This window comes from Botrytis sinoallii (assembly GCF_014898435.1).
Source record: "Botrytis sinoallii strain Bc 23 chromosome Unknown BSIN_020, whole genome shotgun sequence".
Lineage (NCBI taxonomy): Eukaryota > Fungi > Ascomycota > Leotiomycetes > Helotiales > Sclerotiniaceae > Botrytis > Botrytis sinoallii.
In genome coordinates, this window is record NW_024066047.1 from 700,939 (window position 1) to 773,027 (window position 72,089).

Consider the following 72,089-nt stretch of genomic DNA (forward strand, 5'->3'; position numbering starts at 1 on the left):
TATAAATTGAGATTGCAGTAATTGAGTTAGTTGAAGTTGAATACTTAATTGATTTTCTATAACAATCTTGAGGAAATACTTTGTAATCAAATCTCGTTCGAGTATTTGTTGAGTGATAAAGAGTGAATCGAATAACGTGGTTTATCACCGAGTGGGCCATATCACCGAGTGGGCCACTTTCACCTCAATTCACACCTTCAAACCTATATTATTCAACAACGATTGAATCAATTGATTAAAACTATTAAGAATCTAATAATCTAGGATCTATTATATTATTTTGACAGGTTCTTGTATTATGACCTGTCTTTCCGCATTTATTACAACACCGAATAGAAAGTGCTTCCCTATTAGAATTCCTTTCTTTTTGACGCTCGTCGCGTTGAATCTGAATATCAACCTCTTGCTGAGATAATATATCAAGAGCCTCTTGTCTAGTGAGTACTCCTCCTTGATGCAATTGGGTTTTTTTTGCGTGTCGATGCTTGTTTAATGCCTCATTTGCCTTTCGAAGTGTATGAATCTTTGTACTCAAAAGTGTATTCTCATGAGCTAATCTTTTTGTACCTTTAGCTAAAGCTAATACAGTTTCGAATATAGGTATAGGAGAGCTTGATTGATATCGAGTTATTCGAAATTTCACTAAAGTTGATTTGAGAAAGAGCTTTAGTTGGATTGTGAGGGGTTTGAGAGATCTATTGATCTAGATCGAAAGAGGGGGGGGTAGATATACGAATTCGAATATCCAATTTCGAAGCATAGTATTAGGATCAAAGGATATTAAACCCTACTCCTCTGAATCCTGATTTCATATTCTGAAAGGTGATTGATTCTTTGTATGCAGTTTTAAAAAGCTATAAAGAATTCAATCTTCGAAATATGATTGATATGTGCCTTAATAAACTTATCAATTTGACCACTATATGAACGTTTCAGATTCCTAAAACAGCCTATATCAAGTGGTTGAGTTAAATGACTTGAATGCGGTGGTAGATTCAAGCATATAATATCATTCTCTTTGCAATATGCCTGAAAAGCTCTTGCTCTATGGCTTTCATGCCTGTCTAGTATCAATATTCGATATCTGCCCTTTTTCGATTCTTAGTATGCTTATCGAAGTGTTTCAATTATTCTAAACCTGTTTCATTGTTTGTCTATCCATTAGATATAGGTTTAATAGTCTAATCCGCAGGAAGATCGGTTTCGGTATATCAATTGGAGAGATGAACTTGTCCCTGAATTACTAGAAATAAGGGAATAGTTTCACTCTCTCCATTTCCACATATTATTGCTATAGCCCATTCTCGATTGCCTGGCTGTATTGATTTACTTCTGCTACATCTTTCGATACTAGTAACAACCATTGCTGCAGATATAATCCCCATCATAAAGCCTGTTTCGTCGAAATTGTAGAAATCGCCTATCCAAAATGCTGTATTTCGCTTGTATATTTGTAATTACTCAAAACCAATCTTCAATAAGCTTAGGATCTTCGCAGAGAGCTCTTTGGAAATCATAAACACAACTAAAACACATCTTTAATTCAATTCGACATTATACAAATCGATTGCCCAAAGCTTTCCAATACATTTCGAACCCCTTGATTCAAGAATATAATTCGTCATATCTTCTATATTCTTGATATTAAATGGAAATCCTCTTGAATCCATATCAAGTATATATTCAATAATCACATCCTTTTCCAATTCTGTAATTTTATAGCAATTCGCTTGAATCTCTATACATGGAGTTAAACTGTTCATTCTATGGCTAATCGTTGTGCGAAGTATATTATATAGCTTAGCAATCTTTCGAATACTTAATTTTTTATCTTTTGAAGAGCTTCGATGGCTAAAAGTAAACGTGCTTCTTTATTTGTAGATTCCATAATAAATGGTTGATAAACGCGTGTTGAATATGAAGAGTGCGAATTGAGGTGAAAGTGGCCCACTCGGTGATATGGCCCACTCGGTGATAAACCACGTTATGCGATTAATAATATTATACAGATAATTAAGATAATCCTGCTGATCTTGTATTAATATCAATAAAGAAAGGGGACTATGAAGTTTATGATCCTAGAGGCTAGATAGCTCTCCTACAATCTATTGTTATTGATTAAAAGCATTGTTGATTTCAGCTCTAAGTGTTTCAGGCAAAATAGGTGGTAGTAAGGGCTAGTTTGGATGTAAAATCCGTGCTGAATCCGCTGAAATAATCTGCACTTTGTACCATCGCGAATTCCGCGATAGTATCAATCCGCTTCAAAAAGAGCGGATTATTAATCTGTGGTTTTATAGTTTGGATATCAAATCCGTCAAATAATCTGTGGTTTTTTTAGAATATTTAATTTAAATTTCAATTCGATATTAAAACCTTATATTTAAAATTGAGAATCATGTAAAAAACTTTAATAGAGTAATGATCTTGAAAAAGTGCTTAGAATTGGAAAAGAAATACATTTTGATTTTATCTTTCTTCTTTCTTTTCTTTTCAAAGAAAGAATCTTTTTTTGAAGTATTTTTGAAGTTATTTTCTATATATAAAATTATTTCAATAGCTAATGATGTAATCATTATCTAAAACACCTTGAAAGCGTTTAGGAAGTCGAAAATTATTGACGACGATGGCAATCGAAGGTTTATATCTGTACGAAAAAGAGGTAGAAGATCTCGAATTCGAAGTCTCTTTCCCCCAATTCGTTATTTCAAACGAAAGCCTAAACCTACAGCAAAAGCAACCGAATCTCAAAGTTAACTTCGAGATTATGATACCTTCTCCTCTTCTTCTATTAGAAATTCACTATCCAGTTCCTTCTACAATAACAATACCATCTTCAATCAGAAAAAGATACTCTTTACAAAAAAGAAAAGCTACATACAGGTATTTGATTCAAATAAAGCTTATTTTAATTATATTAATTTATAATATATAGCAGGATTCCGAAACTGATAAAAGGCTCTCAACAAATATCGATACAGATAGCAATGAGAACAATAACAACAAAAGGGATATCGATAATAGCTACAACACCAATCAAAACCCAAAACATAATATTTATAATAATTCAAAAAATAAAAAGAACCTTTTTACCAATACTATTGAAAAGGAGAATAAATCAATAGATCCGGAAACTAAAATTAAAGATATTTCAAAAAAATCTATAAATCAATTTAAATGGAAATCCTATGAAAAGCTTCTTTTAAATTTAATATAAAGTTATCTATAAAAGATTAATTAATAACCAGATCAATTCACTAAATAGAGAATATTTCATTATAATCAATTTGCATAAACTATTGCTTTAGAGTACAAGACATATACTAATAGTAATAAGAATCTAATTAATAATTAAATTAAAAAGAAAATCAATTCGATATAAATATTCTCTTTTTTTATTATTTATTTGATTTAATTGATTTGATTTAGATTAAGGAACATTATATAAAGTATCGATATTTTCTTAATCTATTTGATTGAGGCATTAGATTCAATAAAAAGAACAATACTATACAGCCTTATACACCTGATCATCTATGGAAAACGCTTCTACAAGCAAGCGAAGCTAATAATCGAAAATATCGTTGACATCAAAGTCACTATACAGAGAGCTGATCGATTCTTCAATTTCTATTCAAAATTCGCACAGCTAATAATAAATTTGCATATCACCCTACAACTTTAATATAACAAATAATCATTTCTTTGAATAAAGAGAATAATCTTGCTGATTCAATATACTCTATACCTTTCTCAGATAAGAGCGCTAAAAAATGGAATAAACATAGCTCTGGGACACACAAGATAAGGAATTCATATTTTTGAGATATATTTTATTATTAACTGATTTATAATTAGAAACAAAGCAATATAAACAATCTATTACAAGCTACACACTATCAAAAAGGCCTCGAAAAACTGTCTCTTCTGAAGTTACAAATAGTTTACTTTATATTAATGAATCTTTAAGAGATTTTAATAAATTGAGAAACCACTCTAGTGCCTTACATATTCAAGTCGATAATCTATTACCCCTTTAACACCAAGCATACTATATAATCACACAAAACTACCCTAGTAAATATAAGTCCCTAAGGGCTGATATTGCTTTCAAGCTTATTGATTTCCTACAATATCCAATGCCTGATATTCGCCAATCTTATGGTGAGCTGCTGATGTTTATGCGTATAAGCCTATTTCAAATAGAGTTTGTGGATAAGATCTGTAAAGAGCTTAAAGAGCAGCACGAAAAGGAAAATAATGAAATGCCTCTATTATCCGCTTTTTTATAACAAACTTTAAATGAAGGGTGGCTTTCAAATTCTAATAGCTTTTGATTTGGCAGTTTTATTCACTCTGTTCTCTTTATTATATATTTTTATTAATATAACCTTTATATTTATTCAATTAGATATTAATATTATATCTTTCAATACCTTTATCTTATTTGATATTAATAATATATGAGTACGAATGATATCTATTCACTAGTTCTAGATATATGAAATAAAGAATATAAGTATGTAATAACTGGCTAATAAGAAATAACAAGTGAGAAATAGCTGGTAAAAAATGGCTAATAAGAAATAGCTAGTAAGAAAACTGTAAAGTTTAATCTCTTAAGGTATAATATCCACCAATAATAGGGGTTGCCAACTCTATCATTCTTCAAAGAAAAATGCTATCTGTATCTTTAATAGTTTGCTTTTTTATATGAAATACACAATGTTGTAGTATTATAAATTAAATCAATAATCTATTCAATTAATAAATAGAAAGAATAAAAAACGTACTTTCAAAATGAGTAACTATAAAGGATTCAGCTGCCTCTTGAATTATTATAAGAGTAGCAGCATTCCATTTCCAACACTCTCCACCAAATACAAATTGATTCGAAACCTTTTTAATTAAATATTGAAAAGAGGCTTTTTTTAAGAGCAATTCGATCAATTTTTGATACTTTTTAATCTTTTGTAATATAATCGCTATATTTAATTAATAAGAAAGAAGCTTATAAATCAAGAAAAGATTTATTTACTCCCCGCTTTCCATCAATAAGCTCTTTTAGCAACTTCTGCTTTTCCTTTTTTAGGCTGCTTTCTTGTATTTTGAATCTTTGCTTTCAAAGCTTTCTTTATACTCTTATTTTTAAAAAAAGGTGATCTTCTATCTATATCTAATTCTTGTTTATTCGTTAATCTCTTTCCGATATTAGTACGTGACATAGCTTCCCTATGTAGTGTGTTTGTAGTTTATATTACAGCTATAGGATTTCCTGGAATGTAGTGCTTTCAAGGTCTAGATTTGAATCATTTCAGTTTATTGTAGAAAAGGTTTCAAATATTTAAGGGGTGTATACTTAAAAAGCTTCAAGAATGGGGGCGAAAGGAATAAGTATTGAAAAATTAAATGTTTAGAAATGTATGTTTATGAATTAATATATCATGTGTCGTATAATTCAATCAATCATACTATTTATTTCTCATGGAATATAATTATTTCGAATACGAAAATATTATAAACAGTACAAACAACGCGCTTTTAGGAACAACAATAACAATAATAATAATAAGCGTTATATTTATAATATTGAATCTCTTCTAAGCTTCAAAAAATCAAAAAGATATTAGTAATAACTAAATCTAATAAGAAAAAGCTATAGAAAAAGCAAAAAGAATATTTACAAAAGTGAAAAGCTAGAAATGTATGTAATCGAAAGGCAAGAATGATATTTAAAGAATTAGAAGTCGAAAAAGAGAAAGATAGGAAAAAGCATCAGATTTTCTATACTTTGAAAATGCTTTGCAAAACTTCTGATTTTTTAAAGGCATTGAAGAATAGATAAGATGAAATGGTTGCACAAATTCGATTAAATATCGAAATTATTATTATTATTATTATTATTAGTAATTTTCAACCGGGCCGTATAGGCGAACCTCCCAGGGGGCATTACGGTTGGGCTAACTGCGGGATAATCTCTAATTTACATGATCCCCCTCTCCTAAAAATGAGGTCTCAATACCCTCAGTAGCCTCCCAAGCGATAGCTAGCGCGCTTGCGCTTTTGTCTCCGATCCTCTGAGCGCCTCCGTGCGCGCTTTCCGATCTTTTATATAATGTTTTGATTGAAAGCTGCTTTATCCTGTAAGGGTAGCTTTTGTATGCATTCTAGTGCAACGCAGTGTATTGCATATATCGATTTTGTTCTTTATAGCCTTGCTATATCGGTTGCCTCCTATTCTATATTTGTGTTCACCCGGATCGATCGATCCATTTCCATTTCCTCTTCCTATTCTTCTAGTAGCGTTCTAGGGCATATGCTCCTATAGAAGTCTGTTATAGCAATAAATTCAGCGAACTTGGCTGGTGTGTACATTAGCTGTTTCAGTAGTCGTTCTTGAGCCGTCTGGTTGCAAGGTGGGTATTTGGGCCTGATATTTGGGGGCTAGGTTTTGTAGGTCGCAAGGACTTTGCAGCAGTACATGATGTGCTTGGGGGATTTGTATACGCTACATGAGCAATGGATTGTTGTTTCCTTGTATTTAAATTGTTGGTGATAGCTTTCGAAATCGTTGTGTGCTGAGCGGATCACTAGCATGTGGTGGAGAGTAGCTTGTGAGAGTTCTAGTTTATTAGAGTATTTGTTTGTGCTTTTTGAATTCCATTTCTGGTACTGTTTGGAGAGTATTGGTTTCTGTTTGATCCACTACATTTGTACTATCGATTCCATAATAGTTTTTGCTATAAAGCGGATATTGCTTGCTGTAAATCGATTCGCATACCCTAAGACTGATTTTCTTGTCCCTTTATCAGCGAGTGTATCCGTACGCTCATTCCCTTCGATCTCTGTATAGCCTGATAACCATTTGATCTGAATTGAATATGTTTGCATTAGTTTGTGATATTTGAGGAAAGCCCATTGCGATATGATAGAGGCTGTGCCTCTTATTCCCTATATCACTGATGTGCTATTAATATATATACAGATTTCCATTTGTTTTATACCGGTGATATTTCTGATTACTACTTGGAGGCCTTGGTATACCCCGATCGCTTTCGTGTCGAATACATGAGAGTTATGATGTAATCCACTGTTTCCTTTGTATACTACCATCTGTCCTCTATATACGACATATTCATATTCTACTCGCCTACTATCCTTATCGGTCTGTTCCAATCTATTAGAGAATATGGTGATTTGATTGTGTGTGTGCTTGTTTCACCATTCCTGAAACTGCTCTATTACTACCTCTTTCATAAGGCTTCTAGTGGGATCCGTTTGATACCCTGGTATGTAATGGGGCCCTACTAAAGTTGTCTCCTTGATTCGGGGAAGGTACTGGCTGATCACCTAGACCTTTGTTCTGGCTGGCTGCAATTGGCCTTCCCTGCTGCCGAAGGAGTAGGTAGCTCTTATCCCTTAGTGATAAAGAGGGTGTTTTGGATCAATAGTTTGGGCATGGAGGGCTGCTTTCCATTTTATTTGTTCTAGTGCTACTTCTGCTAGTAGGAGAGCGCTGTTCCTCATTATCACTATATTCGGGATCGTTCGCCAGACTAAAAAGACTCCTCTAATTGCTATTCGTAGAACCTTATTGATAGTTAGAATTGCTCCTCCTAATCGGGCGTTTACTACTACTAGTATCCCGTCTCGGTGCTGTCCAGTGGTTTTTGTTTATCCTACGTACCATACCTCTGCCCCATAAAATAGGGCTGGGTATAAGCAAATAATCACTGCTTTCCATAAGGATACTACTAGGGGTCCATTTGTAATCCAAACTAGCCCTTGAATGTAATAAACCAATTTCCGGCTTTTGACTGCTTGCATTTCGATATACTGTTTGAATGTAAGCTTGTGATCAAATTACACGCCTAGTCATTATAAAGCCGATTCTGGTGTAATCAGAAAAATAGTATAATCGCGATTTATTTCGTATATTGGGTTGATAGAATATTTGTGCCGTGTTATGTGAATCATCTTTATCTTTTCGGGTGTAAAGATTATTTTGTTCCTAGCTTTCTAATGGAATATGCTTTTCATATCTTTTGCTAGCATTGCAACATTTTGTTGAATGCTTGTTAATAATCGGTATAGACAGATGTTATCTATATACCCGAATCGGAGTTTAGGGTCTTACTGGAGTAGCTCTGCGAGATAAAGCATGTACAGGATTGGCAAGAGGGGTAAGCCTTGTGGAATACCACATTTCATTATACTGTAGCCAGTTATTGCTTCGTTAAGTCTAACCCTGAGTTGTCTTTGGGTTAAGAAGGAGTTGATTAGAGTAATCAGGTTTTATGGGAATTCCTGTCCCCTCATTCATCTCAGAAATCTGTTTTTAAATAGAGTATCGAATGCTCCTTGTACATCTAGCATAATCATTGTGATCTCGTGGCCTTTGTTGAGTATTACTTCTGCATTGTAAACGAACAATACTACTAAATCCATAGCCGATCGTTTCGGCAAAGCACCGCAGTGTTATGGGCTGAGTATTTCTTGTATTAGGGCTATTCACGCTAGACATCTTGCTATAATCCTTTCAAAGCCCTTCCCAATATAGAAGAGGAGGGTGATAGGCTGCTATGATCATGGGGACGTTCGGTTTGTCTTCCCTACTTTTGGTAGTATAACTATCTCTGCTTGCTTTTATACTGTAGGGAAGTGATTGAGCTGTAGATACTTATTGAAAATGATATATAGAACTAGGCTTATTTCTGTTCAGATAGCCTTTAGTAATCTCATTGTGATCTGGTCTGTCCCCAGGGATGTACTTGAGACTCCTATAGTGTTATGTTTTACTTCCTCTATAGAGATGGGCTCCCCTCAGGATAGTTTTTCCCCACTTTGATTGTATCCAGAGTCCGGGAGATCGTCGGTGGCTTTGAAACGCTGCAGAATCTCCAAACATAGCAGCTCGGCCTTTTCTTTATCTGATGTAGCAGTACGTTCGTTTACTATAATCGGTGGAAAGCGGTATGTAGGGCTCAGGTTGTGTTATTCGATCACTTTATACAGGTCTCGATCTGATTTCATTTTATTAAGGAATTTCCTCTAATACCCTTTTTTAGCCTGTTATATATATAATAAGAATGCTCTGTATTCTATAGAGTAATTACTATTGATTATACAGCTCCGGAGGTATACATCTCGAGTGATTGTGCAGTCGGGTGTTCATCAGGGGGCCGATTTTCCTGTCTTCCGATCTAGTCTTCCTGTCGTTCTGATTGTTTGTTGTAGTACCTTCTGTATATTTTCGACAGCTCAATCCAAGGCTATACTTATAACTACTGTCTGTGCCTCCTGTTTGATTCCTATTATATTAGCTGATACCATTCTTTGAAACAGAGGTAGGTCTTTCTCCCTGATGCAATACACATATTGGGATCTCGATGCTGAGCTCGCTCTTTGTATAATGGTGAGGAGGGTATTGTAATCGGATCCGCAATGTATATCAGCCCTTACTTTTGTATATATTCCTGGGATATTGAAAAAAAACTAGATCGATCATGTATCCTGTTTTATATATCGCTTGACCCGGGATGTTTGTGAACTTGAAGCCTTTGTTGCTGGACTATTTCGTGAACCGATTACCATCATATACTGTATTCATACCTGGCTCGAATAGTATATGGTGAGCATTGAAGTCTCCCCCAATGATCGTATCTTCAGTTGGTATTAGATCAAGAATTATCTTTAGGATTCTTGAGGTATTCGGTTCTCTATATAGGTTTAGTAGTTTAATTCCGTTTATAGAAAGCTATATATAGTCTCTATGCTCCTTTCCTACTAATTGTAGCACTTGTAGTCTAGTCTTAGTTCTGATATATATCATTACTCGTGGGTGTCCCTACCCTTCCTCGTACGTCCCGCTCCTTCTCCAGGAGGTCACTGGGGATAGGCATTGATATCCGTTATGTGTTTGAGTGTGTGTATTGGATATTTAGGGCTTTTGTATACATATTATATCGATCTTTTCCTCAAACGCTCGCTGCAATACTGCTGCATGCAGTGCAAGGCTTTTCCGCGTATTTATCCAGACAATAGATAGCGGATTCGATCTATTCATATAGATCTTCTATTATTGTATCATGTCCCCCAATCATAGCCTGATTACTCAGAACTTCAAGGTTGAGATTCTTGTTGATCTTTGCTGCCCTACTACGGGTGATACGTTGACCTTGCGCATCCCGCTTAAATATCGAAATGCGATAATCCTAGTATATGGATTTAAATGAAAATCTTATTTTAATTAACTTTATTTAGAAAAGTGTTGAAGATAAAAAACCTTATTTAAAATAATGATAACTTTGTATTAGAGTCTGAATCAGATAATTCCAAAACAGATTTTAAGGATTAAAAAGTTAATATTAATGAGAAAGAGGAAGAGAAAAAGAAGGAATCTGATGATAAAGAAAAGAATAATGAAGTTAAAGAGCTTGAAAAGATTAATTTGAAAGATTTGAATATCAATCAAAAATTAAAACAAATATAAAGATATAATGTTTATTAGTTTTATAAATACTAATATATAAGTTTAGACAATTAGATTTTCTGGGATTTTGATTTGGATTAAAACTTAGAAAGCTAGTATAAAATAGTTTATAATTAATTTAAAGAGTTTAAACAAAAAAATTGATAAAGAATCTTCGGATTTTTTATGAATAAAAGATTCATCTAAATAGATTTATTTTGATTTTTTCTCACTAACCATTTCTCTCTAGTTATTTCTTATTTATTATTCCTCACTTATTATTATATTAAATTATTAATATATTAATAAAATATATTTGTATTCTAATAAACTCCCTCATAAAATATTCAATTATCAACAATATACTATTTAAAGAAATCTTACTTCTTAAAACTCTGATATTTTAAAGCTAAAAAAAAAAAATAATATCAAACTTTTTGAATCTAAAGAATAATGGATTTCTAATAAAAACTATAATTCAAAAAGATATGGATTTTGGATTTCTAAAGATAGGGTGAGATATAAACAAGCTTGGAATCTATTTCATTATATAAAATAAAAAAAAGATCTCTCTCAATTTCTTAAAGAATTCAAAGAAACACTAAAAACTATAGTAGAAGATAATGATAAATGAAGAAACCCTGATGATTATTTTCTATTCTAATTATATATACTTATCAAATTCTATTTCAATATAGTATTACTTTTTTTTCTCTCACACTTTTCAAACTCTTTTTATCTTACAATAATCTCTCCATATAGCCTTTACAATTCCTTATCAAAAATAGTTTATAGATTATAATGAAATAGAGTCTAATTCATTACTACTTGAATTTATTATTATATCATCCATAATACTTAAAACATAATTGATAATATAATCAAATTAAATTTCAAATAAATCTTTTTCAAAATTATTTTATCAAATAAAATTATATAGAGTGTACAAAGTATAAACTATATGTATTTGAATTGTATATAGGTATTTTTTGTTATTATATTAAAAATGAAAAGCGTATTTTGAGTACTCCAAAAATTCTCTCAACCTTATTTCATAAAGAAAAATATTAAAGATTGAAAAGTTCTTTTAATGTTTTGGATATCTTATTAGATCCCAATTATTCTTATAAATGATATCTTACCCCTTTGAATAAAATAAAAACCTACCCAGTATTTATATATCCTACATCATCTAGATAATAATAACCTTCTGGAATTCGTAAACCTTTTGAAATCAAAATATCTAAAAGCACCTTTTGATCATTCGCAGAACCTTCCCAACCGGCTAATATATAGCAGAATTGTAAATTGAAAGTAATTACTACAAGAACATTTTGTGCAGTATATCCTTTTCAATTGAAATAAACAGATCGATCTTCGAAAGGTACCGTTGCTGAAATAAAGATACCATCAAGAGCTCCTAGGTAATTCGCAAAATATATATGATATTTTTCATTTTCTATTACTCGAGGAAAAGCGAATTATATAGTTGGATCCGGTAGTTTTACTACTAATAGATATAATATTATTATAGTATCTAAAACTTGATAAAACCATTTTAAAGCACATTAGAATAAACTAATAAATAGATTTATATAAGGTGTTTTTCATATCTATAAATTATTTCTTTAGAATAAGAAAAGGCTTTAGCTATACTACATATAGTTCCACACTGGTCTATAATATAAAGAAATACATATAGCTTTTAATCAATTAAAGCATATTGAGAATATTATAGCTTTATTTTTTTATAACAAAACTCAATCAAAAGTCGAAAAGTATATAAAGATATACACAATTGTTCTTGATAATATTAAGAGTATTTAAAATTAAAAAAAGATTATATTTTAAATTTATTAGGAATATTAGTTCTTTTTTTCGAAATTGGAGTACAATAAAAAGAGCCAATAATAGTAGCTAAATTATAAATCAAGATAGAAATAAATTGTTCAGAATTATCAACCTCATCGTCGCTTATTGTGAATAAGAAAAAGGCAGTTTACAATCTAAATCATTAATAGAATTTAAAGCTATAATAAAAAGAATATTGAAGAATCTACTTTTAAACTAAGCTATATATATTCTAGTATATAGGGAATACAAATATAAAATAATCTAAATCGAAATCAGAGACGATTTAAAGAAAAATAAAGATACCCTATAAATTTAGGTATTTGAAGCATTAATATCATTATAATACTATATGGATATAGGATGAAAGGCCTATAAGAGCCTATAAAAACACAGATTATTTGTTAAATTGAAAACGAGAACTGCTTTTTCTAATCCTTGTTTTTAATCTGCGCCCTTGTTTTCCCATACAAATTTGATGAAAAACGCAGATTATTTAGTGTCATTTTAAAGTGATCCACCTCCTCCCCACCTCGAAATACACTAAATTCATTGAAATGCGGATTATTTAACGGAATCCGCGATTTGATGTTTAAATATGAATTCAAAATCCGCTTTCAAAAAGAGCAGAATATTCAGCGGATCCAGCGCGGATTTGTACATCCAAACTAGCCCTAAGCTAGTGCTCAAAGTACTCGGTGTGTCAGCCATAATGGGAAAAGAGGACGAGACGAAGATGAAGACGAAGACGAAGATAAAGGTGAAGATGAAGAGACGCAAAAGGCGTAAAAGATTGTAAAAACTATAGAAAGACCTACCTTGGGCAGATGAAAACAGAAACAAAGAATTTCTTTTCAGAGTCGGATTGCTCTTGCTGCAACGAGACTCTTTTGTAAGGTAAAATATACTATCACAGTGCAAGAGATAGGTACTAGATAAGATATATGATATTCTACAAGGAGTGAAGAAGGAGGCGGAGAGGCGCCGACTATATGGAGGGCGGATGCCTAAGGCATCCACATAGCTACGTATTGAACCCGTGACAAATTCTAACTTCAAATTATAAATTTCTTTTTCTATCTTTCGATATTATCTAGTGCGTAGGGACTTGAGTCCATATAAACCATAAGTTTTAGTTCTTTAGAGACTTTTTGTTTTAAAGCAAAAATCATTTCTTAATTAAACTTATAATATTAATTATTTAAATGTTTTAATTATATATAGAATATTACAAAGACCTGTTTTTTTAGTATCTTGAGTTTATTGAATTAAATTACTGCTTTTTGTTTAGAGTTAATTATAACATAAAGGCTATCAAGCTTTTTAAGAAATGAATCAGCAATTATATAGACCAAATTATTTTATAAAATATTATCAATATCTTTTAATTATTCTTAATATACATATCCTTCAATAAAAAAGATTATATACAAAAGTTTTTTCTTCTTAATATCAAATACAATAATATTAGATATTTAATAGATTTATAATTCTTGTTTCCAAACTAGATATTTGTTTTGTTATATTATTACATCAATCTTCTTTTCTTTAAAGGTTTCCAGATTTTTAAAGATTTATCGCCAAGCGTCAGTAAGTGAGTTAAGGGTTTAGGTTGATATGTTTTATAATAGTTAGGAAAACTGGTTTTGTAATACTACATTCAATTATGTCTGGATTTGTAAGTAGGTTTATATATCAGTTAGGACTGTATGCTCGTTATTCAGATCTATATTTATTCTAATTTGTATATTATAAAATAACTTTAATGAATTATTAACAATACTATATAAATAATATAAATATAATTATTTATCTTTAAAAAGACTAAATATTAGGTTTTAAAGATTGGAATTAGAGATACTTAAAAGTTTACTCACAAACTATTATCATTTAGCAAAGATAATTCGAATACTTGTTTTAAGATTGTCGGATATTTGAACTCCGTTTTCTATAAATGACGAACCAAATATATCCATCATTTTAAAAGCAAAGACAAAGATGAGAACGAAAACGAAGACGAGGACGAAGACAAAGACAAGGACGAAGACAAAGACAAGAACGAAGACAAAGACAAGGACGAAGACAAAGACAAGGACAAAGACGAGAGCGAAGACGAAATCTCTATCAGAATATTATTGTCAAGATCGGATTACTATTGATATATAGCAACAGGACCTTTAAGAAAATAGAATATACTATCACAATACAAAAGATAGGTACTAAATTACATATATATTATTCTACAAAGAGGTTGAAAGTGGTACGATATAACTTTGCCATATAATAGCAAAGATGACTAAGCATCCACTACGCTAATATACTACGCTAGTGAACCCGTGACAAATATACTCGATTCTCTTTATACCTTTTAGCAAGCATTTAAACAAAATCTGACTATAAAGCAAGCTCTCAAAACTACCGTGAATATTCAATTAAACACTCAAAACGAATTACTTGAATTATTGCAAGCTCGAATCACCTCTACTCAAGAAGGGATTAGTCAATATCAAACTTCAAAAAATCCCGACTCCCTTCAAGGAAAGAAGATAGGGTTAATATCTTAATAAAAGAAGTATACTATCTGGAAGTAAGGCTTAAAACTCTATTGGATAATGAATTCAACTATTTTTGATATAAAAAGAAAGAAGCTCTTATATTTGGCCTCTCTTATCGATAATTGTATATATCAGGAAAGGCTGATTGATATAAATAATATCATTTATAATATCTCGATTTATATTACTAGCAAGTCTTTTCTCAACAAGCTCGATAGGCTTTATATTTCAATCGATATGATATGCAAAGCCTCAATCCGATTCGATAAACTTAAGATAATCGACAAAATGTCTTTCTCAGCTTTTTATATTTAATTAGAATATTTCGGTACTATATATCATAAGCAACCACACAAAATGGTTGCAGCAATAAAGACTAAAGTTTCATACAATCTTTAGCGGCTATTTATACAGAATTCTAACCCCTGTTCTCTTACTGATATCGACAGCTGGAAGAGGAAATTCGAAATGTGGAGTCAGAATCTATAAGAAAATGAATATCTAATAGGATCGAGAATAGGCTTGGGTTTTATATAACTATATACAACTATAACCAACACACCACCTGCTATATCAATGTTATCGGACCCTATAGACCTTGATGCTTTTAAAACATGGGATTAACAATGAGAGGAGAAACGTCGATTAGGCCTATATCATTATTGCAAGAAATCTAACCACTCGATATGGGATTGCGAAGCCAAGAAATAAGCAGATGTACAGCGAATAACTAGAGAAGATTCTGGATTCATAGGCTTCTGAGGAGGTTTCTATAATTGTAGTTTACACAAAGGTGCTCCCTTTACTCGTAATAATCAATATACTAACAATCAGGGTGAATTGTATAATCGAAACAATTTCCAGGAATACAGCCCCCAGGGAAACTACAGCAATAGCAATAATACCCACACCGCATTCTATTCAAAACAACAACAACATTTAAAAGCACTTCAGGGATTTGTCGAAACCGATTCGTTAGTACTCTCAGAAAGTGCATCCAATATATCGCCTCAAAATATATCAACATCTTCGATTAATGATTATATAAGAAAAGTTCAACCTCCATACTAAATCGCTTATGAAGATTATCAAGGGATATTGAATGGATAAGACAAGCTGTAATTAGCAAAGAGCTTTTACAGTTTAATATTATAGATAGTAAATCTCTACTCATTAAAACTATTATGTTCCTAGTGCATAAGGTTGTATTTGATATAACTAGCCTAATTAATAGTAAATGCTTTGGAAAAGCATTCGCTAACTATTCTTTTATTCTTAAAAATAAAATATATACCCAAATCTTGTCCTATTGAAGAGAACTTTACTTAACAAATAGTAAAGTCATGGATATTATCATTAAATATTTTATTATAGATATAGCTATAGACCTATATTGCAAAACCTAACTGTTTTTTATTATCAAACTGTTTTCCAACACACCAATCATCTTCGGCTTGCTATAGCTTTAATACTATAACCTGCATATAGACTGGTTAAACATAACTCTCTTTTTCACATCAACCTATTATGCTATACAATGTTGCCCGCGGGATATACTATATGCTGTCCTAGCACCAACGATTCACTTACTACAACCGATCATAGACTTATTAGTAATTCAGGAATAGCCTCAAACAAGAGCTTTAAAAATATTAAAGATTTATCAATCACTATATATAGAAAACGGATTCGAAAAGGATAAAGGATATAAGTCTGTTGTTATTAATGGAAATAAACTAAATATTGAAATAATATTTATATTAAGTTTAAACTATTATCTTATAAGAACTTATAAAGGGAGCCCTTATATCTAAGTACAAATGATAAACAATCTTCCAGACATATATATAACCCTAATGGAAAAGACTGCTAGCTAATTTAAACAACGAGTCAATCTAAAATAAGATTATTTACCATTATTTTCGATATCAATATCTAAAGTGCAGCTATCCCTATTGGAATCAAATACAAAGGATATTCGTTGGTTATAGACTTCAAGCTTCGTTTCCTTCTATTAACAGGATTATATTTGTGCAATGTGAGTTATTTGGGATAAGCTTGATTAGGTAGTAGAACAATAAACTATAAATAATAGGGATTCTCTTAATACAATTACTTTACTATAGGAAGTTCATTTCGATAAACAAGAATACAAGGGTATCCTATTTGGTGAAAGGAATCTGACTAAAACTCTAGCTCAACTATTATTATATTTATATGATTTTGTTTACAACTATTACAAACCGGCTTATTTGCACAAAATCTCAAAGGCAGATATCTTTAAGTTTTTGGCTGAAAAATCGGAATTTAGCGATACCGAAATTCAACAAAAGCTTTCTCCCTGGCTATAAGACAAACTATCTGTATTTCTTTCGTGTCATATAAACACTCTTCCACTGCATCAAATATAGGACTATAAGATTGAGCTGATATTAGAAAAGGAATCATTATATTTTAAAAACTACTTATTATCATTATTGGAATTCGATATCATATACAAGTAAATTGATAACAATCTTAGCAAAGACTTCATTCGAAAATCAAAATCAAGAAATATTACATTATTATTATTAGCTGTTAAGCCAAATAACAGTATATATATATACTAGAACTATCAGAATTTGAATAATATTATAATAAAGAATCGCTATCTATTTCCTATTGTTTGCAAAACCCTGAATACTCTATGCAATACCACTGTATATACGAAACTAGATATTATTATTGCTTTCAACAAACTTTATATTATAAAAGGCGATGAATAGAAAATAGCTTTTATTATTTATTTCAATCTTTTCGAATCACTTGTTATATCTTTCAGCCTTTATAATGCACCGACCTCCTTCTAATACTATATCAATCATATTTTATTTAATAAACTAAACAAATATTGCATAGTATACTTGGATAACGTTCTTGTGTATTCAACGGATAAATCGGAATACAGGGAATATATTCGAATTATAATATAAAAGCTGGTAGATATAGAATTATAGATTGATATAAACAAATATGAATTCGAGACGATTTCTATTTGGTATTTGGAATTAATAATTACAACTAAGGATATATAGATGAACCCTAAAAAGATCATTATAATTACATTTTAGAAATAATTACTCTCAGTGAAGAATCTACAACACTTTTTGGGTTTTGCTAATTTCTATTAACAATTTATAAAGAACTTCTCGAAGATATACCAACCTCTTTATAATCTATTACAAAAGGATTTTGACTAAAACTAGAATACATTATATAAAAATGCTTTTGCTATATTCAAAGATATATTTATAATAACTCTAATTCTTATATATTTTGACTACAATAAGCAAACAATCTTGAAAACGGATATCTCAAACTGAGCATCAGAAGGGATACTTTTTTAATACAATTCTAATAATCTTTTAAAACTAATAACTTATTTTTCAGCAAAATATTTTGTAATAGAATGTAATTATAAGATCTACAATAAAAAGCTTTTTGCAATTATCAAATCCATAAAGGAATAATAACCAGAACTTCAAGGTTTGCAATAGGAGTTTGAGATTCTTACTGATTACAAAAACTTGAAATACTTTATTACAATAAAGATTTTAAATCAATAACAAGTTTGCTAATTCGAGTTCCTCTCTTACTATAACTTTCAAATAGTTTATCAATTAGAATCCAAGGCTATTCGATCTAATGCTTTAAGCTGAAAGAAAAAGAATAGACTAAATCTTGTAACTGAAGATAACAAACGATTAAAAAACAAAGAGTGTATAGTTTTACCAGCAGACAATTTTGATATTGATCTTTATAATGAATTGAAAGCCGGTATTCATTTAGTATCAACAAACCTTGTCGTACCTATAGATGATAAGTGTTGGTTTGAGAGAGATACGGAAGACGTGGTTCCCACTATCAGTAGGTCCCTAAATATCTATTTGTATTCAATCTAAAGAGCTAGCTAATAAGGGAAAATAGTAGGCCTTATATAGGCACTACTGAAAGAGCTAGTCTCCTTCGCATTCGCCTAAATACCTTTGATACAGTAACCATTATATTGAAGTCATTCTTTTGAAATGAATTCCCTTGTTCACACACTCGGAACTCTCTTTTATGGTTTCAAATACAATGACTGAAAAGAAATTCGTAAAATCATAAAAATCCTCTATCTGCTAACTAAAGTCCCTAACCTTTTACCAGCAAAACCAATTTCTTTCTTTAATCCTATTTTACTTATTTTATTACCTTGATATCGATTTTATTTGTATTGATCAGATTAACAAAAGCTTAACATAGCTTTCCTTTCGTTATCACATCAGCCGGATTAGTCGGATCATCAATCCAGATCACTTCAACAATCTCTCTCTGCTTGTAGGATTGATGTAATGCCATGATATCGATCATTAATCTCTTTTTACTAGTTGTTTCTAGTTTTGTAAGTAGATTGTATAATAACTTGGAATCAGTATACAAAACTAATAAAATCTCCTTACCGAGAATGGCGCTAACTGTAAAAGTAATTACTGTATCGATGTCGAATCCCTGAACTAATCTATATAGCTCGGATGCTAAAATACTATATGTGATTTTTTTGTATTTAATGGATGACTAATGAATAATATTAGTATTGTTATATTTATCTATCATAATGATTATATAGTTTATTTGGGATGAATAGTTTTTATTGTTTGCAAAAGAGATATCAGTAAAGACAACAATCTTAAGTGAATCTAAGTTAAGTGGTACATATTTGAATCCTCTAGCAAAGTTTTCTTTTTGCTATTTGATATGTTTGTTTAACGCTGCAATATCATCCTTGTCAGGTTGGGTTGTTTGTGTTGTTATGGACAAATCGAAAAATACCTTGAGTTGATATATAATTATAATATATATTCTGTGGACTCGTTGTATAATATATTATTTATATATAGAAATATGCTTTCAAACCTTGTTATGCGTATTATGTATATTCATGAATCCTGTAGATACAAACTATAGATTGCTGTATTACCTTTTCTGGTTAAAATAAATACTATTATTTTTATGTATAAAAGTAATACTATTAAACTTTAATAAATAATTGTAAATAAATTCCTTGTAATCTTTAATTATAAAGCCAGTTTACTTGAATTATTTATTCTTAATTTGTATAAACACACTATCCCTAATAATAAGTATATCATTTATCTAAAATTCTATAATATTGAATCCAGTTTTTTTATTATTAACATATAAAAGATAAAGGTTATATATAAATTATTATATTTTAAGCTTTTTGTAATAATAAATATAATATATCCAGAACCAATAATTTCCTGCCTCAGAAATACTATATAATAACTTAACAATAAATAAAATCATACCAATTAATAAATTCATTTCTTTCAAAACATAGATATAAAAAGTATAATACAAGTTCGAAGTGGATTGAATATATGCTTGAATAATATTTCGAATATATATTCCTATACCTGTTTTTCGAGTACTTATAGCTAGTGAAATTAAAATGCATTGATACAATTATTAAATTATTGGGGATTATATTAATACAAATATTTTATCAATATTATTATATACTTGAATAACTAGTCTCGATTTGCGGAATTCAGTATCTGTTTTTTTGTTTTTGATCTTATCAACAAATTGCGATTTAAAAATATGTATATCAAAAGGAATATCTGAAAATGATATAATCTCGAATACATTTTTAGCTGTTAATCTATTAATCTTTTTCTTTCTGGATTCCTTATATATAATGGGATTCTTAGGATTAGTAACAAGATATTCGGAATAGTAATCTTATATATAAACTCGAATCTGAGATATAATCATTTGTAAAAAAGATATTGGTATAGATATCTAATTGTTTTTGAATAAATTCAAAAAAGGTTCCTCTAGATTCATTATATATATAATTGCTATTCCTGAAGAAGATAATATAACTTTATTGGAATTTAGTAAAGTTACCTCAAAATTAATATTATAATCAATTTCTTTAATCTCCTTAATATATCCAATTTTTAAATACTCATAATACAATTTTATTAATATAGATCTAAATCTTATAAGTCTATAAAATAGATCAAAAGTATATATCTCCCCTTTTATATTAATGAGTGAAAAAAGTCCTTTTCATTTATTGGTAGCTATTCCATTACCCTCTCTTCAGATTAAAATCTTGTTGTTTGATAGTAAGTTATGAAATATAATTGTAGAAGATTTGTTGTATATATTCAAGGCCTTTTGTATTTGTATAAAACTATATAATCTATAAACCTCTATTATAGCTTTAGAAATCACAATAATATATTATTGAATAGTAAATATCGGAGGGCTGATATCAATTATATAAAGAAAAGTATCAAAAACAAATAAAGTAGACACTAAATTATTAGATTCGGTAATATCATTAATCGCCTTTATAGCTATTTAAAGTATAATTGCCTTGTAAATATCAAGTTTATAAATCTCTTTGTAAATAATTTCGTAAGATCTTCACAATAATATATGAAATCTCTTAACAATATTAATTGAATAATACACCTCCACAGGGACTATCTTTATCTGAATGGATATTGATATAGCATATTGTTGAAACTCTCTTTCAACGAAATTGGTACTAGTATTATGAATGATATACTCCAGTAAACCAATATATATATCGATTTAGTACTCATGGAGTTTATTCTATATATACTTCACAAATATATTGCTTAGCCATCAAACAGTTTGAAAATGTATGGTTTTATTAATAATATACAGAATCGGATTATTATTGATATAAAGTATATCAACAAGTATAATATAATTAAATTCAAAATCCTTATCGGGTAAAAAGAATTTGAATCTATTAGATAATTTGCTATGGACTTGATAATGATAACAAAACTTGGTAAACTGTTTGATTGCTTCAAAGTCCTTGTTATGCCCGAAGTGTTTAAGCATTTTATAGAATTTATATACAAATAGATAACCGAATTGATAATGAATTCATTACAATTCGATTTCGATAAGATAGCAATTATTACTATTAATAGAATGGTTAATTAGTCCCTCGATATTGATATTTTATAGCAAAAATGCATGGCTGAATTGTTAATATACAAAATAAACACCTTTAGATATAATAGTAATATCATTAAGGTTATTATACTTGAATCTAAGTTTATCCATATCAGCCAAAGAAAGTAAGAATAGAAGATTGGCTTTTATTATATTCTATTCTATTTTTTTAAATAAAAGTTTGATATAAAACGAATTAATAGAAATCGTTGTTTCAATATTATATTAAACTATTACTTATTCAGTAGTAGCTTTATTGTACTTAATATCCTTAATCTTTTTTTATACTAAATATTGATTATATTCGACAGATAATCTCTTAGCCATACCCGTATCGATTATAATGTCAAAGAATATATCAGCATTATATTATTTGCTGTTTATAGTGAATGTTTTAGCTATTAATTTATAAGCGCTTGTAATATTGTTGAGATTAGTTGCTATTAAAGAATCATTATAAGTACTTATTGAAATAAAGAATATCCTGAAGATCCCTCTAGAATCATTTATATTAATAAGATACTAATTAATGAGATGATTATCATTATTATTATTATTATCATCTCGATTATTTTTTTATCCAATATTAGTAACAAACTGATCATATTGTTTTATAAAGCTTTTATTATCGAGATTACTATATTTAATATAGTAATTCGTTTTAAGTTAGTTTTTCTCTTCTTATATATATTTATAGTATCTATAGTCCTTTTTCTTATAATCAGGGAAGTAATAATTATTCTTGCCCTTATCAATTGATGCAGAGAAGGATTGTCAATTGGTATATTTATTATAAGGTTTTTGAAAGGAAGAGTTCAAAGATATACTATTATAGAAATATCAATCTGTAAAGAATATCTCAAATAGAGAATATAGTTTTGGAAATGCCTTTTGATAAAAGTCGATAGTTTATTTAATCTGATTAATAAACTTTGTAACAATTAAACAAAAATTGTATATCACAAAATGGCACTCCGGAATACTATTATATACAAATAAAATCCTAATATAATATAATTGAGGATTATGTATTGTCCTAGGAATAATATATTAAAGGAAATATAAATCTGTGATTATTGTATTAAATATTTCCTGAGGCTTTATGGATAGGTTTTTCTTAATGTAATCCTTAAAAGTAATATTATTCCATTTGAAAAGTATATTTTGTTAATATTTAGATTCTTTGAAATTGTTAATTATTATATTATATAAGTCTTGATATAAATTAGAAAGACTATTAAGATTTACCTAATAGTAATCTTTAATTATGTTTATAAGTATAATCGAGGACAAAAAGACCATTGTCCTCCGCAAGGAGCCCGGCTGGTTCAGTGGTAGAGTGATCGGGCCACTCTCCCACTGTTCTACAACTTAAGGCTATAGCGATCTGATCCACATGGATTTACTCTATATGCCGTCTCATAGGCCACCTTAGTGTGGACCTCTTGACACAGCTTTATTGAGCTCCGACAATCTATTGCTAACCCTAATAGAGCTTTTCTATTATAGGCCGCAAAAGCGATCAATCGAATGCTGAGAGGGAACTGATCCCTCCTCCAGCCGTCACCACTGTGCCTATACGCCATTCCGCTACTCAGCGGAACCATCGTTCCGGCTGCTCCTCTCGAGCGGCCCAATAGCCGAACCCTCCGCTCCTCTAGAGCACCATCACACACACACCCGCTTCTTTGAAGCAACACACCTGTACACACCGCTCCTATCCATAAAACATGGTTCTATGACAGAAGTAATTATACAATCAAAACGCTCCTCTCCATGAGCAAAAGGAAGCACTAGGAATATGGGGCCAATCAAACGGCCCTATTTGCGATCATTACACTGGCTTGTTTAGGATATATAAAAGGAACTGGGTTTACCCTGTGAGGTTTTACTAGTGTGCGCATCAGCGCCTTTCTGTATTTGTAACTCTAGATCTAGCCACATCTTTCATACCCCTCGGGAGGTCCTCTACAAGACGTTAATCACTATAAATAAATAAAATAAATAAATAAGTATAATCGAAAAGGCTATAATAGTTATCTCTATTAATACAAATACCTTGCAATAATACTCCCTGAATATAAAGATCTTTAGATTAAAAGAATTATCGATACCCTTATATTTGTTATCATTTCTATAGATTTTCAAAAGATCAATAAAACAATGGCTCTGATTGTATTGATTATTATCCTTACAATTAGAATAATCAGAATAATCCCTATTCCTACTATCTTTATTACTGCCTCTACCACCATTACCATCGTCTTTATTATTATTATTATCTCGATTACCATCCTAATTATTATTATTATCCAGATTATTATTATTATTAGATGATTCTATAGAAACATCAACCAATGGAATTCTAGAATCTGGTTTTGATATTGGTAAAGGTATATATGAGACTTATACATCCCCAGATTGGAATAGAGCTAGTTCTCTATATATATCAAAAGAAATAATCGAATTATTTATAATTTTACTGAATTTTAGTAAAATTAGATAATCAGCTGGATTACTATTCTGAGATTCAATAAAAGATTCAGCTTGTAATCTCAAACCGAATCCAATAGAAAGGTGGGTCTATTTTGTGAATACAAATAGTTATACTTTATTAATCTAATATTCCAAAAGCTGTTCCGCAATCCAATCATAATATTCTTTATAGAGAAATGCTTTTATTAAAATATTATCGAGATTTATATTTATATTAATATAAACTCTATAATATTGCAAGACCTTATAAAAATTATATAATATCAATTTATTAATACTCCTGAATAGGGCTCGTCGAATAAGCTCGAAATCGAATATAACTATATTCTGAAGAGATACATCGATAATCCCTATATTCGAATACACAACCATTCGAAAAAGAAAGTATTCATCGATCTGGTACTCTGTTCTCATCTTGAATGTATATCCTTTATAAAACTGCCTAGCTTTATTGAAATCTTTTGAAAAGAAATAATCCTGAGATTCTCCTTTGAACTTCAAATCCTTAGCAGTTTCCTGAGTTTTTCTTTTTTTAGCTACTGCTTTGTCAGGAATATAGAAATTAAAAAGAGTAGAAGAATAAAAAAGAGTATTGGTTATATTTTTGTAAAAAGAAATCTTAAACTCCTGTTACAAAAGATCGGTGTCGTCAATTGTCGTATTGATAAATCCTTCTATACCAATGAATTGATTGGATGGAATAGGTTTTTTGCCAGTATTGGGTTTCTTACCAGCTTGCTTAAAGCTAGTACTAGCGCTCACCCAGAATATCATAATACTGACAACGGGAAATAAAAGAAGTAAAAATAAAAAAAGGATTCCGAATAAATAATTAAGTAATTTGTAATATCACTAATTAGTATTAATTCGAGAAAGATATGGAAGACATAGTTCCCACTATCAGTAAACCCCTAAATGTCTATTTGTATTTAATCTAAAGAGCTAGCTAATGAGGGGAAATAGTAGGCCTTATATAGGCACTACTGAAAGAGCTAGTCTCCTTCGCATTCGCCTAAATACCTTTGATATAGTAGCCATTATATTGAAGTCATTCTTTTGAAGTGAATTCCCTTGTTCACACAATAAGCCGATTGATAAGCTTATTGATAATGCTTATAAGAGATCGGATATGGCTTAATAACTTATAGTAACAATTGGGGATTAATATATAAGAAAGTGATTAGTAGAATTCAGGAAAACACTTTGAGTTGTTATGTAAGATTGCTATATAGCAAATAATAGGATATATTACTGAGAGAGATTATGGATTCTATCAGACGATGAATTGAAAGTCCAAATTATCTATAGGATACATTCCTTTGGCCTAGCTGGACACCTGGGGCAAACTAAAACAATAAACCTTGTCTCTCGGAACTATTAGTGATTATAAATGTATTGGGAAATTGCCTTATATATATAGGCATACAAACTCTATACTCGCACAAAGTTATCAAAGTCAATTCCATCCGGTTTCCTACACCCATTACCAGTCCCCTTCCGAGCCTGGTCCGATATATCAATAGACTATATCACACCACTCCCAGACTGTATTTATTACAATTCTATTTACAAGTATATTCTAGTTGTTGTTTGTCGATTAACCAAGATGAAATACTTTATAGGGGTTCGAACACTCATTATAGAGGAGCTTGTTGATATCTTTATCGATTGCATTTACACCTTGTATGGTCTATCAGATAATATCATTTTCGATTGTGGTATATAGTTCGTTTCTGGTTTATAGTCTCAATTAGTAGAATAATTAATAGTAACTCTTCGATATTCATTAGCATTCTATTTGCAAACAGATAGGTAAACAAAACAAATAAATTCAGTTCTAGAGCAATATTTGCAGGCTTTCATAAATTTTCATCAAGATAATTAGATGTAATAGTTATCTTTGGCCGAATTCGTATCGAATAATATAACCTCGAAGATTACTAGCTGCTCACCATTCTTTGCTAATTATAGGTTTAATCTATACATTGATATCGAATTCAGCAAATCTTGTTCGCCAAATATAATTATAATATAAAAACAAGAGTTTTTTAAGGGAAATAAAATAATAAACAGAATGGAAAGGATTTTGTTATAACTATAAGCTCTTGCTAGATAAATAATTGTGATATATAAAGAATATATAAACCGATATTGTATCAACTCGCTATACTATTGTATAGATCAAAAGGTATTTGTAAACACTAAGAATATAAAAACCTCTTGAAAGGCAAAGAAGCTGGATGATTGGTGGATAAGGCTGTATGAGATTATAAAAGTCTATCCCCGTTCTTGTCTTATTTAATTACCGATTAACGTCTATATATTTCCCGTTTTTCATTATTCGTTTTTATACTTGTAATCAATAAAATACGTTTTCCAGAACAAACTACAATCAACAAATCAGAGTCAACTATTACTAGGAATAGGATTCTCAAGAGGAAGGATAGCGAAAATGAACTAATATAGAAATAGATCTTCAAAGGAGTAATAGATAATTATAAGAAAGATGATTATCATTATTTAGTTAAATAAAAGCATTATATATCTATTTGGTAATTAGCAGCAGATTTAAAAGGGAACAAGAAAATATTAACAGAGTATTATTATATATACCTGAAGAAGCCTGATCCATCGAGATAGGTATTGAACGATCCTGAAGCAAAAGCAATCCTATTATTGATATTAGAATATCCAAAGGAGACGCAAGGAGCTTATAAATCAACTCGCGAAAGAAAAGTCAAGCCAGGAAAAAGCATTTAAGCTATTAATTCAGCAAATCTGGTTATCCATTTAATTTAAACATAACAGGTAAACTGTATAATAATGAGCTGCACAATGGATTTAGCTTGCTTGGAACAAGCAAGCCCTTGAGGAGAAGTATTGTCACGGGTTCAATACGTAGTTAGGTGGATGCCTTAGGCAACCACCCTCCATATAGTCGGCGCCTCCCCGCCTCCTCCTGCACAACCTCGTAGAATATCATATATCTTACCTAGCACCCAGACCGCACCGTGATAATGGTATTGTTATTGTAAAGAATATAGAGTTTAGTTACTCTAATCATTGTTTATAAAAATAAGGAGTAAGCTTAGTAAGGGGATAAGATGCTCTACTTTTGTAAAAAGCTCTTCATCTCCTATCCTGATTGAATAAAAGAAAAATAAATCGTATAATGAAAATTCAGATATCCAGAAAAATACAAATCTATCGAAAATGTAAAGAGTATACTATAAGCATTGGCGAGTATCTTTTTAAAACCTTTCTTCTTCTAATCATTATCAATCCAATCTTTTATTCAATTAGATTAATTCAAAGTATTTCCTTATTTATTGTTTACTATATACCACCCAACATATAATACCCTATGCAATTTGTATTTCCTTTATATCAAGATCTCCTAAAAGGCATCTAATAGATAGATCACTTGTTATTCTTCTGCATATTCGGCTCAGTGGTTTATCCTAAAATATATATATTATAATTACTTGTTTGCTTACTCATAATCACTACACACATTTTTGTATACTTCACAAAACTGTTTTGTTCATTCGCCTTAAGGTATTCCATTATCGTACAAGTCCTGTTGGCTTTGAGTACTCTTACTCCATCTGATCGAGGTGCACAATTCCTTTTCTTTAGTAGTAATACCCTTAGGTTTATAGCCGGCACTGCGTACAGGTAGGACTTCGTCTTCGCCGACCGCGATCACGTATATAGCGTGATATATAAATGATTATATAGACGATTATTATATAGATGACTATTATATAAATGATAACTATAACTATATAAATGATTATATAGATGATTATTATGTGAACAAGGGTATTCACTTCAAAGGAATGACTTCATACAATGACTACTATATTAAAGGGATTAAGCGAATGCGAAAGAGACTAGCTCTACGTAAGCGAAAAAACAGACGGAAATTGAGTATCTTTTCAAAGGACTTTTTTTAATAGATTATAAAATTCATTTCAAATTAAATGTTGAAATTTTAAAAAAGCAAACGAAAATTTGAGTCTTCTTTGTATTGATAGTAAATAGTTTTATTATTTAATATTATATCGAAAAGAGATCTTAGTTGTTGAAGGTCTTTCGAATGGTAGTCAATTCCCGCCTGTTTTTTTACTTACGTAGAGAATAGCTCTTTCAATAGTATCTATATAATGCCTACTACTTTCCTATATAGCTTAGCTCTTTAGATAGAATACAATTAGACATTAAAACCTACTAATATGTGAGTACTACGTCTTTCGTATCTTTCTCGAATCAATAGTATCTAGGTATCTATTTAAGTAATATATTCATTATTTTTGAATTTCTTGAAGAAATCGATCTTGATCTTGATTCTTATTTTTTTTTTAGTTTTTTGTGTATGTGTGTATAATGAGATAAGTTAGGTGGAGGGGAGGTAGTTGGAGGGGAGGGTAGTTGGAGGGGGAGTTGGAGGGGAGGGGAGCTTGGAGGTGAAGGGGAGGGAAGAGGAGGATTGAATTGAATTGAACTAAATTAGAGAGTTTATATATAGAGAGTTTCTGAATAAATGAATAGAAATAGAGATACAGATTAATTAGAATAAATAGATATAGATATAGATATCATATAGATAGAAATATAGATATAGATATAGATATAGATATAGATATAGATATAGATATAGATATAGATATAGATATAGATATAGATATAGATATAGATATAGATATAGATATAGATATAGATAGATATAGATATAGATATAGATATAGATATAGATATTTGTTTTATAGGATTTATATAACTCTTTGGGATTTAGAATCTAGGAATTAGAAGATAAGAGATGGGAGATGAGAGATAGGAGATGGGAGATGGGAGGACTTTAATTATTATATATTTTCTTCTTCTTTTTCTTATATTTAAGTTCTAGATTTCAGATTCTAGGTTTTAGGTTTTAAGTTTCAAGTTTCAAGTTTTAAATTTTAAGTTTATTAGTTATTCTTAAGATTTAAGATAAAAGAAGGTATTTATTTATTAGATTTAGATTTATAGAGTAATAAGTTTATGAGATTATTTGATTATTTGATTATTTGATTATTTGATTATTTGATTATTTGATTATTTGATTATTTGATTATTTGATTATTGATTATTGATTTTTGCTTATTTGATTATTTGTTATTTGATATTTGATTGTTGGTTTTAGTTAGATTATGGATTATAGATTGTTAATTAGTTTGGTTGATTGTTGATTAGTTTGTTGATTAGTTTTAGATTATATTTGAGTTATTAGGGTGAAAGTAAGTATTGCTCGCTCGCTTATTGAGTTTAGATCGAGTCTAGTATTTGAGTAGTTAAGTAGTCAAGTAGTTAAGTATTTCTTTTTGAGGTGGGAAGGGGAAGGGGGAAGGGGGGGGCATAAGTAGATACCTAGTAAGTGTAGAATTTGAGATGGGATTATTGTTAATGAGCTAGGTGGTTGTAGTTGTGGTTGGGATGAAATTGGAATTGGAATTGGAATTGGAATTGAATTATTATATGATGAATGATATATGAATAATGTGTGATGAACGACGTATAATATATAATAAATTTGATTGCGGGAATTGAGGATATGAGGGTTACGAGGGTACGTAGATACTTAGATACTTTTATCTACTTTTATCTACTTTTATTTATCTATTTACTTACTTACTACTTACTCACCTGATCTCAATTTCGGGGCGAGCTAGCTCGCTAGTGTTTCGGAGCGCCTAAAAAAGAGTATCTTTGGCAGATTATCTTTCGAATAGCTTCAATATCGCTAAATTAGATATCAAAAGACTGAAAGTAAAGCTTATTATTCTTTGTTTCTAGTTTTTTTTTCTCAATTCTTTATACAATTGAATCTGTAATAAGAGATATCATATAACTATATACAAATTGAATTCCTGAGTATAGAAACATAATCAATATACACTATATAGAAATTCCGTAAAATCCGACGCATAAGTTTCTTTCGCTACGCTCCGAAACATTCGACTCTTTATATGATTATAATGAAGAAATGTAAGAAAGAAGAGAAGGAGAATGTAGCTAGAGGTGAAAGCTAGAAGTGAGAGATTTTGACTATAAATACACATATTCTATGAATTCTAGAATATTGAGAATGATAATTGTAGTATCATACTTTATATAAAGTCAGGAGTATATGCTAGAATCTAGATCTAGATCTAGATATACTAAGAATTGAGTAGGGAGTGGGGATGAATTGTAATATACTATATATGTTAGGGAGGGAAATCATTAGATAGATAATCTTACCTATCCATGTGTACTCACTCGGTACCCCGCACCGAGCACTATACATAATGACAGGGACCATCTCGCTTATGTGCTTATGTAGTATAGTGTGGTAATTTGTTGGAAGTTGGTGCTTGGAGGGAGCTTATTGGATGGTGATATGATGAGGTGATAATGGTGAGATTCGATGAGATTCATCCGAAGTGGGTGGAGGTATTGAGGAATGGAAATTAGGAGGGAGTTAATAAATGCAGAGATATTTAGGCTATTTTATGTGATGAGAGTAAGGTTTTGAATACATCTAAAAAAAAATTGGTGATTTGGTGGGGAGATGGAAGAGGAAAAGATGGATGCCTGCTGGAATGTGGTTGCCTGTTTGTGAGGCTGTCGTCATTAGTTGACGACGCATTGCAGGTTTGGGTTTGGAGATGAAGCTGGATGGACCTTTTGATTTTGGGGTTTGATTTTTTGTGTAATGTGGTTGGTGAGAATTGTTCTGCCTGTAAAAAGATATTGGGTTTTTATCTTGGCTTCTAGCTTGGAGAGCCGGGGAGGGAATAAGGGATACGAAAGCAGATGGTTTTTTTTGTAGAATTGATGAGCATTCTTCTGTTGGCGAGGAAGGCATCGGTTTTCTTGTCTCGGTTTCTGGATTCGAGATTGCGCAAGTAGAGGAAGAGATGATGTGATTCGTTGGTACCTTGCTTTTGAAGACGTCGTGTGCATGCTTGTGGCGTTATGATTCTTCGAAGAGGATATATATGAGCCTCCTGCTGCAATCTATTATTTTCGTTGCTCAATACTCATCGACAATAGTCTCCACACGAGGAGAATAGGATAAAACCCTTGGATAGTCAATGATACTAACTAGTCTACCTGCTTGAGATCATTCTTCCTCATTATGGAGATTTATGCAGACATACCTCTCGAACTGAGAGGATTTAACGAAACTAGTCTTGTGGACGATGATAACTTCGGACCTTTTTACAAGGTCCCAGGGAAAACAACATTCGATTTCACACTCCTCTTCGAAGAAACCATTCTCTCTATCATACCTTCGGTTTTCTTGTTAATTTTGATACCACCGCGAATTCAGCACCTATGGGAATCCCCACAAAAAGTAATCAGAAGTCATCTTCTCACCACCAAAATCGTAAGTTTCGCGTATCCGACCCATTAAGTCTTCCCCTAACAAAATAGATCCTCCTCTCCATTTTCAGTATCCTCCAAATCGTGAACGTAATCGCGATTTCCCACTCCTCCTTTAAAACACGTGCCTCGCTACCCGCGGCTCTCCTCGCACTCATCGCCTCTCTCGGTCTGTGCATTCTATCCTATTTTGAACATAGTAGAAATATTCGTCCCAGCTCGATTATTAACGCATATCTCTTTTTAACGTTACCGTTTGATGCCGCAAAGTTGCGAACAAGGTGGCTTCGCGGAGATAATGTAGCGGGTAACGCGATTTCGACGTCTATCTTGGGAGTTAAACTCCTGCTTTTGATTTTGGAAGCGAAGGGGAAAAGGAAGATTCTTTTCCAGAGATATGAGTATCTTTCGCCAGAAAGTACGAGTGGATTGTTTGCGAGAAGCTTGTTTTGGTGGTTGAATCCACTTTTTAGGTTGGGGTTTGAAGGAGTGGTTAGGGACGAGGATTTATTCGTGGCGGATGGAGAGTTGTTGTCGGATGCTTGTGAGGATAGGTTGAGAAAATATTGGAGAAAACGTCTGAAATCCACTTCTAGTAATGGTTTTGTCAGAGAATACTAATAGATGTATAGGCACGAAATATCCTCAAAATCACACTTTGATGTGGGTAATGCTACGAGCAATGTTAGGACCACTTACTGCATCCATTCCACCACGTCTAGCATTAACATTCTTCCGCTTCATGCAACCCTTCCTTATCAACAAAATTGTCTCTCTCGTTAGTAATCCTGACTCTGAAACATCCAGCAATGGCTGGGGTCTAATCGCCGCTTCCGGACTCATATACATCGGTTTAGCCCTTACAGCAAGCGCATCTCAACACAAAGCCAATCGCATGACAACCATGGTACGAGGCGCTCTCATCAGCGCCATCTATTCTCACACCCTCGAACTCTCGCTACCAAATCTCGACCAATCCGCAGCAGTGACTCTCATGTCTTCAGATGTCGAACGTATCTGTGTCGCTTTACAACCAATCCATAATCTCTGGGCTAGTCCCCTCGAGATCGCACTAGCGATATGGTTACTACAGAGAGAGATTGGCATTGCGCTTTTAGGTCCATTGTTCGTAACAATCATAGCGGTTTCAGGCCCGTTTTTCATGGCTAAATATATGGGCGCTGCGCAGAAGCTTTGGATGGATAGAATTCAGATGAGAATCGATATGTCGATGAAAATGCTGCAATCCATAAAGGGAGTTAAGATGTTAGGTCTTAGCGAGAAAATATCGAGTAAGATTTCTCAACTTAGAGAAAAGGAGATCAGGAATTCTCTGAAGATGAGGGGGCTGTTTGTGGTTATGATTGCTTTCGGGAATATGTCTGATATTTTCGCACCCGGTGCGGCGTTTATCATATACGTTATCGCGGCTTCGGTGAATGGGAAAGCTTTGGATGTTTCATCAGCATTTACTGCTTTGTCGCTTATTGCATTGCTGGTTGCGCCCATTCGAGCGATCGTGTTTGCGGTTCCGCCACTTATTGCTGCGGTGGGATGCTTAGATCGTATTGAGAGCTTCCTTACTTCGGCTGCGAAGAGGGATCATCGTCTTGTATTGCCGCAAGCGCAAGGCTTATCAAGTGGTCGTTTCAGGCTTGGGATATTGTCTAGGAATGTATCTGCGGGTTCTGAGATTGAGCTTGAGAATCTGACAGTACGAGAAGATGGTTCTGAATCATCGGCAACGATTGCTGTGAAGAATCTATCTCTCGCTTGGTCAACTGAGTCCCCTGCAGTAATTACCGATGTGTCATTCTCCGTTCTACCCGCCACTCTGACAATGATCATCGGACCAATTGGCAGCGGGAAATCTAGTCTTCTAAAGGGTCTTTTAGGGGAAATTCCTTTCACAAAAGGAAACATATATAGCAACCACTCTCAAGTTGCATTTGTGGATCAAACCTCTTGGATTCAAAATTGTAGTATTAGAGATAATATCATTGGCACTAGCGACTATGAATCTGCATGGTATCAAAGAGTCATGCATGTTTGTGCTTTAGAGAATGATATTGAAGGAATGGCAGAGGGGGATAATACTATTGCGGGATCTGGAGGAGCTGCGCTTTCGGGAGGTCAGAAGTTGAGGATTGTATGTCTGTTCGATTTTCTTTACTGATCTGTCTTTTTTTTTGGAAACTAATATTGCTAGGCACTTGCTCGAGCAGTTTACTCCCGTCATAAAATCTTGATGTTGGATGATGTATTCAGTGGTCTGGATATCGTTAGTGAAGAACAGATTTTTACTCGCTTACTCGGTAGACACGGATTACTTCGTCAATTGAGTATTACGACTATACTAGCTACTCATGCGGCACATCGTTTATCATATGCGGATCATATCATCGCTCTGAGTATTCATGGTACAGTCGCCGAACAAGGAACGTTTTATGATCTAACTAGGAAGAATGGATATGTGTCTAGTCTTGCAATGAACCAGGTAGAGACAGACACGTCTAAGGAGTCTGAATCTGTGGATATGAAAGATAATGATGACACAGCGAGACAAATTGCGAGTGCAGATCTCGAGCGTCCGATTGGGAATTGGGCGACTTATCGATATTATTTTGAGAGTTTAGGATGGTGGAATATGGGAATGTGGATGGGGATAATGGTCTTTTATTCTTTACTCTTGCAGTTTCCTAGTAAGTTAAGCCACTTCTATTCAACCTTGAGCTTGTGTGTACACATACTAAAGTTTCAGAACTCTGGATTAAATTCTGGACAAGTGCTATTACCATTCATGGAAATTCAATTAATGGTTTCTATCTCGGTATACTTATAGCTGTCGAAGTAACCTCCATGTTTCTGCTCATGATCCTCACCAGTACACTTCTCCTGAAAATGATACCCCGATCTGCCGCCATCTTACACACCGCACTTCTCACCACCATCTCCAACGCTCCTCTCTACTTCCTCACGAAAACAGACACGGGATCAATTATCAACCGCTTGAGTCATGACCTCTCGGTCCTCGACTCCGAACTCCCCATCGCGTTTCTAATCGTCATTAACAACATTTTCACATCCCTCATTCAAGCTCTCCTCATCTGTATCTCTGCCTCCTATTTCTCTCTCGCACTCCCTTTTATCCTCCTCCTTGTCTACCTCCTCCAAAAATATTATCTCCGTACCTCTCGACAAATCCGCCTCATGGATCTCTCATCCAAAGCACCCCTTCACACACATTTCCTCGAAACTCTCAGTGGACTCCTCACCATTCGCGCATTCGGTTTCCACACCGTCATGCAAAAACGCCATACAAAGCTCCTAGACAATTCCCAAAAACCCTTTTATTTACTCTACTGCATCCAAGTATGGTTGATGCTTGTCATCGATCTTTTAGTTGCCACATTAGCGATTCTGCTCGTCGCGCTAGTGGTGAAATTGAGATATACCGCTGATGCGGGATTAGTAGGTTTGGCGTTGGTGAATATTATGGGATTTAATACTACGCTTTCGGCGGTTATTATTCATTGGACGGCGACGGAAACGAGTGTGGGGGCGGTTGAGAGGATCAGATCGTTTGTGCGTGAGACTCCGGATGAGAATCGAAAAGAAGATGAGGATATTGGAGAGGGAGAAAGAGATGGAGAGATAGAGGTGCCGGAAGATTGGCCCAGTAGAGGTGCAATTCGAATTGAAAATATAACAGCATCGTATTCCAAAGATCAAGAACCATGTTTGCGAAACATCAATCTTGATATTCCCGCAGGTCAAAAGATCAGTATATGCGGTGCTTCTGGCGCGGGAAAATCATCTTTCGTCGCGCTTCTTTTGCATATGCTGGAAGTACAGCAGGGATCAATAACGATCGATGGAATTGACATTCTCAAGATTCCGCGACAGATTCTGCGAGAACGTATGATTGTTATACCCCAAGATCCAGTCTTTATCAATGGTTCGCTTCGCCAGAATCTCGATCCCTTTTCTCTGCAACAGGATGATGTGGAAGTTATAGGTGTTTTAGAGAAATTGGGACTTGTTCTCCCGGGTGTGATTGACATCGAGGGACTTTCTGATAGCTTTGATTCGAATATTTTATCGCATGGGCAGCGACAACTCTTTTGTCTGGCGCGCGCGGTGCTTAGGTATAGATGGATAGAGAGGGTGAAGAAAAGGTGTCCGATTGTGGTTATGGATGAGGTGAGTGCGAGTGTGGATGTGGAGACGGAGGGGGCGATGAAGAGGGTTGTAGCGGAGGAGTTTGAAAGGGCGACGGTGCTGGGGGTTGCGCATAGGGAGGGGATGATTGGGGGGTGCGAGAGAATGATGGTTTTTGCGGAGGGGAGAGTGTTGGAAGATGGGGAGTAAGAGGGGTTGAGTAGGAAGGGGAGTAGGCCCAAGGTATGTGAGAGGGGGATGAGAGGAAAAGAGGGTTCAGAGTGCAAAAAATGTTGTATATTGGATGGTAAATGTTTGCTGATATACCTGATATCTAGACTATAGAATATTTAACAACAAACACTCCATCATAGCATTGTCAGTAGAGTAACAAGATGAAATCTCATACGATTATAATATTTGCACAACGGATGTTGAAGTACCTTTTTACACCAATTCTCTTTCAGTATTTTCACCGAATACAATGTTATCAGCTAATTCCTCACATCTCACTCATAATATTGATCCGTTTCTAACAGACCCCAAACCTCGAACCTCAAGCTAAGCAACGATATATCTCTAGATTGAGTTGAACTGTTACTAGACTTGATAGATGCAACTAAAAAGAAAAGTATCAGCAGACATCCTATCTTATTGGTACGTACTCATAGCTTCTCTTTCCTTTCCTTTGTACTTTTCAATCCTAATTTGAACTTGTCAATCTCTATCGCTTGAGTCTCTGTGGACACTTCGTGATATGAAATAGAATATGTGCATGGCTTAAAGGTTCACTAGTACGTCTGAGTCTCTTGTATCGTATGTTAGAACACTTGAATAGCTGTATATGATATGGGCTTTTGTGGGAGTGAAAGAGGAGATGCTTTGTAGGCGGAAGCGTAGGATCGATGGGATACTTGATATCCGATCTCTTGAGTAGCTGTGATAGGTTCCATTGAGCCAGAGGACCGCCTATTCGTGGGAGAATTCGGATAGTCTTTAGCCACAATGCTATTTAGAATGTCAATTGGAGGGGGACAATACAATAGAGGTATTGAATGGTTTCGTTAGTAGTTGAATCCAGTCTTTCTCTCAACCGAGTAGCCGTCGTTCCTTGGCGTGGACAATCTAAACGAGATGTCAAAATCCGATCCTCTTTCAAAATCGAAGAATTAGTCAATAAACCAATTTTTCATTGTCAAAGTTAGAGACACCAAGACTTGAAAGTCAATAATCGATAGAAACACGAACTTTATTTTATTGTCAACGCACTTTTGGATCAAATTCGTCAGCGCGAAATACAAGTGATGTTGAGGGTTGTTTGAGTTTCGAAGTTTAGTCATTCTTGACCTTAGCATCGAGGATCCTCCTGATCTGTCAGATCAAAAGACCCTCGATATCTAGAATCTAGATTATAGTTTAGCGTCCCGTTTTCCCGTTTTCCCGTTCACGCCGAGGGTCCGAGAGTGTCAAGGTTTCATGAACTAGCACATCACATCTGACGTATACCCCCATCACAGCCGGTTACTCTGCATTCATCCCATCCTACAACATTAAGTTTAAATGTAGAGTTACATCGACCCATAACAACATGTCGTATGGTATCCAATCACATTCCTTGGAATCTGTTGAATTGATATATTCTAAACACTCCTTAGGTACTTACCAGTTCGCGCTTTGTGAACAGTTTTTCCACAAGTACCGCAGCGTCGATTGCTTTAATACCTATCCCTCGTTTTTGGTCATCGCTTTAGTACACTCGACGAGCTGGATAGATACCTGTTACTTATGTCTACCTACCTACCTACTCAACCATTCCTCGCTGTACAAGTGCACCTACCACCTTGATGAATACTGGGATGTTTTTTGCCCTGGCATATCTAACAAGTGCTCTTTTTACTTTTTGAAAAAGTATAAATCTTATCAGATAAAAGTATATTCCTATATACTGAGAGCTCTAGACTCTTTTCTACTCACAAATATACCTTTTTGAAGGTAGGTATACTCGTACTCGTGCTGTCAAAAAGCATACAACGTCGCCAAGAAGAAAAGTAGGTTAGTTCTCATATTATACTTTGTCAACTTGCAGTATACACATCTAGCTTCGGATTTGTGTACATTTTTACGGCATGAGAGCCTCCTTGATAATGAACGAGGCGAATTCTGATCCGAATCGGCTGAGAAAGAGCTTCGATTGGATTATGAGATGCCGGTGGGATGCAAGGGTCGATATCCTTAGAAGAAGATCTATTTTAGGTGAAGGGTTATGTAATATTACATCGAGTTTCGAAATTCGATAGTTTTGGGGTGGCGAGGGATTATATCAGGTTTATGAGATTTGGTCTTGATTTTTCTTCTTCTCTGGCACAGTTTCTATACATACAGGATTACAAGGCAATAATAAAGAACTCTACGTTGATGGGGGATGATTGATATTCGCTTCGACGAATCCAATACATCGATTTCGGGACCGGAACTTTACAACCGCTTTAAAAAGCTAAATCATCTAATATGAAATTATGGAGTTATTAGAGGCGAAGATAGAAGTCTTATGCGAGTCCGAGTTGATCAGTTCCGTGACGAACCACGTTATTTGTGTAGTCAGAAAGACTAAGAGTACCTACTCGTGCTGCCAGAAAGTATGCAACTCCGGCGCTAAATACGCTATATCGGCTTCAATGGGCCAATGGAATCCACTGCTTTTTCTAATCCCACTATATTAAATGGAGATTTGGAAAATTGATTCAATTAAATCACTCGCTTATATTGAAGCCCTACTACTTTCAGTACAAATTTCAATGACTTATGCTCCTTTTAAGCACTAGAAAGCTTCCCTACAGTGGCTTGATCCTATTGAGGCAGGAGTTGCATACTTTCTGGCCGCACGAGTAGGTACGAAGCTCCGCCGCTAATAAACTTAGGGCTCCATCAAGACGAAAATACTGGGATCTCAAAATCTCCGTTCCCTTCTCAAAATTGTATATATTAAGTAATTGCGTAATTATCTTGAATCAATCTTCCGTACTTGTATAGGAATAGAAATATGTGAAAGTTTATTCTCCATTAGATTGTTGAATCTCTTCGACCAGAAGTCTCATCATATCAATTCTAATCGCCATTTGACTATGCAATAAAGGTGTGATCACACCCTTCAAGATCATGATCTTGAAAGATGCTTGATCTTTGGCGTGTTTGATGTTCCGATTTTCCCGTCTTGATCACATGGTGCCGGGTTCCTACAGTACTAGGGCACAGCTGTTTGCCGAACACCAAAATCACACCAAAACTCATATACATTATCTATATACTTTTTAATAATAATATAAATTTTATTTATTAAATTCTATATAATCCTATTCATTTTCAATTAAAATTTAATAAAAATTAAATAGTTTATTTTTAGGATTTTTATTTATTAAGATATTTATATAGAAAGTTAATACAAATTGGAAATACTGAAATTTACTAGTAAAACAAGCAAAAATCAAGAACTTTTCTTTTGATTTAGATTAAACCTTATAAAAAATAATATCCGTATATTTTAAAATCAAAAGAATTATTAATTCTAGTTATTTTATTATATTGTAAAGCTATATTTATAGTTCTAACTAATTTTAATGATTTTGAATATTTTCTTTTTATTTATATAAATAGGGCAAAATGCCCATTTTTGGTGTGATTTTTGAAACCGACGAACAGCTGTGCACGGTTACTGTAGATAGTCAATTAGCCCTCTTGTTGAGTGCGTCTTGCGGTATGTGCATCTAGGTTCAGGGGATCCATACTTCCTTAGCAAGACAACTTGGACAAGATAGTTTTGAACTTTTGATAATGGAAATAATCGCTGCTAATCCTCCCACACGGGTTGATGTGGACGGTGGAGACGTCATCTCATTTTTGCTGGTACTTGAATTTCGAATCGAGCGGTGTTGAAGGATAAACCCCTATCGAACTACATGGGCCCTAGCTTAGCTTAACCTGCTTTGGCATTTTCTACTTTGCCTAATTGAGCCAACGTACTTTTTCTCCCACTTCTGAAGATTGATGGGATGAACTTTTCGATTTTTGAACCTTTTAACTTTTCTGACTGGCTGTCTTTATCTTCTCCGGAGTTTGCACACAGGTTTGTATGGTAGACAGGTCCGTCACCGGGTATGGAATGGTAAAACTGGGGTACATTAGTACCCTGTAACTTGCATGTTTCCCCATTGTGTTCCCAAGCCACATACCATAAATTACCCGACTCTTCGGGCTGCATGAATCATTTTCCGCTTCTAGTTGTTTGTATATGAGTATTTATTTTGTGATACCTAGCTGTGCCCTGGGTAGCTAGAGTCTAGAATAATGGGAATACCAACCTTTCTTTTCTATATAATAAATTTAGTAGTTTCATTTGTAGTTGAATTATGGTTCTAATTTAATCGGAGAGATGGATAGTGGTTCTCATTTCCGATGCCTCTTTTCTTTTGTTCCCGAGTGCCCGAGTCTTCCTGCACGCTCACCCCCCACAGATTTCTAGTCTTTGAAACATTATCGACTGCCACCTTAATCTTTTGGGCCGCCCCACCATACGTGTGATTGGAATCATTGGATCATCTGAGATTAAACAATGCGAGCCAAGATGGAATATAAAGAACACGGAATATTTCTGGGGCACACGTGGTAGTTGCAAAGTCCACCGGAACATTTACAACGGACATTATTTTTGTTCGGCAGATAGGAGAACCGTTAGGCTAAAAGGGGAACCCTGACCATAGGTGGGATTACTTTTGGACTGTAGAGCAAAAAGCATTCTGACTTTGTAGGAGGGCATAACAAGTAGCGAAAGTGGATAGTGTGAAAGGATTAGAGGAAAACATGGAAAGGTTCGACGAGCTTACCCTCAGGGGTAGGGATACTATGGACCATAGCTAAGCCAAGATTTCTATTCCATGCAACGATATCAATCAGCCGCTTGGTGCAACTTGTTCGTACTGTTGTATTCCGTGTATCCAGGAATACTCCTGAAGAATTTCTATAAAGCCATCTCTTAGCCATCTCTTAGATATCTCTTGGCCAGCTCAGTCCTCAAGCACTTCTTCTCACATCCTTCTTGGCTATCTTAGTTGATCATTCTAACAGCACCATCATGCCTTCCACCAAGTCCATAGCAGCTATGCTGCTCTCCGCCATGACATTGGCACCCGCCTTGGCTAACCCTATTGCGGCCCCAATGCCAACCGCTGCCCCAAGCCCTGTTGAGGTTGAATCTGCCTTTGTCGAGCGCAACATCGAGAAGCGTGCTGCAACCTGTACCTTCAGTGGCTCTCTCGGTTACTCCTCCGCCAGCAAGTCTAAGGCATCATGCTCAACTATCATCCTTAAGGAATTGACTGTCCCCGGTGGTGTCACTCTTGACATGACCGATCTCCCTGATAATACTACCGTCATCTTCCAAGGAGAGACATCATTCGCCTTCAAGGAGTGGGAAGGACCACTTTTCGCCGTCAGTGGAAACAACGTCAAGGTCGCCGGATCCAACGCCGACACTGCCATTCTTAACGGAAATGGCGCTTCTTACTGGGACGGTGAGGGTGGAAGCGGTGGCAAGACTAAGCCAAAGTTCTTCCAAGCCCACGACTTGACCGATTCGCTTATTGAGACTCTTACCATTCTCAACCCACCTGTACAGGTTTTCAGTATCAACAGTGTTTCGAACCTTGAATTGGCTTACATCACTGTCGATGCTTCCGCTGGTGATGCTTTGGCCAAGAACACCGATGCTTTTGACATCGGTTCTTCCGACACTGTTATCATTGGTATGTTAAATCGAGATGCCTTCGACCAGTATTAATGCCGTACTAACTTATTGCACAGAGCACGCCACTGTCTACAACCAAGATGATTGCGTTGCTGTCAACTCTGGAAGCGTATGTCCACAATCCACCATGCTCCTCATTCTCCCCAACCCCCACTAACATGGATATTCAGCACATTACCTTCAAGAATGGGTACTGCTCGGGTGGCCACGGTCTTTCCATCGGATCCGTAGGAGGACGCTCTAACAACACCGTCGATAATGTCTCTTTCCTCGACTCCACTGTCACCAAGTCCGTCCAAGCTATCCGTATTAAGACTATCGCCGGTGACACCGGTGTCGTCAGCAACGTCAATTACGATGGCATCACCATGAGCAGCATCTCCAAATACGGTATCCTCATCGAGCAAAACTACAATGGTGGTGATCTTCACGGAGATCCTACCAGCGGTATCCCCATTAGCGGCTTGACCATCAAGAACATTGTTGGTACCGGCGCTGTCGCCTCTTCCGGATACGATGTCGTTGTTGTCTGCGGTAGTACCTCTTGCAAGTCCTGGACTTGGTCTTCTGTTGCCGTTACTGGTGGTAAGAAGTACGCTTCTTGCCAGAACGTCCCAACTGTTGTTGGTGCTTGCTCTTAAGCGATCAATAAGAAGGATTCTTGACCTTTTTAGCCGAAGATCATTTTAAGCTAGATGGAAAGTTGAAAGATGGAGGACCCTTTTTAGATTCTCTGATCTGAGTTGTACATATTATATTCTCTTCGCTATATATATTTGGAATTTTATTTCTTCAACTATATTGTCATTTATAAGTGTCTTGAATCAGTAACAGCTGTGCTTTGCAAGTTTTGATCATGACCTTTGTGGTAGACACGAATGCAAAAACCAGTGCTCAGACCCCAGTGCCAAAGTGTTCTCCTACCTTTGAATATCCTATGATGGTGAGCTCATCAAGCAGATGTATAACCTGAATGTTCGTAGTGTGGTCTTTGAAAGTAGCGTTGCGTACACACCCTACAATATTGTAAGTCTCAATTATTTTGGTAATTGTAAGTTTATACACTGTGTGTAGTAATATCCCACATTCCAAGACATCCAGCATCGTCACCAGGAGCAAGATAGGGCTTTGAAGCACCGAGTCTCATTACACGTAATTATGGCTCTTCATCGACAAAATTGAGGATATATACAAGACTCTTAGAGACTGAGAAATGATCACATGATTGTTCTCGCCTGGCCGGATCTTCCATCTGTTTGTTGCATGTTAGTCGAGGTTGATGATGCTCCATCAGGTGTGGCTTCTTTGGCACAAATTAAATGGCGGTGAATCGACGACACGCGTCTAAGCTCCCCGGCGCAGCACAGTCACGTGTTTGGGCGTAAGTAGAGTTCATGAGCCCGTGCGGCCCTAGAAATCTCACGATCCTCCTCCTAGCATTTATTGTTACTTCTGAATTGAATCTAAACCGAGCTTTAAAGTTTTTACCTTTATCTCTATTTTCGTAGGTATCATATACCCCTTGTTAGTTTTCTTTGTCTTCCCTGCTTTCAAGCTTCTCTATTGCAAAGTATAATCTGCTAGAACTCGTTCTTATCTGGGTGGATGGCAATGGGAGCAGAGAGCGCGGGTAGGGGGTTCATCTCAATACGCTTCTTTATCTTTTATTTCCTCTATTACAATCTGTCTAATATCTCTTTCAAAGTCTCGAACATTACCTAGATCAAATTACTGTCTTTGTATTCAAAGAGATTAAGAAAGGAAAAGAACTCAAACTCCCCTCCATCTAGGTATGTACTACTTTGGCAAAAAAGGTTAAAAGGGAAAAAATGAATTATTTAAGTTATATTTGGGACTAAACTCCTGACTCTTCGTCAATCAAGTCCAAAATGCTATTTCTTCAATCCTCCTGCGACTCCAATTCTCTCTACCTCCTTATGCTCCACACTTCCCGCCGTGCAACCTGCTAAAACTCTTTCCCACTCCCCTACATCTTTAATTTTCACACATTCCTCTGCAGCCTTTACTCTCATCCCGCACTTTTCCCAAAGTTCCACAATCTCCTTTCCTTTAACTTCACCTTGCGCTCTTATCTTCTCCACAAAACTCCCTGCCAATTTTTGATTTCCAGCATTCAGGATAAGTGTATAGAATGGCAACCAGCCGATTGGAGATTTGCGATTTTTAGATAATTCTTCAAGAGCAGACCAATCGCGTTTTGAGACAAGAGCACGGAGACGTATCCATGTGGATGTTTTTTCCGGCATTTTAAATTCTGTGGTGAGCTTTTTGGCACGAGAAGTGTAGCCTAGTTTTATCAATTTGAAGAGTGTTTCGTTTAGGGAGAGACCTGTAAATGATTCTGTGAGGTCGCGGTCAAGAGATTCTTGCATTCTCAAAAGTAGAGAAGCTTCGTGGAGAGCTTTGAGCTCGAAAGATGTTTCTTTGGAGTCTGAGAGGAGTTTTGCAGCAAGTGCGAGTTTGTCGGATGCAGTGCGTGAGTCGGGTTGTTGGAGAGCTTCGCGGATAAAGACGTTAGCACCATCGACACGACGATCGTCTTGGTAGTAGAGATCTTTCAGAAGAGAGGAATCTTCTATTCGTGCTGAGGATTCGACGAGGGAGGTAGCGATGGGTCGAGTGTTTATTACGCGGAAGAAGGAGGCAAGAGGAAGTGACTTTTTGAGATGTAAGAGGACGTAGATTATTAGATCTGAGTCTCCGGATTCGATAGCTTTATCAAGAGCGATTTCATCTTCTTCCATGGAGAGAAGAAGGGGTACTTGTTTTCCGGCGCGAGGTTCGTGGTTTAGGAGGGCGGTGGCTAGACGGCCGCGCCCTTCGTCGTAGGCTGCTCGGGCAATTTCTTCAAATGAGATGCCTCGTTTGCCGGAAAGTTTCTCGACAATCACGCGACAGATTGTGTCTTCATCTTCGGATCCTATACGGACTTTTTGGGAAGCCCAGTGCACGTAGATTCTGTCGGTTGGAAGTCGTAGATAATCAGAGATCTTGAGTGCTAAGAGGTATTCTCGACGGTTGATGAGACGTCTAACAAGTTTTTCGGGAGTTAGGCGTAGGAATTGTTCGTATGATAGAGGTATGCCAATTTCGTAATATCGGACAGCGTTCAACACTCGGAGTGTTTCGGTCATATCTACAAAATCATCACTGTTGTAAATATCAAGCACAGATTTACCAAATGAAGCAGCCTTGAGAAGTTGTTTCTGCCAATGGATGTTGAATTCATGACCAGCTGCTTTGACCTAAATACGGTCAGCTATGAAACCGAAATTCTGTGTAAAATTACTTACACAGGTATCAACTGCCTCAACTAAGTGAGGTCTAATCAACTGTATGTTGTCATCTGCTTTTGGAGACTGCTGCTCCAACTGCTCGACTGCATCCAATAATATCGAAGCTGGCGATTCTGTGCCGAACCGAAAGGTTTCGTCGGTTACTTCCGGTACTTTTTGCAAAAAATCACAAACATCATTGGTTATCAAACGAACGCCATCATGATCTGTTCAGTGTTTAGCTGGAATCCTAACTAACTCCAGGGAATTACAAACCAGCAATTACATGAACTCGACCATCATAATAAAATTTTGCTGCAGCATTTTTAGGGCCAATGAGATGTACTTCATCCTCCCAAGCAATAACTACCGCATCATTACCACACCATTGGACGTCTTTGGGAGGAGTTTTCGATCTGGAGTTGTATTCACTCAATCTGCTTTGGAAATCGCTCGTGATAACATATGCATTTCCTGTTTCTGTGTAAAGGGCGACAAATTTTCCATTTGGCGATACACTGATATGAGTAAAGGGTCCGATGTCTAGAAAACGATCTTCGGATTCAGCAGCGTCTGCGACGTGTATGGTTTGATCAATGCTCAGAAGAACTTCAACTGATCTGGATAATGTATATGTCGGTGGTATCAGTGTCCACGAATGAACATCGCCTTCAGGGGGCGTTGCTAGTAATTTTGGACGTGGTTCTTCATATCTAGATACCGAGATTAGGTGATTATTTGAGAGCAAGGCCACAAACCCGGTGCCGTAGAATCTATTCCGTTGGTGAGCTCGCAGTCAATCTAAATTATGTCAAGCACAAACCTGCAAGCTATCACACCAAGTTCCTCGGCACCATTTCCAAGAGAAAATTGGTTAAAATCTCCTTGTAAGTCATAGTAACATCGTACTGTGCCATCAGCGGTGACGACAATAAGCTTTTCGTCTTCGGTCCAGCCGAGACCTTTAATAGAACCTTGATCCCAGTTTATTCTTCTGATCAGCTTTCCAGCACAACTGTATATATCGATACTGGATTTAGATGCTTGTGATCCTCGAAATGTTTGGAGCTTTGTTTCGTCTCGGTATAGAGCTGAATGAAGTATCATGTAAGCAAATGAAAACATCAAAGTATTGAGCCCACATGCGTTCTTAAGTCCGTACGCTCGCAAATACGGCACTTTCATGTGTTCAGTGGGAGCACTAGCTCTAGAGACTCTGATGGGTGCAAGCCACTCAGCAGATGAGGTCTCGCAATCTTCTAAATTGCCCCTTGATGTGATTGACTGCAGCACCCGCCGCCTCCCAGATTCTTAGAGGTTTTAGAAAGAGTAAACAGTAGAGTGAATCTAGCAAAAATAATCTATTTCCGATATTGAAAAGGAACAACGCAACGCACCAATTGCTCCTCCATATGAGCATCCCGTGACCACGTAGTTTTCAAGCTCTAGGTCCTGGTCGAATACGGCTGTATATAACTGTATCTTTCGATAGAACTTATCCCCCACCTTCTCCCATTCTGCAATTGGACTTGTCATTTCAATATTGCTTAACTGTTCATTATAGTTTGGGATGGTTATTGTTGTTGCTTCGAGTTGCTTGTTCAATCGTGAAGAGCTCCTAGTTTAAGATGTGGTCAAAGCTTGACGCTAGTGATCATCAACATTCAATGTTATGCGATCGACTTCAGCATAGATCCGAATTATGGCATCCGATTAGTGAAGCATCCAATTTGTCTCTATAAACATTCCACCTAAGAAATGGGATTTGGGTGAAACCATTCTATTCATCGATTGATGGCAGACGAGGAGTTGATCAATAAAATCCACGAGCTCAGCGACTTGGAGCTCGCCGCACTGATATGTTTAGTCGCAGAAGAGCACTGTATCATTGATACAGATCCCGACGCTCTAGGCGATCTCGTACAAGAGTTACAGCTGGTGAATATACCTCCCTTTCAATATACTCGCAAGCTGCTAATGCTTAGTAGGTCGCATCGAAAGTCTTCGGCTTAACCTATGCTGTTATCGATTGCAATAGCCACACCACTCTCGATGATTTTGCACATGCAATTCTTTCCGTTGATGCGGCTCCTACTCGAACCAATTCTCCTGCGATAAGTCGTCGCGACTCGTACTTCCTACAAACACCCGCTTTCCAATCAATCAATAGACCGCCTGTACCGGAAACGACCGATAATAAAAGGATAGCAAATGTGATCATTGCTAGGAATCTTGATGAAGCGCCGCAGCAGATACAGATTCAAGCGTTAGAGCTAATGCGAACGAAACGGTTGTTCACAAGGACATCCATACAAAATGCGCCAAAACGTTTCTTGTTTGTTGCTGCTATAGCAGGCGGAGAGGGCCCAAGGTTGACAAAACATCTTAATGATTACATGTTCATTTCTCATGTACACGACCCTGAGGATGGGTTCCCGAACCTAGAAGATATGTTTACAGACGATACGAGTTCCACATTATCAGTTGTGAAAAGGAGTCCAACAATACAGACGGAAGAAAGTTTATGGGCGAGAATATCTCCGATGGTGAGTGGCCAAACGCATGTGGTGGAGTTATTTTTACTAATATGGATATAGGATATCGAAAATTTAGCCCAGCAAAGCAAAAATACTACAGTCAGTGTTGAGGTCAAGCAATATCAACAAAATATTGCTTCATTCCTTAGAATACATCGCGCGGTAGAGACGGGTATATCTGCAGTTGCTACAAAGCATTTTGATAAGCTTGTTAGGTGAGAGTGGCCTGATATGTACACGGAAATTTGTTCTGATACCGATTAGATGCCTCGCGCCTTTGCACGGCCTTCCATATGCTACCCCATCTCTTATTGCTCTTGCCGCCAGAAAGATATACCTTCATCGCATTGAGATCGTAAGTCCAGAAAGAGAACGTAGTATGCAGTGGGGAAGTGACTTAGATGCCATCAGAGAAATGTTGGATGGTATAGGACCAGAGGAAGTGATTGAAGATGTGTTGGGTAGTGCAGGGGCCGAGGCTCCCTTGTAGAGTAAATCAACTAATTGAATATCAGAAGATTAATATCAACGGAGTGTTAGTAGCACCTGTCAGTCATGATCATAAATGTGTAGTAGTAGTGTGACATGGCATATCAGCAAATGGCCAATGTTGGTCCTGTGATTACAGAATTTTGAGAGTTTGTATCAGTCCCCAGCCCAGTTGATATTTGAATGGTATTATGTAATGAATTGAATCGTCTCGCAGACTTTGCAACAGTAACATCTACTCGCCACTTTGTTCATACGACTAATAAACTTCACTTACCTACATCACACTCGTCTCACCGTCTCCGCTTAATCATACACACCGAAAGGCATTTAAAATGGAATTTTGAATTCACCCAAAGACAATCATGCCGAATACCAGTCGCAAAGTGAGTACATTTCTTAGGAAGTTATATGACTAATAATTCTATGGCCGCACTTCCAAGGAACAGATCAAGTACAAACAGAAGTTACCTATCCAAGCGTTCGTTGTCGAGGGCACTGAACGAGAGTCAAGAATAATAGAAAACCCAATCATTGGAAATACTTTGTCGAAGGCTTTCACATAACTCAAATCAATATCAACGTGTTCAGTTTCGGCTTTGGATACCCCGCACCCCTCATTCGTACCCCTATTCTTACCGCCTGGGCATATTTTGCCAGGTTTGAATTGATTCTTCATATATCTTTCAGTTTCCTATTCTTTTGGCAAGACTCAACTCTTCTTCTTCTTTCCTCGTCACAAAGCTTGCATACAACAAAAGTGTTGAATTGTTATTCGTCCCATTCTCGTTACTGCGATATCATGGCAAGTGCCGATTTGCCTTTTCCTGAATTCGTGGTTGATGCGACATCTGCTGTTGCCCGCTTAATCGTGGGAATTCCATCGGAGTATGTCTCCACGGAATCTTCTCCCATATCTTCAAACACACTCGGAAAATTATGCAGCCTAGCTTTGACGAAATTTCACTGCTTTCCCAGGCTACCTCTCGAGTTACGTCGCAAGATCTGGGATATCTATTTTGGTCCGCAGCTTGGCCGGATTATCGAGATCGAATGGGATCCGACTCATCCCGTTGACAAGCATCATGGATACAGAGCAACAAAGGTATCTTCTCAAGCCCCTATAGGCTATGAGATCTTATTTGTCGAGATACTCGGGATGAAATTTTGAGAAAATGTCAGCTTCGGCATTTCGATAATCGTCCTGAAGGGCATGAACCACCATCTCGACTTACATATTTTGATCCTTCTATCGATATCGTCTACTTCGGTTACAACACTTGTTTTGGTACAATGTGCCTCTTTGTGGACAATTTGGTTAGGGCGGGAAAACAACTTTCGCGTGTTGCGACTCGTGGCCTCGTTGATAGAAATTACTCTTGTTTAAAGGATCGCAGATCGGTCTTGGACGTTTGTTGTTCTTATGTGACAGAGAGTGCCCTCACAACCCTTGTCCAGTTCCCAGCAAACTCCCTCCGTGCAGAAGATAATTACAATCGACAGCTAGATTTTGTTTGAATGTGCTTCATGGTTTCCACACGGACAAGTTTCCAAACGTCTATAATGGATGGCCTGGCTTGCGGGAGATTATTATTTGCGCTCAGTATTTTCCGCCGGTAGCTTATCTAATGATTATCGTTCTACATCACAACAACCTACTTTCTAGTGACTGAAATCATTCTCAATACTTGAGGTAGCACTTTCTATTATGGTAGATATCTACTGAGTGATATATTTCTTAGAACCATTTGCTTGAAAATAAAGAGCTTTTCATGTCCGAAGTATGAGTCTCCATTCATCACATGAGAGTCATGTGATTGGCCTAATGTACGGTACAGTCACGTTGATTGGACGCCGTTAACACCCGGGGTGCTAACCGAGATATGGTATCTTCCAACAATACCTAGGTAGTTTCTTGGTCTACTTCGATGTATCGTGTCAACCATTGTTTACATTCATATTTATACAACATCAAACATTCGAAAAATTTCCAGCAAGAAAAGTAAATATGGCATCATCCGCTACCGAAATTGAGCCATTACTGGCCAGTTCGATGAGAGCTTTGCGGAATCAAACCACCCTTCAAGATCTCATTGCAGCTTATCCATCTTTGAAGGAAAAGTCGCTTTCATCTCCTTCGAGTTTGACAGAGTTGGAACGTCGCGTGTTCCTTGATCTCCCAGATCCGGAAATTGAAAGTGCCAATATAAGTGCAGCAACAAATATTTCACGGGCTGAATTGATAGAGAAAGCAGTTACCAATCGCGGTAGCCTCACAGATGCAGAGGTCTTGGTTTTGAAAGATCGATTCTGGGCATCACCCACCCAAGAGGAGAACTCGAGGATAACTGATGGGTTCATGGATTTAAGTGAAGAAGCGGGCGACGATTTTTTTGATGCCAAAGCTCCAGCTTATCTTGAGAACGAGGAAGAAGCTTTCAACATTGGTATTCATGAGTTCTGGGGCCGCGAGAAAGCTGTGCGGAATTATCAATTAAATGATGTACTCAATGCAGCCTTGCCATACGCGCCGGAATGGATAAAGCAGCTCTACAAGGAGGAAAAACAGCAATGGGGTTTTATATGTTTTTATGATGCTGCTGCTCAAACCATCGATGCAGAACGCCTTGAGGAATTCCAATTTGCCTTAGGTAGCTTTTTCGAACATGCACTTCGGTTCAATGGCTCAAAAGATATCATCAACGCCAAGTGGAAATATATGACGTTTAATGCGCCAGCCACTGCCTTTGCGCATACTGCAACTTCCATGCAAACTGAAGACCACAGTGGTGGGATTACCTTTCAGGATGTCGGTTCCCAGTTCCGAAATGTAATTTAGGGAAATTTTAGAAGACCCAGAAAAATACCAAAGAAGGGAAGATATAATATCGACCACTGAATACACAGGTGATCTTGAAGATGGAATTGCCGGTTCCGGGTTTCTCACAAATACATTTCTTGTATTTGATCCAGTCTGCATCGACTTAGTGGTGGAATCGGGATATTTCTATGATAACATGCGTGTCTTAGCATTCGAGGCTGAGTTTCCAGTGCCAGGAAGAACATACGTGGAAGGATATCAAGGTTACACATGAGTGAGACTAGATCAGTTGGTGTACTACTTCTACGAGCTCAGGATGAAAAACGAGCCTGGCATGGATAAGATATGGGAGGCGGCGCAAAAGAGTCAAAACAGTGCATTTGTTGTCATGGACCCCGAGGAGGCTTTGAATTGGTCGCGTTCTAACCATCAAACGGCATTCACCTCCGATAGTATACTCGGAAAAAGATGTTATATCATAAGAGAAGCTCAACAGAGTTGAAAAAAAACTCGGCTGAAAGCGGAGCTTTCGAGACCGGTAGAGGAAATGAAGCCTAGGCACTACGAAGTGCGATTCACCAAATATTTGTTTATTAGGAGGGCTGCAATCTTGCACTAGACAACTATTGATTATTGTGTCGGGAACCCGATGATAGAAATTTTCCACCAACTCATTTATATCCACCACCCCCAAAATCGGGTATACGGAAAATTGATGGGATGACATGGGGTTTGCAAATCTATATCTCAGAACACAATTTCTTTGCTTCCGGTCCTCGGAGCAAACTTGGTATTAAGTTTACGGAGGTCAATTCGAATTTGGACGTGGTAATAAGCATTTCCAAGGCTCCGGCCAGGGGCCCTAGCCTTGAAAATTCACTAAAGCGGTCTTCCCGTTATCCACTATTGCATCTATCAGATAGGTATCATTTAGGCACCGTTGAGCTTAAAGAAAGATAAATCATATATTTTCACGATACTGGCAGCTTTTGGCGGGAAACGGAGATGAATTCCATGGGTTTTGCTAGTGCTCAGCACCAACTGTTGGTGATTAATATGATCACATACCAGGGCCTGTTCGCATGTGACCAAACGTCCATGGAGGGGCAATTTTTCCAAAATATTTTTTCTTCAATCTAATCTACATTACCACCAACACGGAAATCAATCAACAACTCCTATCAAATAAGCAGTTGGTTGACCCCTCTCTCTTTAGGTTACTTAACTTGTTGATTTTGGTCCCGCAGCAAAGAACCTTCTGCTTTTGATATCACCTGAATCTGAAAGTGCAGCTAGATCCGCCGCTGCTAACATAAATGTCCTCTAATTTGAATTGGAAGTAACCTCAATAATATCGTGACTAGCAAGACAGATACAATACAAATGGGACGACCGGGTTGATAAGAACTGTCGGTGATATCGAAATCAATTGGGTATTAGGAGCTGGTGTCGAAAAGACGTATCCTCTCGAATCCAAAATTGTGATGCTAGTGGCCACATTTGACAAGCGCCTATGTTGTTGTGGCCTTTCCTAAACACTATATTATCCTGAAAGCATCGTTGTTAAGTATTGCGACTCACGAGTGCGTGCAAAAGTCTGCATACCAGGGACTGATAGCCCTGACAGCATACCATTTCCAATAGTTCATTTTGCTAGGGTGAAGAACTTCCTTGCATGTTGCATTTGCAATTCTCCAATATATCTCATTTCTCAACACCTCTAATATTCATCAGCTGTGGGTTTATGACTATGTTTACATGCTCTTTGCTCAATATAGGCTGAGTGGTTGAATTAGATCTTGAAACATGCGGTTAGTCACCACACACAAAAACATTAGCATATCATAGTATATCACTTGAATCTATGTGTACACCTTAGGACTAGTCGTGAAGAAACTCAGAACCAAGCATCTCCTATTCCATGAGACGAGGAAATCATAAGCCAATTGGATCAGATTTGTGAAATTTGGGTGCGGGTGACTAGGTAGGCAGAAGCGTCGCTGCAAATGAGACCATGCTATCTCAGGACTCACATCAAGGTGATACCAACATAAGCCCAACATAATTAATTCAATGCACGAACCCATCCAAGATGCTATGATCCATGAATTTGGCTTCATCCTATCACTTATACACCGGAGTGGAGGTACTTGATGATTTGTTACTAGCAATCACAGCTTTCGATCTGGAGAAATATATAACCAACCATGATTTCTTCGTGCTTTTCCCACAAGCATACTTCATCCATAATTATTCGAGCAATTGCTGGCGTACGCCGGGTCGAGCAAAAAATTCTTTACAACCAAATATTCGGCACTCTTTATTCATAATGAGATGGCTACATATCGCCAGCGTGTTGCTTGCCCCATACCAAGCGCGAGCAGCTGCAGTATTTTCCCACTTTATGGTATATGTTACAACAATGCTGCAGCCTTCCGGTGACGAGACTGACTATATGTTAGGTCATTGCTAACGCAAACCTGGCTAAGATCAATGCACTCGCTGCCCAAGTTGAGGCAACAGTGGTCTTTAATGAAGCTCCATTCAACACCTGAAACCAGGACTAGAAAAGGTCTCTGAGTATCTTCCGGTTATCGTACGAAGGTGTGTATCTTGAAGGCAATTGTAACGCAAAAGTTCAGACGTCGAACTAAGGAAAGGAAAGCGAACTACTTTCTATGAGAGAGCTATTTTGGTGTGTGGTCTATACATCTATGGACCCATAGCTTCAAAATTAGTGATTGAACAAACTTTCATCATTCTGATAGACCACTGTGATGATGTGATTATAATTTGTGCCAGAATAGTATCAAGTGAGAAATTGAGTGTCAAGTTTCGAGAACAACACATGTGCAAGGGAAACACCTTTTAAGGCCTTACTTAGAACAACGCTTCAAGACGAAACAAGGGACCATGTATCCATCTAGTGACACCTGCATCTTTTTGAAAGATACGACGGAATCTTCCAGGGGCGCCACGTGATTAGATGAGTGCAGCATCTAGAAGCCAATGCTCAAAAAAATCGATCGATTGCTTGAGCCTGTATGTGGGAGGGAAGAAATATAATAAACCCAAAATTGTGGCTTTGCATGGTGCTGCACAGCCTTCACAGCCCTGTGCTTCACGATCAATCTGACTCTATGTGTCTAGGAGACAACCTTAGGGAAGATTGAACAAGTGGAAAATGCCACCAAGCCACCATATTTCATTCGCCACTTTCCCCTTAAGCACTCAACTCCACTAACCCATAATATCCCCTCAACCGCGCCATCTCCAACACTCTTCAAAGAACTCATCATTTTCGTCCACTTTAACTATAGATGCCTGTGACCCAGTACTAATCTTCCATGCACGATATGCGATTTTCACATACCGTAGTGAAGGACATAGCGTGGAAATTAGCTTTATGTAGCATAATGCGTCATGAGCCGACACAACAGGGTCTGGATTGGGACCTGGAAGACCGTCGGTACTGCTGCGACGTTGGCCTATGCATAAATATGTAAGGGACTTCATGTTGGATAGATGGATTGAAAAATTGTCCTATGACAAAGTTAACATAAATCATGGCAAGGGGATAATTAGTCACATTTGGTATGGGATAAATTGCAAAAGAGACATACCCATTGAGTAGCAAAATCTAGATAGAGTCCGAGTTTAGCGAGACTTCTTCCATGGCCTGGAAGCCTATCAAGAATTGTGTATGGAGCTAGCACATCGTACCCTGGAGGCTTTTCTAAAACAGGCGCTAGAAGATTGGGAGTGTTTGGTACATTCGTCACTTCTCTGACTGAGAGCTCGGATAACCGTGGGAGGTCGAGCGTGTTGAACTCTTCTAAGAGAGAGTCATACATGCTGTACAGCTGAGTAATTCCGAGTTTTCGAAGATCGGTGATCCTCCTTGCCTCATCATTCATCCAGGCCCTGAGTGCGCTGTCGAGACGGGTGACCTTAATACTGCGCAAGGGACCCACGTTCTCAAGAAGCCTGTAGTCGATATCACAAAATTGAGCGTCACTGTTGCTGGGGTTCTCTGCGATCAGACCATTGAAAAATCCAAGGTCAATGATGAATGATGTATTGGCCAGGTTCTCTAGATAATTATCGACCCTTTCAGATGCGGACTTGAAAGGAGATAAGTCGGCTGGAAGGACAAGTCGGCTCAGCTGCAAAGGTTTTGCTTCACATATGGTGTGATAATAATCACACAAATGCTCCAGAGCATATTTGCTGTTCCGCCTCAATCTGGTGTTTAAATGATACGGTTCAAACGAACTTCCATAGTATGTAGGTCCAAGTACTAGAACCTTAAGATGGGGACATCTGGACAGCAGTCTTGCAATATCTTCTACTCCAGTTGTTTCGCTGCTGAAATTGTGAAGCTCTAGGAATGACAGATCTTGGAATTGTTGCAACATGATTGTGCTATCTGGAATACCGTTCATGTGAACCTTTTTAAGCTTTGTACATGCCTGCAAAGCCTTTTGAAAACTTTCTTCTGTAAAGGCATGGAACAAAGTATCGTCATTTACATTATCGATTAGTCTGGCAGGATATATTAGTTTTATGACTGGCTAATTCAACATGGAATGGGAACTCTAAAGGAGATACTTAGCATACTTCAGAGTCTGAACACCCACGCCCAGCTTCAAAATTCGCAAAATATAATCTGCAAAGGCTTTCCTGAGCTGTGAAATACTTTCTCCCGATAAGACTGAACTTCCTCATCTTCCGAATCCTCCTCAAAATCAGCTTCATCCCAATCGCGAAACTCACCCTCAATTCTGACTTCCACTTCCTTCGCCAGCGAAATGTTAGACGGTAAAGGAGGCATATCGGGCTTCCTCGGTCCATCAAGTATCAATTCCGAATACCATTGCGCATACAAAATCGGCGTAAATGTATCCCGAAATTCGCGACAAACAAGCACTAGATATGCCAAAGTCTTAACATCGAGGTGTTGCCCCAATACAATGTGTATTTCTCTAGGAAGCGACAAGATCCCCATGGTGTCAGTATTCGCATGGAATGTTTCAGTCATGACTTGAAGGAGCAGAGTATTCAAAGATCGAGATAACAAAAGAAAGGAAAAAAGCTGTTCTTATCTAGCCAGTATACCCAACTGTTGGTCGAAGCTAGCTAATCTATCTTTTTAGGCAACCGCCGCTTAATTGACTGCTGTAGGGAAAGGGGGAGGGGGGCAGGAGGATGCAAGCAGGCATTAAACAAAAGAACCGGATTTCTGCATCTAAAATACCAATCAGGGTTCTTATATCTTCTTCGGATACATATTGATGGCCTTCCCAGTAAATCGATGGTACCCAGAACAGATGCATGTTATCCCTCTTAGTTCCGAAAATCTGAGCACAACTCAAGATGTTGCATTGCTTGAACCATTTCTGGGCCCGGTACAAATCTAATGTAGCAATTGTCAGTCGACGCCATATTTCTTAATCGCCTGACGCTTTGTAAATGCCCTCGGGCGCGCTCGAGACGCGTTAGTTTTTGATTTTGATTTTATTAACGTCCATCTTCAGTCCAAGACTATATAGGACGGCTAGGCCCTAAGGGCCTAACGGGTAACTTTTTAATTTACAATATTAAATATAATCTAATTGGGGAAATGAAAATAAATATTAGGGAACAATACCCGCTCATTATACGCATTGTATATAATAAGAAAATTTTGAAAATCAAGAAATTATAAAAAGATCAAACTCCCCTCTTATTTCCTCAACTACTTCTTCTTTATTCTCTTCTCCTCTTTCTTTTTCTACTATTATTCCTTTCTCTATTACTTTTTATTCAAAAATCCTTACTAGATATTATACCCTTATAGCGATTTTAATGATATTGATAAATTTAATAGCTAATTCGATATCTATCTTTATATGTAATAAGAATTATATAATGATTTTGAATAATAGGATTTTCTTAAAGATTTCTTTCTTTTTGTTTTATATATAGGATAGCTAATAAGGAGGTGTTGTAGTACTTCAATATTGCTATATATACATTTGTTATTAATGAGTTTGAAATGATATAAGTAGGATTTGATATATCCGTAATCTAATTTGAATTAAAAGAATGTGCTAACAGTATTTCGAGTAATTTTGTTTGATAGCTTGATCTTGAAACCTATTTTCTATAAAAATAGCTTTAAGTAAATTGATAAGGATTGATTTGATCTGAGTTTGTATTGATTGAAAATATCAAGCTATTGATCTAAAGCATATTCTTTGATAATTATATTTAATAGTCCAAAGCTTATTTCGTTCGAAATAGATTATATTGTGATTACTTCCTTGGTTAGCTTATCTACTAGTTTATTTCCTTTAATTGAGATATAATTTAGAATCTAATTAATAAGATTTCAGCTCCTTTTGCTCTAATAACTTCTGCTATCTTGATTGTTTTTATCTGATTAACTTGTTTCTAAATGATTTGAAAAAGTTTTTAAGCAGTATAGATTAGCTTGATTATCTAAATAGATTTTGAACTTTTAATTAATAATAAGTAATTGAGCTAGTATATTTGATAGCTTTTATAACTTCAAAAAGCTCTTTATTATATATCAATTGATTAATATTAATATTTACTTTACTCACTCTTAATATAGAATTCGATTATTTGATTATATAACTATTATACCTATTCTAATACTAATTCCCTTTTCGGTAAAGAAGGTATTAATATAAATATAGATAGTATCCTTATCTCTATATTTGAAAACAATATTATAAAGAATAGCAATATCTTCTTTTGATAAATTACTAATATTAATTTAAAAAAGGGTTTCTCTTTTTTATAAAAAAAAATTAAAATAAATAATCTTTTTAAATAAAAAGAGATTGAAGTTCTGATTTGTTGATTCCCTTATTCTATCCAGTTAAATAAATTTATATCGTTTTTTCCAAGGAATAGGAATTATATCCAAATTGACTTAATATTAAATTAGTAATGCTTTTTTAATATTAATTGAATGATTTATTATAAGTTTAACTAAATAGAATATATATTGTTTAATATTCGAATCTAATCGAATTTTTGAGGGTTTTAGGCCTGCTTCTATTTTCATTGGAAGAATTGGGGCAGTTTTTGAAAACTCCTAATATCTTTCGAAGAGCTAGGTTTTGAAGTGATTGCATTATATTCTTGAATTGTGTTTTGGCCTTTTCATCAAATCACTGATCCGTAATCGGTTATATTAGTCACATATGCTATATATAGCTATCTGAGGGCTTTAGAACTAAGGCCCTTTTCGATATTAGCTAATCGGGCTATTCGATGGAATGCTCCTTTGGCTTGTGTGATTCGAATATTAACATGTTGATCGAATTTGAGGCTCGGATCGAACCATATTCCCAACCATCTGATTAGAGATTGGGGTATAATTGTTTCCGAATATTAATATTCTATAAGGTTTTATATATAAAAAGAAAAGGATAGCAATCTTTCTTTGTAATACAATTTAGACCTCGATAATCAACACAAAACCACAGGCCTCCCCCTAGCTTCTTTATAAACAATACAAATGCTGTAATAAATAAATTACTTATTGTATAAACCCCTTATCAAATAGTTTTATAAGAATCTTTTATAGTATTAGAAGTTCATTACAAGATATACTATATAATAATCCCTATAGAACCTTTGATTGCTTTCCGTCCTTACTTTCTAATTCAATAGCATAATCGGTTTCTGGCCTTCAGAATAGTGATAGTTGCTTTGCTTTCTTGTAGTCAAATACCTTGATAAACTTATAATATTGTAAGGGTAATTTAGCTTTTGGATTTGTATACTGCTTGTTTTTCAAGGCTTTATTGATATCTGTTATATTCGCTATAAAGATTTGAATTCTTCCTTTTATTTATAAATATTTATATACCATAACTGAGACTTGTACTACTCTAACTCTACTTATCTGTATATTGAAAAATACTTTCTTATTTTGTATAATCGTTTTTATCTTTTCTACCTCCATTTCTGATCGAGTATTGAGAGGGGTAAAATCCCTTTCAAAACCTATTGTATGGACTACATACAATAGTGGGCGCTATACCCCAGTATTTGTTTTCACCTCCCCCATTATTTCATTCCCATTGTGTATTTCAAAAGTTATCCGCTAGCGCCCTTATGGCCTAGCCGTCTTATATAGTCATGGACTGAAGCGGGACGTTAAATTAAATCAATCAATCAATCAATCAATCAATCTGATCGAGTATTATTGATCCTAACATTCTAAGTCTTGATCTATAGCAGATCTAATATTATATTGTAATATCCTATAAATAGGATATAGAAAAATACTTTTGCTTTTTTATAACCATCTAAATCCAGTATTATAACAATCACCTCACTCACATTTGACGAAATTTTCCCATCAAATTCTATAATCTCTCGTGGCTCAATCTGTAGATATAAGAGATTGTGTTTCTAAGCAAAACAGAAGTTACAAAGTCCATATACAAGACAACCAGTATCGATCAATATATTAGCAAAGAAAATATCATTAACTAATACTAATACAACAAATAACTCCCCATCCATAGAGTTTTTAAAGTAATTCCAAGCTCTCCTCAATTTCCCATTCTCTTTCAAATACCTCTGATTACGACTTCGATTAGAGACTACTCTTTTCCCGACTCATTATCTATCTCCCAGTCTTCCGCTTCCTTAATCATCAATTCCTTATTACTATTTTGAGGAATTCAAATAATAGTTGACTTAGCATTAATTACAAAATACTAGTCAAAAAACTTGTTTGCTTGTCTTTTAGGGTTCTAAACAAGGAGAAATGAGCAGTCCTTGATTATATAACCATTATTGCCACAACAAATACAGCTTCTATCTTTCATACAACAACCAATTTCCTTATAACTTACCCATTTTGCTCTCTTCTAGCTTGATTGGAGTTGTCTTATTGTAGTAACTATAGTTATTTAAATAAACTCCCAATCTATAAAATCTAAGATTGACTTGGTGATTTCTTGAAAGGAATAGAGACTTCTTCATTGATTGTTCTATCCTTTTAGTTATTATAACTTATCAAAGATTATTCTTAATTAGACTATGAAATCGATATATTTTTCTAGTTCCTTTTATACAACCAATTATACATATAGCTCTCAGCTTAGACCTACTTGGAGGTATCCTTTCTTAATATCATCTGCCTATCCCCATCCTTCAGCTTTTAATAGGGCTTGCTCGAACTTTTGGAGGAATATATGGAAGTTTCGATTGTCCTATCGAATTCGATTAATCTTTATAAAAACCTTAGCTTTCTTTTAAGAATCAGTAAACACTTGATTTAATTATCTTAATAGTCCTTCCAATATGAATTCGGCTGTGCCTTTAGCATATTATATCCAGGGATAGATTCTCACAGTAGTATTATCTGATAGCTAGCTAAATCCGTATCATACTTTTTTCATCTTATTGTTAATAGTTTTTATATCGATTTCCAATTTGACTTCTAATAGACTTCTGAAATAGGGATATTGAGTATTGTTCTTATTGCTAAACTTATCTGAATATGAAAATGAATATCAAGGTTTCCTTTATTCAGATTCGAAATCTAAAAAGAATCTACTTCTGATATCTGTTAAGGTAATGGGTTTATACTGATTGCTAGTGATATATACTATAAGTTGTATATATTATATAAACTATTAGGAAGGTTCTATGAGTATTTTGGAGAATGCTTGGGGCTATTGTTAATGCCCTTGAAAGAGTATTCCCTGAGATTCAGATTGTCCTTATTGATCTATACTTATATTGTATTCTATTATAATAATAACTAATTATTAGCTAGATATGATTAATTGATTAACTGATTGATTGATTGATTGACTAACTAACTGACTGACTGACTGACTAACTGATTGACTGATTGATTGATTGATTGACTGACTGACTGATATTATCTTTGATTTATAATGGATGAAAATAATATACTTCTAATATAAAAAGCCAACTCCAAGTAGCTCAAAAGTAGAATTCAAGATTAAATATTAAGAAGTGCATGAAGAGTCTATATAGATGTTATTTCTTTCTTTTATATATATTAAAAAGGAAGGACTATAGAAAGTGTTAGAAACTTGTAGAATAAATGATATAGGTCCATGTTTCTGTAAGGGCTATGGCCCGAGCTTCCAAATGGGTTCCTAACCCTCACAAAAGCCATTAGTATTAGGTTTTTTATAGAATCTTTTAATTATGTTAAATTATCTATTGTATAATTACCTTCGGAAATTCTGGTTAGAATCAAAACTATTTCTTTACACCTTTATTTCTGTTTGCTTTTTAAGTCTATTTGATATCTCCATTATACCCTCGCCCTATAATATCCGATTATAGACTGATATATGCATTCGTTCTTTCGAGCTATATAAAAAATATCACTATCACTATCATTATATACTACGTTTTGTAGCTAATAGTTGTTTTATATTATCTTGCCAAATCTTTTCTATATAATAAAACCAACTATATTTTGCAGGCTTGTTATTTTAGATTTCTAATTAAACAATCCTTCTATAATATTTCTAACCCACTAACCAAAGCTTTACTTGTAAAATTCATTTCCCTAATGTATAGTTTGTAGTCAAAAGTAGAGCACTAAAAGTATATTGCACATATATATCATAAAATTAGCCTCTGCCTGAGATTCTCCATTGCTGTAATACCAATCGAGCATTATCAAATATGACTTACTAAAAGCATCCTTCCTATACCAGAGCTCCTCCACCACCATACCGCTCCCGTATACTCAAAGATAAGGTACTAAAAACATCCCTCCTCCTACTCCATATATACTCCTGCCGGCCCCAGTAAATACTATCCTAGCCTTTATATACTTCCTATTACTTCTCTTACCATTTGTAAATATCCAATCCAATATACCCACAAATCGTATATATTATTGGGTTATGAAAACTTTATACACTAGTACTCTAGAGATGTTCTATTGATTTTCGTTTATCAAGTTAAAGATATCAGCCCTACTCCCAATACAAGCTTCAATCAGACTTAGCTATATTATAAAAACTTTATTATCTATTATTTCAAAAACTAATTCCACTTTACAGATACTCTACTACAATATACTCTAACTCTATTCCCTATACAGATTTGTAAAGATATAATTCCATATCAATCCCACTCTCATTTCCCTTTCACCATCGAATGGTTTTCATTTTCGTTTTACTGATAATTCTTTGTTTCAAGTATTTTTATAATTACCCTCTAATAATCAACTGTATATACCTTCGCTCCCAATATAGCCTTCGATTGATATACAATTACCACTCAGCTCCAGCTGACTCTACTTAGCTCTCCAATTGCATGATCGAAGATTCGTAGAATACACCACATACAGATGAGAGTCATCGTATCCCCTTCTATATCTATTAAGCTTATTAAAAAGAAGATTACAGTTCAAATCGGTAAGCAGCCAATCAATTACAGATTGATATGTAGCAGGGTCAACCCAATTATTAAAAAAAGCCATCTGGATTATTAACTTCAATACTATAGTATTGTGATTCCGATTATTCAACAATAACTCCTATTCAATTCCTCTAGACAACCTTGGGAAATTCAACTTTATAGTATTGACTGTTTAGAATACTGTAATTCCTTCATTTGTAATAAAGCTCTAAGATATTCAATATATAGCAAACTAAATACTAAGTATAAAAACGTATTTGTATATTAGTAATGTATTAGAACAATTTAATGTACTAATTGTTATAGGCTCTTCCGTGCTGGCTATTTCAACTGTTTAGCTGCTCCTAGGGTTTATGCTAAACAACGGATTGTTCTGATTATAAAGAAACTGGCTGTAATCAGAGCTATTGGCAGAAAAGATTATAAAGATGCTGTATAGAGCAGATATAGACAAAGCGGATCACATCCCTAAATTGATTGATTGATTTCATTTACGTCCACGTTCAGTCTAAGACTATATAGGACAGCTAAGCCTCTAGAAACTCTAGTAGATAACTTTTTATTCTACAAAGATAGATATATTCGATTTAAAAAAATGAAAACAAATATTAAAGATTAGTACTCGTTTATTATACACATTACATATAATAAGGAAAGGGAAATATAACACTCAAGAAATTAGCAAGAGACTCCTTCCTTCTTCTTCTTCTTCTTCAATTACTATTCCTTTCATTTTACAATAACTCTTTCTCCCTCTATTATTGTATCTTCTTTTTTTTCTACTACCTCTTTTTCTCCTGTTTCGTTTTATATTAGAGCTTTAGTCAAATGCTATGCCCTTATAGCTATTTTAGTAATATTAATAAATTTGATAATTAATTTGATATCAATTTTAATATAAAATAGAAATTGTATAATGATTTTGGATAAAGATATTTCCTTAAAGATTTCTTTTCTTTCAATTTTATATATAGAACAACTAATAAAGAAATATTGTAATACCTCGATATTATTATATATATATTTGTTATTAGAAGGTTTGTGTTGAACCTTAATGCCTTGTATTTAAGGTTACTAGGAATGAGGGGTAATCAGGATCGACAGAGGCTTATAGAAGATTCTAGTCTTGTAGCAACGACGATATTGATTAGAAATACAAAAGATAAAACAGAAGGTTCTAGATAGTCCTGAAAGGCCTATATATACAGATCCTTATTATTATAAATAAATAATCAAGTTGAAATCAATATTTAAAAAAGGATAATATTAAACCTGAATTACCATTTGTATATATATTATATATTACTTATATATATATATAATAAACCTCTGAACAAAAGATTATAAGCCCAGGATAGCGCCAGAACTTAGATATTTCAATTTAATCAATCTGAAAAGGAGCTTATAAAATCGACTTATAAAGCTTAGTATATTTAAACTACAAGCTAAAATAAAAGAAGATTACGATTTCGAAAAATTGAAGATTAGTAAGCTTACCAATACAAATTATAAACTATAGAGTATCCAAGTAAAGTAACTTCTTAAAGGTTAGGGCCTTTGGAATGTAATAAAGAAAGATATAAATATTGGAAAGAAGACTTTAAGATCGAAGAATCTGGAAGTTATAGATATAAAAGCTAATATAATCATTATAAACCTTTACGAAAAGAAAGCTTTAAACTTTATATTACTCTACTCAACTATTAAAAAATAATAGAAAGTATTGAAAGATATATATCAGCCATTAGAATAATAATAATTAAGTTTTAAAATACAAGCTTTTACAAAATATAAAATACCAGAAAGAAGTTTAGTTAAAGTAATAAAGATAATTAATTATCTTAATATTTTGTAAACTGAAATAAATGAAATATTATTAATAGAAAAGCCATTGAACACATTAAAAATATCAATCTTTTATAAAATAGTCAGAGATATAGATTCGCAGTTTGATCTCTTAATTCTTTAATTAAAGGTTAGAGATAAACCATTAAGCTTTAATACTATAATAGCTAAATTTATGGAATTCGAGCATCAAATAGGTTCTAAAGAGAGTATAAAAGAAAATGCTTTTAGTGTAAAAACAGATTCGAAAGGATTTAAAGAAAAATGCTTCAATTATAAAAAGGAAGAGTATAGAAAAACTAATTATAGAAAGACTAAAAAGAATCCAAATAGTTCTAATTCGAATAATTCAACTACTAGACTATTATCGATACTTAATAATGATAAAGGCCTATCACCAAAAGCGGAATAAGCGAAATCAGCCGAGATTAATTGAATGACTAATATAAGCCAAAAGTGTTCTTAAGAATCTATATGAATAATAAATTTAGGGTACTCAAGGCATATGATATATACTAAGAAGGAATTTAGTGATTATAAACTATTAAATAAACCTATCAATATTATTATAGTATCAAGAACTATAATTAAGACTATTAGTAAAGAAACTATAATTTTAAAGGTTAAGATTGAAGGGGAAATTAAACTTACACCCTTAATTCGAATTCTACACATTCCAGGATTAGTAGGATTATTAATTTTGATTTTGTAAACTTTAAGATAAAGGACTGATTATAATAATTACAACTAATCCTGAAAAGAAGTTATTGATATAATATCAAGGAGTGACTATAAATATTGCCTATCGAATAGAGCATACCTATATTCTTAAAGAATCTGATAGTATAAGGTTAATAGTCTAAAGCTTTTAAATCAATAAAAGCCCCTAAATAAAAGAAAGTGATATTATAGCATTGAAGATTAGGCCACTTAAGCCCAGGAAGTCTTAATACACTACATAAAACTATTAAAGGCTTAAAAGAATTAATTAAAGCTTAATAGAATTATGCAAAGTTTATATTACCTCGAAATCAGTAAGAATAATAAATCGGAAAGCTTCAGAATATTGTAAAAAGCCTATTAAAAAGAGTCTATAGTGACTTTTGGGGTTCTTATAAGATATTAGACTTATTCGAAAAACTTTATATGCTTATTTTTATAAATAACTATATTTGCAAATTATGGGTTTATTTTATTAAAGATAGGAAATCATTGTGAAGTATATTTCAGGTTTTTAAGACTAGAATAGAGAATGAGACAGATTTAAAGCTTAAGATTCTTAGAGCTGATAATACCCCTGAATATAAGGTATTAGAGTCTCAAATAGCTACTACTAGCATAATATTCGAATATACTATACCATATATATCTGAACAGAATGAAATAGCGAAAAGGCTAAATAGAAGCCTAATATTGCTAGTTAGAGCTATGCTTCAAGATGCAGAACTACCATTGAAGTTTTGGCTAGAAGCAGCTGCTACAGTCTGTTACGTAAGGAATAGAATTCCTATTGGCTTTAATGGCAAAACACCCGAAGAAGCATATAGTGGCAAAAAGCCATATATCGGATATTTGAGAGCATTTGGCTATATAGCTTATGTTTATATTCCAAAGGAAAAGTGTTCTAAATTGAAACCGAATATTAGGAAAACGGTTTTTATAGATTATATACCTACAAGTAGACAATATAGATTATATAATATTGAAAAGAGGAATATCATAATATCAACAGAGCCTAAATTCTTGGAAAACAAGTATCTGAGATGGCTAGAAGGCTCAAAAGATGAGGGAGAAGTATTAGTGCCTTTCGATTCAATAGAGTCTGTATTACCTATTAATAGTAATAATAAGGAATTTATAGAACTCTAATCAGAAGAAAAAGATATTGGCAATATAATAGTAATAGATATAGGAAATTAGATAGCCGGATCTAGATCTCCTAAAAACCCTAGGTTTAGGGGAATAGAGGCTTTTAAAGAAAAAGAAGAGCCTAAAAGCGAATTTGAAGATACCCAATAAAAACCGGAAACCCAGGATCCTCAAGATATATTAGACAAAGAAAGGCCTATAGAACATACACTCAGGGAGCGAAAGCCAATAAATTACACTTTATCGATTATATCGAAAATCAAAATACCTAAAAGCTATAAAGAAACTATAAACAATCCTGTATATAGTATATATTGAAAAGAAGCTATTTAAGAAGAGCTAAATAAGTTATAAGCTCTTGGAACTTGGGAATATATGGAATTGCCTAAAGAAAAGAAAGCAATAGGGTGTAAATGAATATTTACAATCAAATATACCCCTACTGACTTGATTGACAAATTCAAGGCTAGACTAGTAGCCCAAGGATTTAAGCAGATTCCAGGGGATGATTTCCTAGAAACATTTAGTCCTATAATTAGATAAGAAAGCTTGAGAGTCTTATTAGCTATAGGAGCCTATGAGAACCTGGAAATACACCAAATAGATGTAGTCAGTGTCTACTCAAGAGCTGAACTACATGCTACGATATACCTTAAGCCTCCAGAGCATTAATAGAATGCCTAAAAGACAAAGCTTTGCTTCTGAAAAGACTATTATATGGTTTGAAGCAATCAGGAAGAGAATGGTATATTGAGACTTGCAAAGGATTAAATAAGCTAGGGTTTAATTCAACTTATAGCAACCCAAGTATATTCAGAAATCCGGAAACAGGTATATTAATAGGATTATATATAGATGATATGATTCTATTAGAATCCAACTTAAAGGATATTCAAGAAGTCATAAAAAGAATATCGAAGATTTAGGAAATAAAAGATTTAGGGGACATAGACAAGATATTAGGCCTACAAGTCATCAGAGATCGATAAAAGAAGATCCTGAAAATAAACCAGAAACAATATATTAAAGGTCTAATTGAGCGATTCAGGATGAATAAGGCTAAACCTGAGAAACTATTAGTAAATGATCGAAATACATTGGTTATAGGGCTTTTCGATGAAGCTCAAGTAGATCAAGCTCTATATCAGAGTGCTGTAGGAGGTATACTATAGGCAGCTAAAGGTACCCATATTGATATAGCTTATATATCGGGATAAATCAGCCAATATTGTAGTAGGCCTATAATAAAGTATTGGAATGCTGTAATAAGGGTATTGCGATATCTTAAAGAAACTATTGATTATAGTTTAGAATATAGCTAAACAAATAAAGCTACAAAACTACAAGGATATTGTGATGCCGACTATGCTAGGGATATAATGAATCGAAAATCAATATCAGGACACCTATATTTACTATTAGAAGGATCTATAAGCTGAAGCTTAACTAAACAACACTATATCAATACTTCAACAACTAAAACTGAATATATAGCTTTATTGGAAGCTAGTAAGCAAGGACAATGGTTGAAAAAGCTATTGAAAGAGCTTTATAGGGAATAATATTTAGGTAAAAGCTTAGAAATACCAGTCTATAATGATAATCAAGGATGTATAGCACTAGCTAAGAATCCTATAGCTTATAATTGCACTAAGCATATTGATATCAGATATCATTATATTAGGAATCTAGTAGCCTATGGAAAGACTATAATTGAATATTGCTTAACTAAGGATATACTAGCAGATTTACTTACAAAGCTATTGTTAGCACCAGCATATATGAATTATATCAAAGGGCTATTAAAGATCTAATAAGAATAGAAATATTTACAAAATACAGGAAAAGGACTGTTGAACCTTAATACCTTGTATTTAAGATTACTAGGAATGAGGGGTAATCAGGATCGACAAAGGCTTATAAAAGATTCTAGTCTTGTAGCGACAACGACATTGATTAGAAATACAAGAGATAAAACAGAAGGTTCTAGATAGTCCTGAAAGGCCTATATATACAGATCCTCTATCATTGTTAAATAAATAATCAAGTTGAAATCAATATTCAAGAAAGGACAATATTAAACCTGAGTCCACCACTCGCGTATATATTATATATCACTTATATATATATATGATAAACCTCTGAACAAGAGTTTGAAGCGATATAAATAGGATTTGATATATCCATAACCTAATTTGAATTAAAAGAATACACTAATAGTATTTCGATTGATTCTGTTTAGTAGCTTGATTTTCGAGCCTATTTTCTAAGGAAATAGCTTTAAATAAGTTGATGGAGATTTGGTTTGATCTAAATTCGTATTAATTGAGAATATCAAATTATTAATCTGAAGCATATTCCTTAATAATTATATCTAATAATCCAAAACTTGTTTTGTTCAAAATAAATTGTATTATAATTATTTTTTTGGCTAACTTATCTACTAGCTTATTTCCTTCAACTGAAATGTAGCCAGGAACTCAATTTAGCAAGATTTCGGCTCCTTTTGCTTTAATAATCTTTACTGCTTTGATTACTCTTATTTGATAAACCTATCCTAGATAATGTAAAGGAGTTTTTAAGCGATATAGACCAGCTTGATTGTCTGAATAAAGCTTGAACTTTTGACTACTACAAGCAATAGAACTAGTATATTTGATAGCTTTTGTAACTCCAAAAAGCTCTCCATTATATACTAATTGATTAATACCAATATTACTTCACTCTTGATATAGAATTCGATTATTTGATTATATAACCATTATGCCTACCCCAATGCCAATTCCCTTTCCAATGGAAAAGGCATTAGTGTAAATATAGATAATATCCTTATCCCTATATTTGAAAATAATATTATAAAGAATAATAATATCTTCTTTTAACGAATTACTAATATTAACTTTGAAGAGGATATCTCTTTTCCATAAGGAGAAGTTAAAATGAATAATCTTTTCGAATAAGGAAGGGTTGAAGTTCTGATTTATCAATTCTCTGATTCTTGTGACACTTTGCCTTAGAAGAACTGCGAGAGCAGGGTACAATTTATCCTTAGAATCTACAACTACAGAATCGGGAGCAAAGCGCTCGTAGAACGCTCCTATATACTAGCTATGTACATGTGATCGTACACATGCACAAGTGTGTACATGAGCGATCGCAGCTGTGATTGGGTGCGATCCGTGACACTACCTTCCCTTTCGAAAAAGCTTGTCCTCAAGCTTTATAATTATCTAATCTGTAGATATATTGGCGATCTCAATGAAATATTGTTGTTTACATTATAGTATAACGTAGTAAACGGGTATATACACAAATTTTGCTTTTTTCACAACAGGAAGGCGTATAGGAAATGGAGGAAATCGTTTTATAGTCTAGTAATAGCACAAAGTCTTCGAAGTATATAGATCGCCCAAATTTCCTTTTCTTTTCCAAATCTTTTTTGATCATTTATCTTTTTGTATTCCTCAATCAATAATCAATATGCCTTCCACACCATCAAGAAAACACAGCAGCAAGAGCAAGTTGTCGCTAGTACAGTTGAAGCAACGGGAGGATATGCATATGGTAGTGAGTTGTTTATTTTTTCTTTACATTTGCTTTATTGATATACTTTTTTATAGTTTGTAGCGAAAAGAATGTCTACCTTTTCTGTTATATAAAGCAAGCGTCCTATTGAGGAAGAGGAGGAGTCGAGCCGTAGCGAAAATAATAGTGATTCTGTTAGCAAAAAGAAGGATAATGAGGAAGATAGATTGAATAACGAAGATATATATAAGTAAGACTTTTTTTTGATATTTTCAGCTTGCAGTTAGCTTATCTAACAAATATAATTACAAATACCAAAGGCAATATACCTGAGAGTGAGGTCGATCTTCGATATACTTATTGGATGTATCCGTTTTATTGTTTTCTGAAGCAGAATTTGGAGAAAGAATACAATTCCTTGATTAATTGTATTGACGATTACAAAAAGAAGTTTGCTAACAAATTAATCGCAATAATATATCATTTTCGTAATCTCGAAAATAATAACGAAATAGTTGAGGAAGATATTCTGAAGGCCTTGCATTAAAGTCAATCTGATTACAAATTCGATATACCCTATCACAGAAGTATTAACTTCATTGATATCAACGAATAAAAATCTCCAAGCAAAAGATTACTAAAAAAGACAGTACCATAGTAGGAACAATATGTTCGAAAGGATAGCTGGATTTGTGCTAGCTGTATATGCAATTGTGTTTCCAGTAAGGGAAATAGTGTCTGTTATCGACTTCCTGAACAATCGTCTGATCAATCTCGCTGTCTACTTTATTTGACTAGCAAGTATAAGTATAAACGCTTGCCTAACAGGAATACGCACAAGATGTTTCTCCAATATCGATCAACTATTACTGAGTACAGTAATATGGTAGAGGTAAGTTACAATTTTGCCAGCTTTTAGCAAAGTTAACTCTTGAAATAGCTTGATATACAAAAGGAGCTAAAAGTCGCATTTCGAAAAAAATGCTTCCTCTTATCTTTACTCAAGAAGCCGCGAAGCATTGTATAGCGAAAATTGCAGCATAAGAAAACGAATTAGAGTAGCAATACCAGCTCGTTGTAACTCAGATGAAAGCAGAGCTTTTGACAGCTCGCAAATAATTGAATACAACTGAACGCCAGCTCGGTCTTGTTGTCACGCATACTGCAACTAAAGGTCATCTTATCTTTCAGCTTGTAATTGTTCTGTATATACTTGTTATCACTATTAGCTAGGGACTCGGCTAATATTTCGGTTTTAAACCATCCAATCTTTGTTGTTATATCTGTCCGATTATAATTATTGATATTTATAAAGGCTTTCTTTCTAGCTTGATTTAAATTTACCAAACAGAAAAAAAGACTTTCTTTATTGACATTTCATCTTTATCCGATCGCTTTCAGCCTCTCATACAATTAGGATTTTCTTTATCACAATAATAAATTAAAGAAGTTCTTTCTGTCTTTTTCATTTATATATTAATTATTGTTTGTAAAATCATAATCATCCTTTCCATTCTCATAGAAACAAATCCACTCCAATAAGTGCATAGGGGGTTCTGGCAGAGTGGGATTTCGTAAATGGAAATCACGGAGATGGTACAGGGCAGTTTTTAAGTCAAAAGCGGGGTACCAGATGAGATTGTTATTGGTGTTTAGCCACGATACTCTGTATTTAAACTGTCAGCGTACTTTCTTTACAGCTAGAATATACTCCATTTCCCATTCAGTATCACCGGTGATATTTATTGGGGGCAGTGGTTTGAGGATTTGTCCAGGAAATGAGTTGTCTGCCACTTTACAAAGCTTGTTAAATAAAAACATGGGGTGGACTTTTATAGTAAGCAGTAAGTCTAATCAAAAGGAATCTCCGGCCCGACCAATGATCTTGAATCTACCTTGAATAGGGTAATCTAGTTTTTTGAATGATTGTTATATCGGAAAGTCCTTTATACTAAGCTATATATAGTCTCCTATATCGAAATCGATTGAGTGGCGATATAAGTTGGCTAATCGAGATATCTTTTTTTATATATATAAGATATTTTCTTTTACTCGATCGAATACTAATTTATTGTGTTTGGTATAACGTGGTTTATCAGTGCGTGGCCCATATCAGTGGGTGGCCCACTTTCACCTCAATTCGACTCCCTCATTTCAACACGCGTTTTATCAACAACCCACGATGGATTCGAATAATAAAGAAGCCCGTATATTACTCGCTATCGCAGCTATTCAGAAAGATAAGAAGCTAAGTACTCGAAAGGCTGCAATACTATACAATATCCCACGATCAACACTACGACATAGAATTGACGGTATGCCTCCTTATACAGAAATTCAACCTAAATCTCAAAATCTCTCGGAACTAGAAGAGGAAATCATTATTCAGTATATAATTGATATGGATTCGAGAGGTTTTGCACCTAAACAAAAGGGAGTGGAAGATATGGCGAATCATATTCTTG

At 34.7% G+C, this 72,089-nt stretch overlaps 7 protein-coding genes across 7 annotated transcripts; 5 read left to right on the forward strand and 2 right to left on the reverse strand.

The window, feature by feature from the left end:
* Positions 1 to 31,585: 31,585 nt before the first annotated feature.
* EAF02_009611 (uncharacterized protein) lies at positions 31,586 to 36,204 on the forward strand (the record flags this gene model as incomplete). Its single annotated transcript, XM_038905659.1, has 5 exons — positions 31,586 to 31,837; positions 31,885 to 32,428; positions 32,466 to 33,982; positions 34,043 to 34,535; positions 34,595 to 36,204. 5 exons carry the CDS (start codon positions 31,586 to 31,588, stop codon positions 36,202 to 36,204), a joined length of 4,416 nt encoding a protein of 1,471 aa, XP_038754717.1.
* A 4,915-nt stretch (positions 36,205 to 41,119) lies between these two features.
* On the forward strand, positions 41,120 to 42,603 carry EAF02_009612 (uncharacterized protein; the record flags this gene model as incomplete). Its single annotated transcript, XM_038905660.1, has 3 exons — positions 41,120 to 41,789; positions 41,848 to 41,900; positions 41,962 to 42,603. The coding sequence occupies 3 exons, from the start codon at positions 41,120 to 41,122 to the stop codon at positions 42,430 to 42,432; spliced, it is 1,194 nt and encodes a 397-aa protein (XP_038754718.1). The 3' UTR covers positions 42,433 to 42,603.
* Positions 42,604 to 43,683: 1,080 nt separating this feature from the next.
* On the reverse strand, positions 43,684 to 46,623 carry EAF02_009613 (uncharacterized protein; the record flags this gene model as incomplete). The annotated part of the gene is made up of 5 exons (XM_038905661.1): positions 43,684 to 45,057; positions 45,106 to 45,314; positions 45,364 to 45,860; positions 45,911 to 46,178; positions 46,485 to 46,623. 5 exons carry the CDS (start codon positions 46,621 to 46,623, stop codon positions 43,684 to 43,686), a joined length of 2,487 nt encoding a protein of 828 aa, XP_038754719.1.
* Positions 46,624 to 46,732: 109 nt separating this feature from the next.
* Positions 46,733 to 49,631, forward strand: EAF02_009614 (uncharacterized protein; the record flags this gene model as incomplete). The annotated part of the gene is made up of 6 exons (XM_038905662.1): positions 46,733 to 47,025; positions 47,076 to 47,633; positions 47,685 to 47,839; positions 47,889 to 48,110; positions 48,924 to 49,218; positions 49,296 to 49,631. Exons 1-6 carry the CDS (start codon positions 46,882 to 46,884, stop codon positions 49,629 to 49,631), a joined length of 1,710 nt encoding a protein of 569 aa, XP_038754720.1. The 5' UTR covers positions 46,733 to 46,881.
* A 490-nt stretch (positions 49,632 to 50,121) lies between these two features.
* On the forward strand, positions 50,122 to 51,436 carry EAF02_009615 (uncharacterized protein; the record flags this gene model as incomplete). Its single annotated transcript, XM_038905663.1, is given in 3 exon segments — positions 50,122 to 50,933; positions 50,953 to 51,197; positions 51,219 to 51,436. 3 exon segments carry the CDS (start codon positions 50,122 to 50,124, stop codon positions 51,434 to 51,436), a joined length of 1,275 nt encoding a protein of 424 aa, XP_038754721.1.
* Positions 51,437 to 53,263: 1,827 nt separating this feature from the next.
* On the forward strand, positions 53,264 to 53,571 carry EAF02_009616 (uncharacterized protein; the record flags this gene model as incomplete). Its single annotated transcript, XM_038905664.1, has 2 exons — positions 53,264 to 53,341; positions 53,397 to 53,571. The coding sequence occupies 2 exons, from the start codon at positions 53,264 to 53,266 to the stop codon at positions 53,487 to 53,489; spliced, it is 171 nt and encodes a 56-aa protein (XP_038754722.1). The 3' UTR covers positions 53,490 to 53,571.
* Positions 53,572 to 54,192: 621 nt separating this feature from the next.
* EAF02_009617 (uncharacterized protein) lies at positions 54,193 to 55,975 on the reverse strand (the record flags this gene model as incomplete). The annotated part of the gene is given in 4 exon segments (XM_038905665.1): positions 54,193 to 54,444; positions 54,558 to 55,479; positions 55,555 to 55,622; positions 55,634 to 55,975. The coding sequence occupies 4 exon segments, from the start codon at positions 55,973 to 55,975 to the stop codon at positions 54,193 to 54,195; spliced, it is 1,584 nt and encodes a 527-aa protein (XP_038754723.1).
* Positions 55,976 to 72,089: the final 16,114 nt, after the last annotated feature.